This window comes from Ixodes scapularis, unplaced genomic scaffold (genome assembly GCF_016920785.2).
Source record: "Ixodes scapularis isolate PalLabHiFi unplaced genomic scaffold, ASM1692078v2 PGA_scaffold5__190_contigs__length_132052651, whole genome shotgun sequence".
Taxonomy (NCBI): domain Eukaryota; kingdom Metazoa; phylum Arthropoda; class Arachnida; order Ixodida; family Ixodidae; genus Ixodes; species Ixodes scapularis.
Genome location: NW_024609880.1, coordinates 82,274,943 through 82,347,031, shown reverse-complemented (window position 1 = coordinate 82,347,031; position 72,089 = coordinate 82,274,943).

Sequence of the window (72,089 nt, the reverse complement as noted above, 5' to 3'; positions counted from 1 at the left end):
CGTGCACAGACCGCGTAAATGTAGCTTTTACGGCTTTTTTTAAAAAAATCTGTAAAACATAGAAAAAAAACTGTAGAATGTCCCCCAATACGATACGATTGTATGGTTCCTTCCCCGCTTGCATTGTTCAAGAAAGACTTGTGGACATCCAGCGTTTCATTGGAATGCTGGATGTCAGCGAGTCTCTACATCAGTGAGTGGTTTCAAACAAGCATGGTGTTTGCACACCAGTAAGCTCTTATCTGAGGCTCACCAGGACCACTAAGAGCAGAGGCGAAATGTCGTGACCTGGTAAATTTGGTTGCAGGTATTTATTTTTACAAGAACTGCATGCAGCAAAGCTTAACTTTGCTTAAAAGAAGATTATTAAAAATTCAATACTGAACAATGGTGTCCCTTGAGCTGTCAGACCAAACTCCCACTCTTGCCACTCAGGAGTTCCTAGCTTGTGCGTAGAGGATCAGCACAACCCAGATTTGTGCTGCGAGCGCACCTGCAATATAAAAGTTGAATAAACATGAGATGAAATATGAGACGTTTACAATTCTCTGTAACGTGAAATTAGAGCACAGATCTTGAAGAGGAGGATGGGAAGGTATGCCCCTCCTCCCCCTCCCCTCCTCCTCTTCTGCTCCCTCCCATTTAGCAGGAAACTTTCCTGAATTTAGCGGGAAAATTTCCCCACTAAATTTAGCTGGTTAAGTTTCCCACTAAATTTAGCGCAGAAATTGATGTCACATGACCTCAACACAAATGCAGTTTTTCCGCTAAAAGTAGCAGGGAAAATGACGTCGCATGACCGTGTCACGTCAGCCATAAAAAATTCAGTTTCTCAGCTAGACTTAGCGGAAATATTAACGTCACATGACCACAACGTTAATTCAATTTCCTGCCAAGTTTAGTTGGGTGGTTACGCCGACAGCGACGCCGCGAAACGCGGAAACGGGTGCTAAGAGCTGCGCTAAAAACTAAATGCATCAGGTGAAATAAAGTGAACATTAGAGATACTGTAAGAAAAAGAAGAGAATCTAAGATACCGTTCTCAGATCCTTCCTTTTGTCCGTTCTCAAATGTTTTGATTTCAAGAAATGTTTATCTCTTTATTCATACCCAGAGAACCCCTCCCAGTTTCAGCATGAATGCAATAAATCAATGCAGACTAGACCTTGTAAACTATAATCCACATGAAAATTAATGTTTGCCACATAGTCATGTATGAGTCAGTGGCTCAGATCTCTAAATACATTTGTATTGAGGAACATTCTTGAATAAAATTCTGGGCATCGAATTCAACAGTTTGTACTTCCATAAGGAACACTGTATGGCACTGATTTTTTTTGTGACACATCAGAAACAGCACAGCACTGTCATCCTCGCATACCTAACAAGAATTTGTATTTTTTTTTTTAGCATGGCATGTGCTATTCTAATGCCCATACAGCATCCTTTAACAAAATTTCCTTTGTAGAGCTTTTTATTGGTTCTTATTTAGCTCGCACGACAGATTCGGTACCTTGAATTCTCACTCGGCATCAACAGTTTTATATATTAATGTAATAGCGAAAGACAAGATGTATGGACTTGAGTACGGCTCAGCAAGCACAGATGTTGAGAAAAGTACTGAAGAAAACTCAAATGTCAAAATAAAAATAAGCTGGAATCTGGAATTATGGACATGGACATGAATACAGTTAGCAGATTCAATATGAAGAATATGTGTTAGACGCACGCTCAAAGAAACCTGTTGCATCCATATTCATTCAAATTACTTTGCAGAACCCAGCGCTGCAGTCTCAGGTGGGAGTTCGCTGAATGAGTCTACTGAAAATGAGTGTAGACGGAAAAAGCAGTTTGATCTGCGATAATGAACATTACATAAGTGACATGTCATTATTACTGTTACAGTGCCGAACGTTCCAAACTGCCAGTTGCATCATTCTGTGAGTTCCCTCCGTACATTACAGGGTTTGGCTCTCTCGAATGCTTTGCGAGAAAAATGATGAACTGGAAATATCTAGAGTAGTTCTAGAAAAACTATTTCCAGAATCTTATCTCAGCATCGCAAAGAATATAAAAAGTTTCTAAAGACAAGGTTTGTGCAGGAGTTGAATAAACTAAATACTTTGTTTTTCGAAACCATCTTGCCGTAGTAAACGTATGAAGTTCCCCTAGGTAGAGCTAGTCATTACGGATGATTGTGCCCATTGCGTACCATAAAAATTTAATTTGCGACCTACAATATTTACAAACTCAATTAACTCTGAATAAGTGGACCACTTGGCATTAAAGATTGGCCTCACCATGACTGTCTGCCAACATCTACATAATAATTTCCATGAACCTATGTATTTCAAGAAAATATTTGGTGCGAGCTGCTTAAAACACAATAGCACTTTTTAGCAAGTGCTGATTGTTGGGCAAGTTGGTATGGTACGTTAGAAAACATGATTGTGCTTTGAAGACGGGGACATAGGAAGGACAGACACCACAACTTTCAACTGATTTAATTCAAGAACCTCGGCGTAGAAACACACTGCGTCACCGCACCACATCTCAACCAATCCGTGGCCCTGCCACGGATTGGTTGAGATGTGGTGCGGTGACACAGTCCGTTTCTACGCTGAGGTTCTTGAATTAAATCAGTTGAAAGTTAGCGCTCTGTTGTGTCTGTCCTTCCTATGTCCCCGTCTTCCAAGCGCAATCATATTTTCTACCGCACTTTTTAACACTAATAGAAAGCCTGTAGTGGGCCACAACTTAAGCAGTTTTCACTTCATTATAAAGAGCAATTACACATATGTGAACCATGAATATAGGCCTGCACTGAATTTTTTTCTTAAGCTGAACGTGCTATGCTCTGTTTACTATATAAATCTTTGCAGAGCTGACAATGTGCAAGTTCCTGTTTTTTTATATTTCACATGTCCCGACCGGTGAGTGTGGTAGGGACATAAGATTGATGACACCTACGAAACACAATGATTATTTTAAGAATTTGTTTGGGTATAGCATGAGCAAGGCGATCTGCGGGAAGTTATTTCTGTGACACCGTCGAACCTACATCCGCGGGCTTTAAGTTCACATGTTAATCATGTCTGCAGACTCCTTTTTGTAATTGGAATTTCATCCAACCCAAGATTTGAATATGTTTTTTTTCATTTTAGGCTTAGTAGTGCTTTTGCTGTTCTATTAATAGGTAAGAAAAATGCTTATTTCAAGTGGCATACCTAACACCTGGTGGCACGAGGACTCCCCTGTCGTGACGCAGACCGAAAGTCACAGCCAGGCAGATACTGCGATGCTCTTGTTGCTGGGATTACCTCCCCCATGGTCCTGCCCAGACCACAGAAAAAGATTGAGTCCAAGCTTGTGGCCACTAGGATCTCCAGATCTTGAGGCACCCAAGTAGCTGAAAATAAAAACAAATCACAATCAAGTACTTGGCAGAGCTACATTAGAATGGCTAGCATATTCTTTCGTGATCAGCACATAGATCCTCTTATTTTAGTCATAGTCACCCCCCAGGACAAAGCTACGTAGGCGTTAAAATGATGGGTACCGAATTTAGGTGAATGATCAAATGCATTCATTTAACCCCCTTTCGCCCCAACCTGAGACTTCTGTCAAATATTCACATTCAACTGTAAAGACTACAAATAAAACTACTACTGCAATGCAAAGCCGTATAGTGGGAGAGTTTAGCCAGCGGGTGTGGCAACGAAGGCGCCGGAGAGGAGGAAAGGGAGGAGAACGCCGAAGGAGGGAGAGAGAAGGCAGCAGAGAAACAAAGAGACGACCACCATTTTGACGCAAAGCTGTCTGCACGGAGCACTGTTGAGGCTACGTGTCGTCTGCTACGGGCTTATTTATTTTTTTGCCTAAATAAAAGTGCGTTCAAACATGGAGGAACTTCTTTCTTTAGGTTTTTAAGCCACCGAGGAATAACACTATATCATTTTATTGCCAGAGCCTGCCAAATAAAAGGAAAGAACCGAAATTTGAATATCGATCCCATGCCGGGCGAATGAATGAAAAAGGCGGCCCTCCCCGCTCAGCTGGGAGCAGCCTAGAGTTCACGCGCATGCGCTCACGCCTCTTGCTCTGTGCCGCGGGCTGATCAGCTCACTCGGAAGGGAGACGTTACGGCAGCGAAATCATAGACTGCCAGACTCTCCCCATATATGGCTCTGCTGCAATGGAAAGATTTTCCTACCCTCGTGCTCAGCGAGTGTCGACTGTGGATACAACTCCGGTTCATACACTCGCTGAGCATGAGGGTAGAGTGTACCAGCAGAGGGCAGGTGTCTGTATACAAAGAGTTTAGTTGGCACACCAAGAGGCTAACGAATAAGAATGGGTACCACTCTGAGCAAAATGCCAAAAAAGCGTGGATCTCGGCTTGACACTAACAGCGGCACACAGTATCTATTTTAGTGACAAAGGGGTACTAAATCATTATTTTCAGATTCCTAACTAAACTAAATATTCTTCCCGGCTTGCTTTTTAGGAAAATCTCCAAATTTACAAGAACTACTAAGACAACGTCTAAAAAAAAAAAAGCAATGGCAAAACCAGCAATCGAATTCGCCTGCTCTCCAGTAGCACGACATCTATGGCAGGCAGACCTGCAGAATGAGCAAGCAGTTTAAGAAACAGAGTATGTCCTATGTATAATTTTTTTTTATGCTGCAAAGCAAGCGCTGGAAGGAGGTTTCACGACATTAACGAAATTTCTTGCAATCAGTTGAGAAGTAATTAGAGCAGTGAACTTGTCCTTGCTTCTGGCATAACGTTTTAGTGTTGCCCATGGAAACTCACATAAATTTGAAAATAAAAACAAAAAAGACTAACCTTCATAAAAAAATCTAACTTTGGCAAAGAAAAGTTACCTTGGAAAAAATATGTACAATACAGTTGTACAGCGTGCATTTGTGTGCTTAACCAATTTTGAAGCAAATCGGCGACAATGAAAAGAAGACGTTTGAGTACAATTAAGGGAAAGACAGAAAGGATGCATACCTACAACAAAAACATTTAGAACGACCACGGGCAGGAAACTCTGGTGAGGCTCTCGGAGTGACTCCCTCATATGGGCCTGCGCAGACCACAGAACAAGATCGGTCAGAGCTTGCAGCCATAAGGTGCTTCATACCATGAAGTTACAGAAGCGGGTGCAATTGGCAGCAAAGTGCATTTCATTTCTCTGAAAAACGAAGAGTTTAATAGGTAGCTTGCATTCATAAGGTGATACAGTCATGAATGCACAGACTTTTCAATGCAGCGCTATATCACCAACTTGTTAACCATGCCGGGCAACACTAAAAACTGAGAGCATTATTTTAAACTATCTCAGCTTAAAGTTAACCACGACAGAAGCTTCAAGCCATCCTTGCAAATTCAGTGCACAAAGCAAGCCATGTGACCTTCTAGTTGGACGCCATGGTACGTCGAGCTTATAATCATGCGTCATGCTGTTTTTGCTGCAAAGGCTTGTAGTTTCAAAAGTGGTCCAGCTTAAAGAGACTAAAAGTATAGACGTTTATGAGTGGGGCCCTAATTTAGTCTGCAGCTACATTGCGAAATAGGACGTTCCAACCGGGATGTTTGCTGCCTGTAACCACACGACCAGCTTGTGCCCAGCGATTGTTCGAGCTGAATACATGTCCTCGACAGTGCCATTATTTGACAAGCATTTCTATGACTGTTAAACATGACTGACTTACGGAGAGACTCCACCTCAACGACTAATGACTTGGGATACCTAACTGAATACTGATATATCAACTAAATGCAAAACAATTACCTGGCAAGCATTAAATTTTTCAAGAGGCTGGGTCGACTCCGCATTAAGTTGAAGGAGTCGATGCGTAATAGGACAATACAAACAAAAATATGCCTTAGAATTCCTTTTGCACCCCCAAAATGATGTGTTTTTGAAGGTAAGGTACACAATGTTCTTGATTTAGAAAGTGCCTCAGCTGTACAAATGCATATGCAATAAGGGCACTTGCCAAGCCTATTCTACTCAGCTCTGTGCAGGTTAAGCTAAGTAGAGTATAGAAGTACATGCTCACTGACACCATCAGAAAGGCAGGGAGAAGTCTCCGTTGTTCGACCTCCAGCCCGTCTGCTACCTTCGATGACGTTTCAGCGCCTGATGAGCCTGGAGCGAGCACATCTGTCTAAAGCGGGGTGAAAAGCACAAGCATGTGCTGGAGGACGCCCAGCCATTCTCTTTTTGTCATCGGCTATACTACATATTTTTAGTAAGACATATTTTTAAGTGAGGAAAAGTACTGCAAATATGCAGCCCACCTTAAAGATAACAACAGTTGCCATTCACCATTTTCCAAATAAGTGCTCCCACGTACCGGAACATCTACACATGTGGTGCGTGAGTAGGTTCAGGACTGAGAGGCTAGAAAACGAAGCGCTCGCAAGGCTTGTCTGGCCCTTCCAACCATGCGGGTACATTCGTTGCAAGTTCCCAATTTGTAGGCAAAATGATTTAGAATGAGCAAATCTTGTCTACGCCCGAGGTAGAACATTGAATTGCAATTCCCCCATATTGTGCGAACCATCCTTCAAACTGCGGTACCACCTGCAAATAAACTATGTTGTGCTGCGGCACGCGTCCATGCTGCCTGCTTCAGAGGAAAACCACTGCTCGTGTTGAAGACGACATCCCACAGTGGACAGGCAACAATTTTTAACGAACAAAAACAAAATTGATATCATTCAATAGACACAGATAGGCTCACAAAGTGTCAGCACCATGATTGTTGTTGTTGGTTTTACTCTTGCATACAAACAAAGGTGACTTCCTCTCTCCTCCGATGGACAGTAAAACCCCCTTATCTTGGTGGCCCCTATTTCTTCTCGAATCGGTCACAGAGGACATAATCGCAGTCACTGAATTCCGCAAAATTAAAGGCCGCGAAAATTAAAGGTTCGCCAACATTAAGGGGTTTACTGTTCTTCTGAGTGTCACATGATGTTAACATTTCAAGGAGGCTGAAGCTATTGGTTTAAGAAAAAATTGACCTATGAAAAAAATGCTCTTCTCCAGGTTAGGCACGCGAGGTTCTTTTGCACTACCTATAAGGTGGCAAGTTTATTTCGGCAGAGCTTTTGGTAAAACGGAGTCACAAAAGTAGCTATACTTGGCGTCAACTATTTTGTGCTGCATTATAAAGCCAGAGTAGATTCCACAGTGCGTGCTTCAGCAGAGCACTGTTTGTTGCGAGAGCATATGTGGTTTAGTGTTGCATCCCATTTGCATAATCTAGAGAAACTAGCGCTGACAGAGTTGGAGCACTCCAAATATTAACAGCCGACTGTAGAAGCATTGAGAGATGCACACATGCGAACTGTGCATTTCTTAAAGGTGGGTTCGAGCAAAGGTAAAAACAATATCTATACTTACGGCGGCCATACTTCCCTTTCCCAAGCACGACCACTTTTCCCTCGGTAGCACCATCCAGAAAGAAGCACCAGCAACACGCCCATGAGACGCCGCCGCCTCCTGGATTGAATGACGACCCGCCTGAGGTCTTGGAAGGAGATCCGGAACACTGCTTAAGGCCAGATGTTGTATCTGGTGGGGCAGAGACTAAAAGCAAAAATTAACAAATTTATCTGAAGCGCTACATTCCTATAGGACAGCAGTATTTTTTTTAGGCCAGTGATTTGCTTTAATTAAACACAAATGGTTGGTTTATATGATGAACCATCAGCCCCTATTTTTCTTAAGTGTAACGCAGTGTCTAACGTTACGTCCGACGGAACCCGAAATAAAAATTAAAGTTACGCCCAACGTAACTGTCAAGCATTCGAGTTACGTCCGACGTAACCCAAAATAAAAATTAAAGTTACCGTATTTACTCGAAAATAGGTCGAACTCTATTTGTTGGACCCACCAAGAATAAAAAAAAAAAAATTCAAATATAGGTCGACTTTTTTTTTATTTTTAAGAACAGGGGAAATTTTGGGCAAAAGAAAGAAACCTTTATTTACATCACTTCACAGCTTGGTAGACATCCTCGCAAATCCGCCACAATACTTCACTGACACCGTTGTAAAATGACGACAAGAAACGAAAGAAGGTGCGAAGCGACGAAAGACAAACTACAAAGACGCAAACAAAGCCGCCGTGTCGCCATGAGCAACACGCGAGCCGAGCCGCCTCAAGCAACTAACAAAAGTAACATCTTTTTTTTTTTTTTTTTTTTTTTTTTGTGCGCGTTTGCGAGGATGGAGGACAAAGTGCATGGCGCATCGCGTTCCTCTCCTTCCCCATTGCCCAGCAAGGGGAACGCTAGAGGTGCGATGGCGAAATCCAATGCCCCAAGAGGTGCGCGCGATAGCGGCATCGGCCACCGCTGTTGTTTTCGGTTGTTTAACAAAAGCCTTTGGAAACAAGAAGCGGCGCAGCTCTACGGCAACGCCGGCTCGGTGACTCGATAGCTTCATGCCTCCGGTACGGTCGCAAAATTTGGTCGCGAATGTAGGTCGAAATTCTTTAGTCACGATTTCCGAAAAAAAAAAAAAAAATAAATAAATAAAAGAAAAGAAAAAAAAAAGGTCGACATATATTTGAATAAACACGGTAGTCAGCTGCGCGACGAGACACACATTATGAAAGCGATTGGTGCGAGCGATCAAGGTGATGAGCGACGTTTTCTAGAAGCCCAGGAACCAAGCGGCGCAAGCAGCGAGAGTGAGAAATCTTCGTCGCTCGGCGCCGGCACTCGTAGCTTCTCGTCGTCGCTCGTCTCGTTGATCGCTATATTGCTTACATGCTGTTCAGAAAGGTGCTCTAAGTGGTTACCATTGCATTGGGACCAGCCTCGCATCCAACCGTAACCAGTCTTGACTTTTTTTTAAGCCGCCCAGGTAGAAGTTAACATCGTACATACATCGTTTTCAAGCATGGCTCCTCGTTCATTGCTCGATTTACTTTTTTCGTAAATGACAAACCGCAATGAAGCACAATTATTCTAGTTCAAAATTGTCACGAACACTTGGCACGCATGCTTACACTGTAGCGCACCTAACGTAATTTAAAAGTAGAACGAAAACGGGACGAGATTCGCTTACCGCTTCACGGAAACAGAGTCCTTCGGATCCTAGGCCTAACGGCCGAAATCGGAAGTCGCCTGCGGTCCGGCGATCGGACGAGTTGAGCCGGCCGCGCTGTGCTGACCCCGGCTGACCACGCCTGGTTGAACCATGAGAGGCGTCGTCGAGTTGAGAGCCAGAGACGCAGTAGAAACGGACCGTAAAACATCTGTCCCGTAAAACGCAGAAGGAGCCAGCGCCAAAACCGCTACGTCTGGCTGCGTCGCCATCTCCGCGACGACCGGAAGTGTGTAAACCGGGACTGGCCGGGAAGTTAGAAAAGGCGCGGCAGCGGAAGCCACTGGGCGGAAGCTTTACGTTTCGGTTTCGCTTTTCTCCGACATCGGCCACGGTCGCGGGCTGGTATGTTTGCGGCTGGTTGCGACGACGCGAGGGGCCACGAAAAGACGCCGAGTTGGCCGAGTATACGAGTCACGGCCCACGATACGAGCAACGGGCCATTTGCCCCTGTCGACCGGCGATGCGGTATCCGCGGCTTAGTGTCACGATCGGTTTGTTGCCGTGCGCGTTGACTCAAAGCTCGAAGTTATGCAGTTCCGTCAGTTCCGTTCCGGCACCAGCCGCACCACGTTTTCCGGTGCATCGCACGTGGAGGCCTTTCGACGCATTCAGTGAACGTAAAGATCGCGCCCGCTTTTTTCGGTGCTGTGGAAGAAGTTGGGAGACGGAAGAAGCATCAAAACCAAGGCGTTTAGGACTCCAGTCCGGGCCGCCGGTCCACTCTGAGCGAGAGGCGACGTGTGTGTGCACGCTTTGAGGAAGCCTCCACGTTTCGCCGCGCCAGACCTCGCCGATCGCGACCAGACCCCGAGTCCGAGAGGCTCTTGCGCAGCCAGGAACGGCAGCGAGGTAGGAGCTGCTCGTTCTGCGCAACCATGCAGTGCTCTACAGTGATCGGAGCTCTCGGTGTCATGCGTGCTTGCACCGAAGCCGTTGTGACCCCTTCGGACGCGCAAGTCGTACTTCGCAAAGGTTTGGACGGGGCCGCCGTCACCGAGCAGCTCCGCTAAATTCCGCTTACTTATGATCGCAATAAAAGCTTGCGTTTGTTCTCGGGAAAAAAATTGCGGGACCGCTCTCCGCGCCGCCGACGAGGTTGGCCGCCACCATGTTCTCAGCTGTTCACTCGCTCCCGCAGCGAGCGCCTTCCGATAATCCTCCCCGTTCCAAAATGCGATGCGATCTTCGTTTACATGGGCTGAATGAATGCGCACTCGCCATCTCGATCCACCTCTGTCTAACGACTTTAATGCGATGCGCTTTGCGCATTATGCCGTTTACAAGACCGCATATTGAATGCGGCAACTGGATTCAATGCGACTAAGTCGCATTCATGTAAACGCGGCTTATGTTATTTTTCGACATGTATGATGTATGTAACGATACCGGTGGTAAACGATGGACGTTTTTGTTGGAAGATGGCGGTCGTCTTTCTGCATGTATGGTTTAGTTATACCGGTGGTCTTGTGGTATAGGCGTTTCGTTGGAAAGATGGCGGTCGCCTACGTCATCGGACGCAAAATCATACCAGCCATACCGAGTCATATCGGCGAGCAAACCGGCTGCCAGTATAGACAGAACCGGAGCCATAGCGGTGCCGGTATCTCCAGTTATGGAGACCGCAAAACCAAACAGGCTGCATGTATAATAACAATAAATTATGGTGGTGTCATACCAGGACTGTACAAGCAGCAGGTTTGTTTCTTGTACGTTTTTCCAATAGGGTTACCAAAAAATTGGCATGGACGTATTCCGACCGTTTACGACGAAAAAACACAGCCGCGTCTGCAGCGCACGAAAGCAACAGAACACTAAAGAGCAGTTCGAAAACCGGACCTACGTGGCCCGCTTATTTCTATAACTAGGCAAACGGCGAAAACGACAGCCCCAGAGATCCCATCAGCGTGACGGAGAAAGTCACGTGAAAAGTTTCGTCCAAACGTTTTTGTCCTACGCGTCCTATGCAGAGAGGTCACGCTGGGTCACGCGTTTCGCTTCACCCTCTTGATTTGCTCAAAGCGGCTGTCGCGCTCGCTGACAGCCACACGAAGACACAAAAGCAGGTGGGAAGGATTTGCAAAAGGCGAGGTCGAAGGGGAATCAACAGCGCATAAAAGGAAAGGCCGCTTCTGCCGGTGACCTTGTCGCCTTGCCTAGTCTGTCAGCGTTCGGCTTCCATTGAGGGCCTCAGAAAGATAATCTCCTTTCTTGAGAGCGAAATGGACGGGGTGGTTATGTTTTTCGGGCTTGTCGCCATCCGATAAGCCTCAATTATTTCTGTCCCCACTCGCTCGCAGTGGCCTCCCATGGCTGTCGTACCGGTGAAATTAGGAGCGCAAAAATACTCCAGAAGCCGGGCGAAGACATGATAAATGTAATAACAAAAACGGCTTGACATCACAAAAATAACAATTTAATTAAACGTTTCGCCTCCCATGCGGGAGGCATCTTCAGTAGAGCGCAGAGCGAGTGAGAGTCGCACAAAAAAGTTCGGCTATTTAGGCATAAAGTTTGTGTACACGTCCGGCAGGGAGGCGATGAATCACTTCCGCGTTTGTCGTTCTGGATGAACCAAGATTCCAGCAGCTTCCTCAGTCCCCACCTTTTATCCCTCGCCTTGTCAAAGTCAAATTGGTGTCCTGACGTCCATGCATGGTCGACGAGTTCGGACTTGAACCGGGTGGCGTTCGTGGAATTGGCGACATCCCGTGCGTGTTCTTTTAGTCTTGTTTTTCTTTTTCGTTCCGTCTCTCCAATGTAGGAAGCGTCACATTCCTTGCACTGCACCTGGTAGATCACGACCCTTTCTGCCTCTGGCGGGGTCGGGTCTTTTGGCTTGGAGATAACATTGGCAATTGTTCTGTAGGGTTTGTATACAGTTCGTACCCCCAACAGCCTAAGGGCGCGTCCCAATGCCTCCGAAACCCCCTTAACGTATGGGATGCACACGACGTCACGTGTTCGTTCGGCTCGATCCGGGCGCCGACGGGACATTTGTTCCTTAACGCGATTGATAAACCGGTCGGGGTAGTTACGTTTCTTCAAAGCCTCCCGCACATGGCTAAGTTCTTGATCGCTAAGTGTTGAGTTAGATGGGACTGTTTCTGAACGATGAAGGCAACGATCTTACAACTGAGCTTTTGTGTTGAGTAGGGTGATGAGAGTGGTAGTCAAGAAAGTTTTGTCTGTCACATGGTTTACCATATACGGATGTCTCCATCTTAAAGAAAGATTCACTAGTTCTATGGACACGTACATATAAAAACGGCAGGGTACTATCAGTTTCATGTTCGCAGGTGAACTGAATTGAGGGGTGGACACTATTCAAATTGCGGTGAAAATCGGTTACGTTCTCTCTGTTAACTATTACAAAAGTGTCATCGACATAGTGACGGTAGAACTTCACGGGGAAATCAATGCCAGACATTACCTTTTTCTCAACATATTCCATGACGAGATTCGAGACGGTTACGGAAACTGGACTCCCCATAGGGCATCCGCTAACCTGATGATATATGTCCCCATTAAAACTAAAATTACACTGGTTGAGACAAAAACGCAAAAGGAGTATAACGTCATCAACAAGGAGGGTTGTGCGAGTGGACAACGACTGGTCTGCCAACAACCGGTCACTCGCGACATCAACCGCCAGGGCGTTGGGGACATTCGTAAATAATGAAATCACATCAAAGGATACCATAGCCTCGTGCGGTCGCAGGGTCTGAGCGCGTATAAGTTCAACAAAGTCACGGGAATTCCGGACGCTAAACTCATTGTTTCCCGTAAGAGGGCTCAGAATCATAATCAGATATTTGGAAAGGCTGTAAGTGGATGAACCAATAACATATACAATCGGGCGCAGGGGGCAACCCGGTTTGTGAATTTTGGGGAGTCCATACATCTTGGGTCTCGCGGCGTCAAAGGAGAAGAGACGACGGTATAGGTCGTCACTGATGCGTCCTTTCTTTTTCAGCTCTCGAAGGTGGTCAGCTAACTCTCTTTCGGACTTAGCAGCGGGATCTCTTGATAGCCTCACGAAATAGGGACTGTCATTTATAACTTCATACATCTTCTTCATGTAGTCATCCCTATCAAGCACAACGGTTCCTTTTCCTTTGTCGGCCTTTAAAGTCATGATGGAGCTGTCTGACTTCAACTCATTAAGAGCAATGCGTTCTTGTTGATCTAAATTTGACCCGGCCGGTTTCACATTGTTCGAAACACTGACAACGCGGCTTCTCGCGAAACTGACCCCTGTGACATCGTGCACATGTCTGAGTTTCTCTTCAATTTCAATTATGAAGTCACGTTTTGGAACGTACCGTGTAGCAAGGGCATAGTCCAGTCCTTTGGATAGCAGAAATTGCAAGCCAGGGTTGGTAATAGTAACATAGGGTACGTACGGCAGAATTCCCTGCCATAAAAAAAATGATTTGGTTAACGCCAATTTAACGCGAAATAGGTCCAAAGAGTTTTGCGATAAGAAACGTAAACCGAAAAAAAGGGAAAAGAAAAGAAAGACTGAAGGAAAGGAGAAATAAAAAAAAATCTGGTGACGTGGCCGAAAAAAAAAATTCTGTTCATGTGATTTTTCTTGTTACGTGACCAAACAAAAAAAAATAAAAATAAATGAAATAAAAAAAGGAACACGAGAAAAAAAAACCAGCCCGGTTTCGAAGCTAGGCCCGCTTGATCGTGAAACTAGCCCGCTGTCCGTTGCGCCAATATAACTTTTTTTGTCTTTCTTTATTGCAAGTTGCGCCAACATAACTCTGCCTGTACTGCTCACGCATTCTCCCATCATAGGAGAAAGCTTAGTTGCCTTCGTAGTTTTTCATGCATGTGTTATTTTTATTTGTGGCAAGAGTTCACGTCCAGAATGCTTTTAGAGTTTTCGAGCAAAACGAGTTTTCTTCATCCGAGTCACCTTCTAGAACCAGTAGACCGCACTGGGTCGTCCGGCTAATCAAGCAGCTTTTTTCAAATTCTCTAACGTGCCCGTCCTCGGATCCGAGGTCGCCGTTTGACAAGCTTAACTTTCTTCCACCCAGTGTTGGCGGTAACGCGTTACAAGTAACGCCGTTACCGGTAACGGGTTACTTTTTTTGGTAACGTGGTAACGTACTCGTTCCTTTTCCAAAGAAGTAACGGATAACGTACTAACGTTACTTATTTTGAGTAACGTGTAACGAAATTGCGTTACGTTACTTTACTTCGTAAAACTTAAAAAAATTAAATTTTAATTTTTTTTTTTGTGTTCTTAAGTGCCCCGTCATAAATTCCTTAGTCAAAAAATGACGCTGTCCTCCACATTTCTTTGACGTCGGTGCTCGTCAGATTTGACGTCACACGCCACCTGCCACCTGCTTTCTCCCGCGGCTCGTTGACCTCGCTACCGCCGTCGCCTCGGCTGGAAGGTCAAAGAGGTCCGGCTTGGGTGGATTTGGGAGATTCCTGCTTCGAAGCCTGCGTTTCGCTTCCCGCTGGGAAAGAGAATGACACCTTCGTGTCATTCCTTTTCCCGTTTTCCATGTTATAAATCAGCTTCATATATACTACCGCGTTTTTTCTTTTAAGTATTCGGGTGAAACCCTAAAAATCAGAGGGTAATTAAGTTTCCGCATAGACATGTTTTAGGTATGGCGCTTACGCACATATCAAACGTCGAAACAGCAAATGTTTTAGTTCGTGAATAAAAAGTAATGCAACAGTAACGTGCGTTACTTTTTATCAGTAACGGTAATGGTAACGCGTTCCTTTTATTTTGAGGTAACGTAGGTCGGTAACGCGTTACATTTATTTGCAAGTAACGAGTAACGTATTTAGTTACTTTTTTTCGGTAACGCATACAACACTGCTTCCACCTTTTAGCCGGAATCCCCACGGCAGCTTTGTTCCGTCCCCACTCCCTCTCGAGAGGATGGCTCGCCCCGAGGCTAATCCCATTCTCTAGACGCTCTTTCCACCCAACGCTGGCCCTTTCCCTCACCGTCTCCCAGCTTCGGGAGAGAAGGTTCTTCTCTGTAAAACGTCCCGTTTGTACAGCGGCCTTTAAAGTTCAGATTGTCCTGTCTGTATCGTCCCTTTTGTGTCTCCACTTTTAATGTTTAAAAAGTATCAACACGCTAAAATAGTACAATTTCCAGGATTTTATTTTCATTCCCCAAGTGTGATGCGGGAGCCGCGCCACGGAGCCCCGGTCGTTTCCGCTCTTTGTTATCGCTAGGATTTGACAGTGCTCAATCACAATGCAAGACACGCACAGAGCCACGCTCGCTTTTGCAATGCGCCGCCTAATAATGATATCTCTTGTGGAAACGTGCGTACATCCGTCTTGCGCAGTGTTAGCTCAATTGACAGCACTTTCTGTAAAGGCGGATTCACACCGGGGATGTAAGCAGTCGCGCGATCCAACTAAATCGCATCGCAAAAAAAAAAAAAATAAATAAATAAAAGTAATTAGTTGGTCAATTTGGCGTGCGCGATGAGCGAGTCCAACGCCTTCGTTGGCGAGTCGCTTCTCAAAAACTCTCGCTCCGAACGCCGTTGGTTGGCTCGGCCTCTCCGCGACTAGAGTGCATCGTAAAAAGTCGGGTCAGCAAGCGACTGCTCAAAACCCGTCACTTTTTGCCCGCGATGGTCGCTTTTGCGATGAAAGTTATGGCGCGACTAGATCGGATCGCCGGTGTGAACGCGCCATAATGTCGAACCAGTCTCACGGCGCGCCCCGATATTGGCTTGTGTACCTACGCGCGAGTGCAACCTCTGGGCCCTGGCACAATTTATTTGCGTTTGCAAAGCCTGCTCCAGCCGCGTCAAAACATTCAGCCAACCTTTGGACTGCAGAAATCAAGAGACACCCAAAATAAGATAAAGTTGCCAGCCGAATAAAACTTGATTTCTATTTAATTAAGATGAAGACCACCCGCCTACATCAAATATTTCATCAGCTGAACTCCAAAGCAGTAAGCCTAGTTATGGCACTTGTTTGGCAACTTTGGCCCGCAGCTGCCAGATCACAGCCAAACTATCGGGAAGCGAAGCCTAACTTGGACGCTCGTTAGGCGACTTGGGCCCAAAGATGCCGGCTCTCAGCCGAACTACAAGGTATTAAGCCTAACTCTGGCACATTTGTGGCGATTTTTGCCCGAATGTGCCAGGTGACAGCCAAACTGTGAAAAAGGGAAGCCTAACTTTGGCATAAGTTTGGCGATTTTGGCCCGAAAATGCCAAAGCTCTGCCGAACTACAAGGTAGTAAGCCTAACTCTGGCACATCTCTGGCGATTTTGGCCCGAATGTGCCAGGTGACAGCCGAACTGTCAAAAAGTGAAGCCTAACTTTGGCATTAGTTCGGCGATTTTGGCCCAAAAATGCCAAAACTCTGCCGAACTACAAGGTAGTAAGCCTAACTCTGGCACATCTGTGGTGATTTTGGCCCGAATGTGCCAGGTGATAGCCGAACTATCAAAAAGTGAAGCCTAACTTTGGCATTAGTTTGGCGATTTTGGCCCAAAAATGCCAAAGATCTGCCGAACTACCGGGCAGTAAGCCTAAATCTGGCATTTTTTAGGCGATTAAGGCCCGAAGATGCCAGACGACAGCCGAACTACCCGGCAGCGAAGCCTAAGTTTGGCACTTGTTTGGCGAATTAGGGCAAAGATACCCAGACTGTTGCCAAGGGAGGTCAGGTTTGGCACTACTTTGGCTTCTTCGGGCTTTTTAATGCCCTAAACTGCCAGACGCAAGCCAAGTTTTGGCCCAGAACCAGTCATGGGTAAGTTACTTCTAAAAAGTAATTCGTTACAGTTACAGTTACTTTCAGAAAAAAGTGGCGAAGTTACCGTTACAGTTACCGCAACAAAAGAGTAACTCGTTACAGTTACAGTTACTTTCAAAAAGTAACGACGTTACTTTTCAGTTACTTTTTTATAATACAAAAATTAAGGAAAAACTAGTGTTTGAAAGAAAAAAATATAGACACGAACCAGCCGGGCTTCCACCATAGTGGTAAGTTCAAACTTAATTTAGCTGGAAAATTAGCCAATATTATGAAAACAATAACGACCAAAATTCAACTGGATGTGTTTTCTCAAATTTCACCAGAAAGACGCAGTCGGAGTACTTTTTGTTGCAAAGTTTGCATAGTGCGGTCGAATAGTTAATCACCTTCACCACAGAAAAATACTCTCCGTACGCCGGCCATGATAGTTCTCCGTTCTCATCAACATCCCTATCCTTGGTAGCACTAGCACATTGCTGGCTCGTTCACGGTTGCGCTGGGTTTATGGACTCCTTTGACATATTTTAGTTCGTACCCTGCAAACCAGAAACAAGCCCTGCGCAAACAGCAATAAATTTTGCCTCCACCGTTGAAACCACGCCGGAGTAGCGCCGCAAATCAAAATACGAAACATGCGCAGTGCGGAGTAGTGGCGCTAATCAAAATACGAAACATACGAAGTTCCCTCCGCGTGTATTGTTGTTTCACGGTTGATTCACCCGATTCAAAAGCGGGCGCAGAAAAAAGAAAAACCGCAACGGAGATAGCGTTTCAATATACTAAGATGTAAGTGCTCAGTCACAAAGTACAAGCAAGTGCATAAAGATAACTACATTCTTCTTTTTTTTTTTCATCAAATCTACACGTGGCTACATTCGGATAGAAACTTGCGAGAAAGCACGTATTCACAATTTTGTCCAAGGCCAACTGACTCTCGAAATGTCAAAACAGACAATTTGGAAAGTGCAAGCAATAGCTAGATTATACTCGTTCAATTATATATTATTCACAAAGAACTGAAAAGTAACGACAAAAGTAACGTCGTTACTTTCATCGTTACCTCAGAAAAAGTAGTAGAACTACAGTTACAAGTTACATTCTTAAAAAGTAACTCGTTACAGTTACAAGTTACCGAAAAAGTAACGAAGTTACAGTAATGCGTTACTAGTAACGCGTTACTACCCAAGACTGCCCAGAACTCGGTGCTGCCTGGGACGGTTCTCGAATTCACCAGAAAATTTGCTTTACATAGTCAACAAAAATGTGCCCCCGCGGCCAGGAATCGAACCCTGGCTTTCAGCGTGGAAAGCAAGCGCGACAACCACTAGGCTACGGCCGCGCTGCCTATACTTGGCGCGCGGCAATATAGGAAATTCATTTTTGGGGAAGCCCGTACTGTTGTGTTCCTCCGTAAACTTGTATGTGCTGGTTGGTTTGTGCAGCGTCTTGAGATTTATCTTATTAATGAAAAAAATTAAAAATAGGAAAAAAAAAACACATTTCGCATGTTCATGGTTTATATTTCGCTTCATGTTTCGCTAAGAGAATTATTCGTAAAGTAGCTATGTCATTTACGAAACTTTGGTGGCCAACCTGAAGCATTCAGAAGATAATTTGTTGTGTTCTTTCTGTTAGCTTACAACAGTAGTTCTCAACCATTGATGTCTCGCGGACCCCTTTTCGATCGGGGGAGATGATGGAGGGCCCCGATCGTGGTGAGGGCAAGGGTAATGTATGGACTAATTGTGATAATGATTTATTAAATGTCTATAACTAAGGGCTAGTGTGAAGTAGCCTTTTCTCATTCACGTGCGCACGAAAATGCTCACCCGAAAATTAGAACACCCCTTCTCAATCTGAAAAAAAAAAAGACAACTTTTATTATCTGGCTTTATGGTGAGGCAGGGCTTCCCGGACCCCTAGAATGTCTTCGCGGACCCCAAAGGATCTGCAGACCCTCATTTTTAAACCACTGGCTTAAAATGTTGTCGTGTTCCATTGGACAGACAGGAGATTTAAGTTAAAACCTTGAGATCGCCAGTTTTTTTGTTGGTGCTTTTGTTTTAAGGGTGCACTGAGGAAGTCTCTGAGATCGCCTAAATATGGCGATAACTGATTTTACGGGTTCTAAGCAACCTAGAAATCCATAAATCGCAACCATGCGCGGCCGATTTTTTTAATAACAAAGAAATCAAAGATCGAAATGTTTGCCGGCGATGGTTGGAGCATTGTGCCGGGAGCCAGGACCGCCTGTGATCAATGAAAACGTGACATTTTATTGAGATTGTAAACGCTGTATATGATAAAAGCAAGTAAGAGCAATAAAAAAATGTTAAAAAATCGCACAGATGGAACACTATATTGCAATAATCGTCTCAATAACGACAAATTATTATTATTATTTTATTTTTTGGCGGGAGTGATGTGTTTGGTTGTCGGCTTCCGAGTGCTCAAGCGCGCGCTCGCTGGGTTACATTGTGGTCCGGCTCTATTGGCAACACTCGTGGTACGCGCGTATTCGAGATATCACTCCGCGGTTCCACCGCTCGAACGCACGAAGATGCTGCTCTTGCTCTTAAGTGACAGTGTGTTCTGCTTTTAGAGCGCAGCTCTTAGGGGCCCGTTTCCGGCTTGAGCGGCGTCGCCGTCGGCGTCGCCGTCGCCGTCGCCGTCGGCGTCGGCGTCGGCGTCGGCGTCGGCGTAACCGCGCGGTGCATCATGGGAAATGTCCCATAATGCACCGCGCGAGCCCCCCACCGGGGTCACGTGACCTCGTGGGGGGCACGTGAGCCCCCCGAGGTCACGTGACCCCGGTGCATCATGGGAAATGTCCCATAATGCACCGCGCGAGCCCCCCACCGGGGTCACGTGACCTCGTGGGGGGCACGTGACCCCCCGAAGTCACGTGACTCCCCTGAGGTCACGTGACCCCCGCCGATGTCGCGTGACCCCCCAATGACCGGCATCCACATCGTCATCGTCATCATCACTGATGACGTCACCGGCATCCACATCGTCATCGTCATCATCACTGATGACGTCACCGGCATCCACATCGTCATCGTCATCATCACTGATGACGTCACCGGCATCCGCATCGTCATCGTCATCATCACTGATGACGTTACCGACATCCGCATCGCCATCGTCATCATCACTGATGACGTCATCAGTGACGTCACTGATGTCGTCACCGGCATCCACATCGTCATCGTCATCGTCACTGATGACGTCACCGGCATCCACATCGTCATCGTCATCATCACTGATGACGTCACCGGCATCCGCATTGTCATCGTCATCATCACTGATGACGTTACCGACATCCGCATCGTCATCGTAATCATCACTGATGACGTCATCAGCGACGTCACTGATGACGTCACCGACATTCGCATCGTCATCGTCATCATCACTGGTGAAGTCATCAGTGACGTCACTAATGACGTCATCGGTACCCGCATCGTCATCGTCACTGATGACGTCATCAGTGACGTCAGTGATGACATCGTCGGCATTGGGGGTCACGTGACCCCAAGGTCACGTGACCCCCCTGGTTAGTTTAACCCCCCCCCCCAGTGCCCTTCCCTCCTCCTCCTCAAGAGCTGCGCTCTAATTCGGCGTTACAGGGAGTTGTAAGCAGCTTTCACTTTTTTGAACATGCTCGTATCATCGCCGGAGATGAAATCGGTGTTTTTGAGATCTTGGATTGCTTTTTTAAATAGGGAAATAAGCCGGATATCGTCATGATGTAGAGATTTTTAGGATGCTAAGAGCCAGCAGAGTAAGTTATTGCCATATTCAGGCAATCACAGAAACTTCCTCTGGGCACCTATACAAGGTGTGTACTAAGACATAAAATAATAGAATAAAACGTAAAAAAAATGAAAGACGTTTACAATTTTTTGTAATGTCGAATGAGAGCGCAGTCCCTGAGGTGAAAGAAGGGACGGCGGGCCCTTGTTCCTTCCCCGCTAAATTTAGCGGGAAAAGTTTACCCTTGTGACGTCACACGTCACGTCAAGTGCAATGTGACACGTGTCGTCACACGTCACGTCACGAAGGTAAATTTAGCGGGAATATTATCCCCTAAATTTAGCGGAAATATTTCCCCGCTAAATTTAATGGCAATGTTAGATGCGTGTGACGTCACGTAACGTCACACGTGACGTCATACATCTCTTGTCGTCTATAAAACGTCACACGTGACGTTACGAGGGTAACGTCGTGACGTTACCCTTGCAAGGGTAACCCTTCTGACCTTCGTGAGCGTAACCCTAGCAACCCTCGTGAGTGTAACCCTCTGGAAAGTAACACTCTTGACCCTCGTGAGGGTAACCTTAGTAACCCTCACGAGGGTAACCCTCGTGATGTCACACCTAACGTCACGTGTGACGTTATTATAGGAAACGTCCCATAATGCGACGCACGGTTACGCCGACTGGCGCGGTTGCGCCGCTGACGCGGTTACGCCGCTCAAGCCGGAAACGGGTGCCGAAGAGATGCGCTCTAAAATAAAAGTCGTTTACAATTCCGTGTAATGTCCAATTAGAGCGCAGCACTTGCAGCGGAGGGGAGAGCGTACGGAGGGGACGGTATGCCCTCCGTACCCTCTCCTCCTCCTATCTTGATCCCCTTCCATTTAGCGGGACAGTTTCGCTAAATTCTCCGCTCAATTTAGCAGAAAAACTTCCCCGCTAAATTCAGCGGGGAAATTTTTCTATTAAATTTAACGGGAATATTTTTCTGCTAAATTTAGAGGCTAAATATTTCTGCTAAATTTAGTGGGCACATTTTTTTTTGCAAAATTCAGCGCTGGAAAATGCATCAGCTAAATTTAGCGGGGAAGATTTTCCGCTAAATTTAGCGCGGAAGTTTTCATAGATTTCGCGGGGACATTTACTCGTACTGCAACGCGCGGTTACGGCGATGGCGACGGCGACAGCGCCGCCGCTCAAGCCGCAAACGTTCGCCTAAGAGCTGCGCTCGAAAAATGAAAGACGTTTACAATTCTCTGTAATGCCGAATTAGAGCGCAGCTCTTGAGGACGAGGTGGAGAAGAGGATACGGAGGGGAGGGTATGCCCCTCCTCCCCTTTGTACTCTCTCCTCCCTCTCTCTTTCTCCTCTCCCTTTTTGCGCAAAATGTTCGCTAAATTTAGCGCGGAAATTATTCCCCTACATTCAGCGGGAATTGTTTCCGAAAAATTAAGACGGAATATTTTTCCACTAAATTTAGCGGAAAAATATTCCGCCAGATTTAACGCGGAATTTTTCCCGCTAAATTTATAGGGGTAATTTATAGCGGGGAAATATTCTCGCTAAATTTAGCGGGGAAAGGCGACGAGCGACATGGCGCTCGTCGCCTTTGTGCCTTTGCTTTCCCCGGCTCAACCGATCACGCATAATGAATCCGCCGTAATCCCGCGTGTTTTTCTACGCGTGATTGGTTGAGCTTTGGGGAGCAAACGCACAAAGACGACCAGCTTCATGACGATGCACTTTTACGGTCGACGTACCATGAAACTGGATGTACTGTCAACGTAGCCGGGGTGGTGAACGTCAACAGCTGCGGTGAACAAATCAGTGCTGAGGGAACGAATATCAAGTAACAATTTTCGCGTACAGTTCGAGTGAACAACGACCGCAAAAAAATACGTCAGATATTAGCTTCCAATCGGCCATCACCAAAGTCCGTTTTTTTTTTTTCTATTTTATTATTGAAGGAGAGAGAAGTTTTGGGCGACGTCTGCGTTATCTCGAACCCGTGTTTCCGCCGCGATGTAATGGCGAACCTTACTCATAATGGTCGTGGCCGGCCCGAATTCAGCCAATTGCAGGGAGTCATGGACCCCGGAAAAAGGTCCACTGTGTGTCGCGTTTGTTTCTCCTGAATTTCCGGGGGCAGGTGATAACAGAAGGGAGGTCCTGAAACAATACCACTATTACTATGAAAAAAAAAAAGCAGAAAACCCTTTTTTTTTTTTTTCGAGTGTTTTGTGTTTGTTTTACATTATCGTCGATTTGTTCACATCGAGGGTTTGCTTTCGTTCTCGTGATCCTTTATTTACAGATGAAAACTCGCTTCTTCCACTTACCTTTCTTTACAACGTGAGATATGTCTTTAATTATTAGTATTATTTTTGTTGTAAAGCCTGGCAGCTTATAGATAAAGATGCCTTTTCGGGAGAAAAAAATAACCATGGAAATAATGCTTCGCCGTCGCCCAACATTTATACCGAATTTTGGGCGATGGCGAAGTGTTATTTCCATGTTATTTTTTTCTATCTTATTGCTTCTTCCTTCCTTCTACTCTTTTTAGTTTCTTTCCCTTTTCTCATTTTCCCGCCTTCGATCGGTTGCTCGGTTTTCGGATTCTTCTATGTCCGTTGCTAGTTGAAAGACGTGGTTGTGTTGTCTTTTTCCCACATGTTTATTCTTCCTTTCATCTTGACTCGCACAAACACGCCCATCGTTCATTAATAGTCAGTGCAGTGTTGCTCCAACTAAACACACTGCACTATCATTTTTTAAAATCGGGAATTTGTTGACTCTTTGAACTATTAGCATGGCATCCCCAATAGAAAGCGGATGCGTAATGTTTTTTTTTTTTTTTTTAATTTATATTTTTTCATGTTTTATTTTTGCACACAACAAAAATATAAAAAAAAATAATTTTCCTAATGTTTTTAAAGATATATTTGGGAAGAAACATTTATAATCTGAATAGCGTGAATTGCAAAATACCAAAGTTCGAAAAATGAGTTAATAAAGATCAAGGCAAGAATAACTGATATGTAAATTCTGGAGACATAAAAGGCTTAAGACAAACTTACTTTTAAGTACGAAGTAATAAGTAATATATAAATTATAATGGAGATGAAAAAAATAGCCTGAATGAAAAAGTGTATGAGATTTTCAGCTGCTAATTAGACTTCACCCTAATCAAGTGGGCGAGCGCGAGGAACTCTATACTGTGGTTTGTGTTAACGTCAATTTTGCATGGGGATGGTAGAAAGCGTGGCCAGTAATTGGGTTTAATACACGCTGTACGTTGTAAGCTCTAATGCTGTTCTCTCGTTACGATACTGAGAAAGTAACGCAGTTTTACATTTAAAAAAAATATCAATAATCACAAAGAAAAGGAACTAGCATTCTTTAAAACTTTCATTTAGTACACAAACGAAAAAAAAAAGAAAAATTTATGGTTGAATATTTTTCAATCTCTATATGTTTAACGATAGGTTGCTTTCGAATTACCTATTTTTGTTCTGCTTCGTAAAAAGAAATATAAAGTAACAGGGGTTTTTGGAGTTCAATAATTTATGACGTTTCCCGTTGTTGTAAATCTAATCAAGCGTTTTTTTTTTTTACCCATCTTTAACAAAACGTATTTTATTCCAGAAAATGAGACGCCACAAAATTTGAACAGCGTTCATGCCAGATTTATTTTTTACCAAATCACGGGAAATATAACAGGAGCATTTATCTACGTCGTCCAATATAAGAAACAAAAAAAATTTCTCGAAATCTCAAGAAAGCAAGGCCCTGATGACGAATAGCGTTAGAAAGTTCGACCAGCAAACCTCTTCTTGCCTCAAACTTTTTCGAGGTGAATTCTCGCTTTCACCTTCCCTTCTTTTCTCTTCACTTTCGTTCACCCTTCCTCGCCTGACGCATTGAATCTGGTTGCGCCACTTTAGCGTGGTGCGTGCCCAGCGATCAAGCGCCGAACCACTTCGGGGGTCTAAGGAATGCAGCAGAGAACCCTCATCTCGCGCTCCGCCGTCTCGGTATTCACAACAGTAACTTCGACGGAACTTGGTGCCCTATTTTCCTTCGCTTACTGCAATGCTTCTTGCATATGTCTCTTCGCGGGTTATTCCAACCGTCGTATACTCCGAATGTAAGCCTAGTGCAGTCTCCTGGGGTTCGGCTTCCCCGCAGCAAGCCCAGTTTATGCAGCACGCGACCCAGTTTTTCACGCTCGGGGCACCGCCAGATGGAACAGGCGGGGACCTGCCAGTCGTTCCACGGCTTCCGCTTTCGTGGCGGGCTTCTCAGTTCACTGCAATTGACAAAATTTTTTTGTTTATTTTTTTTCGTGGGGGGGGGGGGGGGGGGGGGATTGTTTTACGGCAGCGGAGCACATTTTTTTATGATCCCCTACCTCCTCACCCTCTTTCATAGCTCGGGTCGGCGATTTGCTATAAGCTCTCTAAACTGCGTTGTTTGGATCTCGACCCATGAACCAGAATTTTCTTCATGAAATGTATTGATTACTCCTATTTCAAATCACATTATAAGAAAATGGGAATATTAATCATTGACGTAAGAACAATAAAATGCCAGAGAGAAAATATTAAAACAAAATCGCACTTATTTCACGAGAGAATCGTTTTTCAACCCTCTCAATGATTGCGATTAATCATTTGTCGCGCTTTTAACGCGTTTAAAAAAAAAAAAAGAAAAAAAAGAAGAAAAGCCGGGCTGGCATATGGTTTCAAAGCAAAATTTGAAAGTCAATCGAGAATTAAATGTGCACCCTCCTGAAGTATAAAAGACCTATCAGAGAGTGCACTTTACGGTGGATCTGCCGAATTCGCATTGACAAAAACAATATTTTTTAGTGTACAAAAATTAATTAACTTTTGTTTTTTTCCGTCCCTTCAAAAATAATATGTGTCTGGCATGTCTGGGTTTAGCACCAACGCATATACAAATAGGCGAATGGGTCTTTTGTATTGCAGGGGACTGTACGTGTTTCTGGTTTTCTGCCCTTTTGTTAATTTCTATATATGTGGCTTTTAGCGTTTCGCTTTACTATTCGTAAGTACGCCTCACCCGTATGTATGAAATACTACGTAAAAATATTCACAACAGTTCTGCGACATCAAAACGTGAAAGATTCGTCCCAAGCGCATAAGACAAGGAGCGTACGCTGGATTTCCCAATGTATGATAGAAAATGAGGTTCGTGTTCTCCATGTTCCAAATACAAAGGGAACAAAGAAGCCTCTTCGCACACAGACACTAAAAAGAAAAGAAACAAGCTAAGAAGGTGGGGGGGGGGGGGTGATCATAAAAATTGGAACACGCAAGCAATTATCCCACATAATGGGTATGCAGATGCGATGTCTTTTGCGTACTTCTTTTGTTTGTTTATTCTTCATGATCAGTGTTTGTTAAAGAGACTACAAATTTCGTGCATTTTGGAGGCTTTATTTCTTTCGTCACATATTGTCACGGGTGGTGACCAAAAAATAGGAAATAAAAAGGAAGAAATAAACGTTTAATGTGGCGAACTTGTGCCAAAAATAAAAGAGTACAAAGATGATAACAGAGCGTCGCGGGCGTCGAAGTCGGCGTAGCAGCACAGTCGAACGCTGGGGGGAAAACTGACTCCGCTCGCCTTGCGGAATCCCTTATGTGCCCTCGTGGATTTCTGGATCGTTCGGCGTAGAAGGTTCGGCGCGTAGAACATTCTAACTTCGAATCAGCAAGACCCCAAGTAGCACGCCAGAGGAATGCCCAACTTGGGCAAAGGTCTGGCAAAAATAAGGGCCCAACTTTGGCGCAGTTAGGTTTTTGCACCATGGCATTCATCAGTGCCAAAGTACGGTGCCTAACTATAGCCTTAGTTGGGCAATCCTAGGGCATGCCAAAGTTTGGCTCTTCTCTGGTACGCCAGAGGAGTGCCAAAGTTGGTGCCATACTTGAGCCATAACTGCCATATTAAATCCTAATCTCTGAATACGGGGCATGCCAAGGTTTGGCGTTTCTCTGGTCCGCCAGAGGAGCGCCAAAGTTGGTGCCATACTTCAGCCATAACTGCCAGAGCAACGCCTAATTTCGGTATTTGGGACGTGCCAAGGTTTGGCGTTTCTCTGGCCCGCCAGAGGAGCGCCAAAGTTGGTGCCATACTTCAGCCATAGCTGCCAGAGTAACGCCTAATTTCGGCATTTGGGACGTGCCAAAGTTTGGCTTTTCTCGGGTCCGCCAGAGGAGCGCCAAAGTTGGGGCCAGACTTGAGCCATAACTGCCAGAGAAACGCCTAATTTCGGTGTTTGGGACGTGCCAAGGTTTGGCGTTTCTCTGGTCCGCCAGAGGAGCGCCAAAGTTGGTGCCATACTTCAGCCATAGCTGCCAGAGTAACGCCTAATTTCGGTATTTGGGACGTGCCGAAGTTTGGCTTTTCTCGGGTCCGCCAGAGGAGCGCCAAAGTTGGTGCCAGACTTGAGCCATAGCTGCCAGAGTAACGCCTAATTTCGGTATTTGGGACGTGCCGAAGTTTGGCTTTTCTCGGGTCCGCCAGAGGAGCGCCAAAGTTGGTGCCATACTTCAGCCATAGCTGCCAGAGTAACGCCTAATTTCGGTATTTGGGACGTGCCGAAGTTTGGCTTTTCTCGGGTCCGCCAGAGGAGCGCCAAAGTTGGTGCCATACTTCAGCCATAGCTGCCAGAGTAACGCCTAATTTCGGTATTTGGGACGTGCCGAAGTTTGGCGTTTCTCTGGTCCGCCAGAGGAGCGCCAAAGTTGGTGCCATACTTCAGCCATAGCTGCCAGAGTAACGCCTAATTTCGGTATTTGGGACGTGCCGAAGTTTGGCTTTTCTCGGGTCCGCCAGAGGAGCGCCAAAGTTGGTGCCAGACTTGAGCCATAACTGCCAGAGTAACGCCTAATTTCGGTATTTGAAACGTGCCAAGGTTTGGCGTTTCTCTGGTCCGCCAGAGGAGCGCCAAAGTTGGTGCCATAATTCAGCCATAGCTGCCAGAGTAACGCCTAATTTCGGTATTTGGGACGTGCCAAAGTTTGGCTTTTCTCGGGTCCGCCAGAGCAGCGCCAAAGTTGGTGCCATACTTCGGCCATAGCTGCCAGAGCAACGCCTAATTTCGGTATTTGGGACGTGCCAAGGTTTGGCGTTTCTCTGGTCCGCCAGAGGAGCGCCAAAGTAGGTGCCAGACTTGAGCCATAACTGCCGCAGTAAATCTTAATTTGTCGATTTGGGGCATGCCGAAGTTTGGCTTTTCTCTGGCTACCCACTGAAGTGCCAAATAAGTGCCAAAAGTGGCAAAGAAAGCCGAGAGGCCAGAACAAGTTTCGAATATCTCTGGTGTGTCACAGAAGTGCTCTTTCACGCGTCCCAGTAGAGAACTAAATTAAACAAGCGTTGGAAACACGATGGTAAGATGTCATCACCTCCGTTCCCAAGCAGCACGGCAATACTTTGCAGTATCGTGCCAGTGCCGGCCGAAAGTCGGTTTCAATATCGCTCAACTGTCCAGTTTTGTACCACCGTTTGATACCCGGCAGGTATTGCCGTACAGCTGTTTCGCCCCGGCCTAGCGTTCGCGCAATATTGTGCCAAAACTCTACGATGCGTCTGCTTCGTGTTGGCTGAACGTCGTGCAAGTATGTGTACGTTGTATGTCATTTGTTGCATATCCAATCACTTATACGGACAAACAAATTTTTTTCGATCGCTCCCAAAAGTTTATTAAACAACTATCATTGCACACAGTGTATTCTCAACATATTTACAAAGGTCACACTTCTCTGTAAAACGAAAAGCAAATTATAAAATATAATTAACACTGTCCTCATGCCAAGCAAAACTCATCACACAAAAACCGCGGAGATTGAGAGGAAAGCAGGACGACTATCAGAATCATGCTTGCAGTGCACTTACTAATAAAAGAGCGATATCATGTAATCCTTGATAGATGCATAATCCAACTCAGGCACCCCACAAACACATTCGAGGATTCGAGGACTGACGTCTCGTCGTCGGCGAAGAGCAGTTTTTGTCGAAGCGTGTCCAACAAACACATCACAAGTATTCCACAAACTCCGGTGCAAAAAATGGCTGTTACCAAAAAATTGGCATGGACGTATTCCGACCGTTTACGACGAAAAAACACAGCCGCGTCTGCAGCGCACGAAAGCAACAGAACACTAAAGAGCAGTTCGAAAACCGGACCTACGTGGCCCGCTTATTTCTATAACTAGGCAAACGGCGAAAACGACAGCCCCAGAGATCCCATCAGCGTGACGGAGAAAGTCACGTGAAAAGTTTCGTCCAAACGTTTTTGTCCTACGCGTCCTATGCAGAGAGGTCACGCTGGGTCACGCGTTTCGCTTCACCCTCTTGATTTGCTCAAAGCGGCTGTCGCGCTCGCTGACAGCCACACGAAGACACAAAAGCAGGTGGGAAGGATTTGCAAAAGGCGAGGTCGAAGGGGAATCAACAGCGCATAAAAGGAAAGGCCGCTTCTGCCGGTGACCTTGTCGCCTTGCCTAGTCTGTCAGCGTTCGGCTTCCATTGAGGGCCTCAGAAAGATAATCTCCTTTCTTGAGAGCGAAATGGACGGGGTGGTTATGTTTTTCGGGCTTGTCGCCATCCGATAAGCCTCAATTATTTCTGTCCCCACTCGCTCGCAGTGGCCTCCCATGGCTGTCGTACCGGTGAAATTAGGAGCGCAAAAATACTCCAGAAGCCGGGCGAAGACATGATAAATGTAATAACAAAAACGGCTTGACATCACAAAAATAACAATTTAATTAAACGTTTCGCCTCCCATGCGGGAGGCATCTTCAGTAGAGCGCAGAGCGAGTGAGAGTCGCACAAAAAAGTTCGGCTATTTAGGCATAAAGTTTGTGTACACGTCCGGCAGGGAGGCGATGAATCACTTCCGCGTTTGTCGTTCTGGATGAACCAAGATTCCAGCAGCTTCCTCAGTCCCCACCTTTTATCCCTCGCCTTGTCAAAGTCAAATTGGTGTCCTGACGTCCATGCATGGTCGACGAGTTCGGACTTGAACCGGGTGGCGTTCGTGGAATTGGCGACATCCCGTGCGTGTTCTTTTAGTCTTGTTTTTCTTTTTCGTTCCGTCTCTCCAATGTAGGAAGCGTCACATTCCTTGCACTGCACCTGGTAGATCACGACCCTTTCTGCCTCTGGCGGGGTCGGGTCTTTTGGCTTGGAGATAACATTGGCAATTGTTCTGTAGGGTTTGTATACAGTTCGTACCCCCAACAGCCTAAGGGCGCGTCCCAATGCCTCCGAAACCCCCTTAACGTATGGGATGCACACGACGTCACGTGTTCGTTCGGCTCGATCCGGGCGCCGACGGGACATTTGTTCCTTAACGCGATTGATAAACCGGTCGGGGTAGTTACGTTTCTTCAAAGCCTCCCGCACATGGCTAAGTTCTTGATCGCTAAGTGTTGAGTTAGATGGGACTGTTTCTGAACGATGAAGGCAACGATCTTACAACTGAGCTTTTGTGTTGAGTAGGGTGATGAGAGTGGTAGTCAAGAAAGTTTTGTCTGTCACATGGTTTACCATATACGGATGTCTCCATCTTAAAGAAAGATTCACTAGTTCTATGGACACGTACATATAAAAACGGCAGGGTACTATCAGTTTCATGTTCGCAGGTGAACTGAATTGAGGGGTGGACACTATTCAAATTGCGGTGAAAATCGGTTACGTTCTCTCTGTTAACTATTACAAAAGTGTCATCGACATAGTGACGGTAGAACTTCACGGGGAAATCAATGCCAGACATTACCTTTTTCTCAACATATTCCATGACGAGATTCGAGACGGTTACGGAAACTGGACTCCCCATAGGGCATCCGCTAACCTGATGATATATGTCCCCATTAAAACTAAAATTACACTGGTTGAGACAAAAACGCAAAAGGAGTATAACGTCATCAACAAGGAGGGTTGTGCGAGTGGACAACGACTGGTCTGCCAACAACCGGTCACTCGCGACATCAACCGCCAGGGCGTTGGGGACATTCGTAAATAATGAAATCACATCAAAGGATACCATAGCCTCGTGCGGTCGCAGGGTCTGAGCGCGTATAAGTTCAACAAAGTCACGGGAATTCCGGACGCTAAACTCATTGTTTCCCGTAAGAGGGCTCAGAATCATAATCAGATATTTGGAAAGGCTGTAAGTGGATGAACCAATAACATATACAATCGGGCGCAGGGGGCAACCCGGTTTGTGAATTTTGGGGAGTCCATACATCTTGGGTCTCGCGGCGTCAAAGGAGAAGAGACGACGGTATAGGTCGTCACTGATGCGTCCTTTCTTTTTCAGCTCTCGAAGGTGGTCAGCTAACTCTCTTTCGGACTTAGCAGCGGGATCTCTTGATAGCCTCACGAAATAGCGACTGTCATTTATAACTTCATACATCTTCTTCATGTAGTCATCCCTATCAAGCACAACGGTTCCTTTTCCTTTGTCGGCCTTTAAAGTCATGATGGAGCTGTCTGACTTCAACTCATTAAGAGCAATGCGTTCTTGTTGATCTAAATTTGACCCGGCCGGTTTCACATTGTTCGAAACACTGACAACGCGGCTTCTCGCGAAACTGACCCCTGTGACATCGTGCACATGTCTGAGTTTCTCTTCAATTTCAATTATGAAGTCACGTTTTGGAACGTACCGTGGAGCAAGGGCATAGTCCAGTCCTTTGGATAGCAGAAATTGCAAGCCAGGGTTGGTAATAGTAACATAGGGTACGTACGGCAGAATTCCCTGCCATAAAAAAAATGATTTGGTTAACGCCAATTTAACGCGAAATAGGTCCAAAGAGTTTTGCGATAAGAAACGTAAACCGAAAAAAAGGGAAAAGAAAAGAAAGACTGAAGGAAAGGAGAAATAAAAAAAAATCTGGTGACGTGGCCGAAAAAAAAAATTCTGTTCATGTGATTTTTCTTGTTACGTGACCAAACAAAAAAAAATAAAAATAAATGAAATAAAAAAAGGAACACGAGAAAAAAAAACCAGCCCGGTTTCGAAGCTAGGCCCGCTTGATCGTGAAACTAGCCCGCTGTCCGTTGCGCCAATATAACTTTTTTTGTCTTTCTTTATTGCAAGTTGCGCCAACATAACTCTGCCTGTACTGCTCACGCATTCTCCCATCATAGGAGAAAGCTTAGTTGCCTTCGTAGTTTTTCATGCATGTGTTATTTTTATTTGTGGCAAGAGTTCACGTCCAGAATGCTTTTAGAGTTTTCGAGCAAAACGAGTTTTCTTCATCCGAGTCACCTTCTAGAACCAGTAGACCGCACTGGGTCGTCCGGCTAATCAAGCAGCTTTTTTCAAATTCTCTAACGTGCCCGTCCTCGGATCCGAGGTCGCCGTTTGACAAGCTTAACTTTCTTCCACCCAGTGTTGGCGGTAACGCGTTACAAGTAACGCCGTTACCGGTAACGGGTTACTTTTTTTGGTAACGTGGTAACGTACTCGTTCCTTTTCCAAAGAAGTAACGGATAACGTACTAACGTTACTTATTTTGAGTAACGTGTAACGAAATTGCGTTACGTTACTTTACTTCGTAAAACTTAAAAAAATTAAATTTTAATTTTTTTTTTGTGTTCTTAAGTGCCCCGTCATAAATTCCTTAGTCAAAAAATGACGCTGTCCTCCACATTTCTTTGACGTCGGTGCTCGTCAGATTTGACGTCACACGCCACCTGCCACCTGCTTTCTCCCGCGGCTCGTTGACCTCGCTACCGCCGTCGCCTCGGCTGGAAGGTCAAAGAGGTCCGGCTTGGGTGGATTTGGGAGATTCCTGCTTCGAAGCCTGCGTTTCGCTTCCCGCTGGGAAAGAGAATGACACCTTCGTGTCATTCCTTTTCCCGTTTTCCATGTTATAAATCAGCTTCATATATACTACCGCGTTTTTTCTTTTAAGTATTCGGGTGAAACCCTAAAAATCAGAGGGTAATTAAGTTTCCGCATAGACATGTTTTAGGTATGGCGCTTACGCACATATCAAACGTCGAAACAGCAAATGTTTTAGTTCGTGAATAAAAAGTAATGCAACAGTAACGTGCGTTACTTTTTATCAGTAACGGTAATGGTAACGCGTTCCTTTTATTTTGAGGTAACGTAGGTCGGTAACGCGTTACATTTATTTGCAAGTAACGAGTAACGTATTTAGTTACTTTTTTTCGGTAACGCATACAACACTGCTTCCACCTTTTAGCCGGAATCCCCACGGCAGCTTTGTTCCGTCCCCACTCCCTCTCGAGAGGATGGCTCGCCCCGAGGCTAATCCCATTCTCTAGACGCTCTTTCCACCCAACGCTGGCCCTTTCCCTCACCGTCTCCCAGCTTCGGGAGAGAAGGTTCTTCTCTGTAAAACGTCCCGTTTGTACAGCGGCCTTTAAAGTTCAGATTGTCCTGTCTGTATCGTCCCTTTTGTGTCTCCACTTTTAATGTTTAAAAAGTATCAACACGCTAAAATAGTACAATTTCCAGGATTTTATTTTCATTCCCCAAGTGTGATGCGGGAGCCGCGCCACGGAGCCCCGGTCGTTTCCGCTCTTTGTTATCGCTAGGATTTGACAGTGCTCAATCACAATGCAAGACACGCACAGAGCCACGCTCGCTTTTGCAATGCGCCGCCTAATAATGATATCTCTTGTGGAAACGTGCGTACATCCGTCTTGCGCAGTGTTAGCTCAATTGACAGCACTTTCTGTAAAGGCGGATTCACACCGGGGATGTAAGCAGTCGCGCGATCCAACTAAATCGCATCGCAAAAAAAAAAAAAAATAAATAAATAAAAGTAATTAGTTGGTCAATTTGGCGTGCGCGATGAGCGAGTCCAACGCCTTCGTTGGCGAGTCGCTTCTCAAAAACTCTCGCTCCGAACGCCGTTGGTTGGCTCGGCCTCTCCGCGACTAGAGTGCATCGTAAAAAGTCGGGTCAGCAAGCGACTGCTCAAAACCCGTCACTTTTTGCCCGCGATGGTCGCTTTTGCGATGAAAGTTATGGCGCGACTAGATCGGATCGCCGGTGTGAACGCGCCATAATGTCGAACCAGTCTCACGGCGCGCCCCGATATTGGCTTGTGTACCTACGCGCGAGTGCAACCTCTGGGCCCTGGCACAATTTATTTGCGTTTGCAAAGCCTGCTCCAGCCGCGTCAAAACATTCAGCCAACCTTTGGACTGCAGAAATCAAGAGACACCCAAAATAAGATAAAGTTGCCAGCCGAATAAAACTTGATTTCTATTTAATTAAGATGAAGACCACCCGCCTACATCAAATATTTCATCAGCTGAACTCCAAAGCAGTAAGCCTAGTTATGGCACTTGTTTGGCAACTTTGGCCCGCAGCTGCCAGATCACAGCCAAACTATCGGGAAGCGAAGCCTAACTTGGACGCTCGTTAGGCGACTTGGGCCCAAAGATGCCGGCTCTCAGCCGAACTACAAGGTATTAAGCCTAACTCTGGCACATTTGTGGCGATTTTTGCCCGAATGTGCCAGGTGACAGCCAAACTGTGAAAAAGGGAAGCCTAACTTTGGCATAAGTTTGGCGATTTTGGCCCGAAAATGCCAAAGCTCTGCCGAACTACAAGGTAGTAAGCCTAACTCTGGCACATCTCTGGCGATTTTGGCCCGAATGTGCCAGGTGACAGCCGAACTGTCAAAAAGTGAAGCCTAACTTTGGCATTAGTTCGGCGATTTTGGCCCAAAAATGCCAAAACTCTGCCGAACTACAAGGTAGTAAGCCTAACTCTGGCACATCTGTGGTGATTTTGGCCCGAATGTGCCAGGTGATAGCCGAACTATCAAAAAGTGAAGCCTAACTTTGGCATTAGTTTGGCGATTTTGGCCCAAAAATGCCAAAGATCTGCCGAACTACCGGGCAGTAAGCCTAAATCTGGCATTTTTTAGGCGATTAAGGCCCGAAGATGCCAGACGACAGCCGAACTACCCGGCAGCGAAGCCTAAGTTTGGCACTTGTTTGGCGAATTAGGGCAAAGATACCCAGACTGTTGCCAAGGGAGGTCAGGTTTGGCACTACTTTGGCTTCTTCGGGCTTTTTAATGCCCTAAACTGCCAGACGCAAGCCAAGTTTTGGCCCAGAACCAGTCATGGGTAAGTTACTTCTAAAAAGTAATTCGTTACAGTTACAGTTACTTTCAGAAAAAAGTGGCGAAGTTACCGTTACAGTTACCGCAACAAAAGAGTAACTCGTTACAGTTACAGTTACTTTCAAAAAGTAACGACGTTACTTTTCAGTTACTTTTTTATAATACAAAAATTAAGGAAAAACTAGTGTTTGAAAGAAAAAAATATAGACACGAACCAGCCGGGCTTCCACCATAGTGGTAAGTTCAAACTTAATTTAGCTGGAAAATTAGCCAATATTATGAAAACAATAACGACCAAAATTCAACTGGATGTGTTTTCTCAAATTTCACCAGAAAGACGCAGTCGGAGTACTTTTTGTTGCAAAGTTTGCATAGTGCGGTCGAATAGTTAATCACCTTCACCACAGAAAAATACTCTCCGTACGCCGGCCATGATAGTTCTCCGTTCTCATCAACATCCCTATCCTTGGTAGCACTAGCACATTGCTGGCTCGTTCACGGTTGCGCTGGGTTTATGGACTCCTTTGACATATTTTAGTTCGTACCCTGCAAACAAGAAACAAGCCCTGCGCAAACAGCAATAAATTTTGCCTCCACCGTTGAAACCACGCCGGAGTAGCGCCGCAAATCAAAATACGAAACATGCGCAGTGCGGAGTAGTGGCGCTAATCAAAATACGAAACATACGAAGTTCCCTCCGCGTGTATTGTTGTTTCACGGTTGATTCACCCGATTCAAAAGCGGGCGCAGAAAAAAGAAAAACCGCAACGGAGATAGCGTTTCAATATACTAAGATGTAAGTGCTCAGTCACAAAGTACAAGCAAGTGCATAAAGATAACTACATTCTTCTTTTTTTTTTTCATCAAATCTACACGTGGCTACATTCGGATAGAAACTTGCGAGAAAGCACGTATTCACAATTTTGTCCAAGGCCAACTGACTCTCGAAATGTCAAAACAGACAATTTGGAAAGTGCAAGCAATAGCTAGATTATACTCGTTCAATTATATATTATTCACAAAGAACTGAAAAGTAACGACAAAAGTAACGTCGTTACTTTCATCGTTACCTCAGAAAAAGTAGTAGAACTACAGTTACAAGTTACATTCTTAAAAAGTAACTCGTTACAGTTACAAGTTACCGAAAAGGAACGAAGTTACAGTAATGCGTTACTAGTAACGCGTTACTACCCAAGACTGCCCAGAACTCGGTGCTGCCTGGGACGGTTCTCGAATTCACCAGAAAATTTGCTTTACATAGTCAACAAAAATGTGCCCCCGCGGCCAGGAATCGAACCCTGGCTTTCAGCGTGGAAAGCAAGCGCGACAACCACTAGGCTACGGCCGCGCTGCCTACTTGGCGCGCGGCAATATAGGAAATTCATTTTTGGGGAAGCCCGTACTGTTGTGTTCCTCCGTAAACTTGTATGTGCTGGTTGGTTTGTGCAGCGTCTTGAGATTTATCTTATTAATGAAAAAAATTAAAAATAGGAAAAAAAAAACACATTTCGCATGTTCATGGTTTATATTTCGCTTCATGTTTCGCTAAGAGAATTATTCGTAAAGTAGCAATGTCATTTACGAAACTTTGGTGGCCAACCTGAAGCATTCAGAAGATAATTTGTTGTGTTCTTTCTGTTAGCTTACAACAGTAGTTCTCAACCATTGATGTCTCGCGGACCCCTTTTCGATCGGGGGAGATGATGGAGGGCCCCGATCGTGGTGAGGGCAAGGGTAATGTATGGACTAATTGTGATAATGATTTATTAAATGTCTATAACTAAGGGCTAGTGTGAAGTAGCCTTTTCTCATTCACGTGCGCACGAAAATGCTCACCCGAAAATTAGAACACCCCTTCTCAATCTGAAAAAAAAAAAGACAACTTTTATTATCTGGCTTTATGGTGAGGCAGGGCTTCCCGGACCCCTAGAATGTCTTCGCGGACCCCAAAGGATCTGCAGACCCTCATTTTTAAGGGCACAGGGTAAGTCCTATACTCCCCATGCATTTGAGGCCATGTTGAGGAACATTTTTCTCGGTGACTATTAGGAGTATTTTTGTCATGTAAATATCATTTTGTTCGAAATATTGTGTTTTATCCACTGAACTAGAATTATTTGAACCAATCTAAAATAAGTTTTTCTTTATATTTTTTTTATTCTGGTACTGAAATTTTAGTTGTTTTCATCTATTAAAAACTTCGTAACTCAAAAACTGCTAGGTGCACATTTTTAATTTTAGTTCAGTATTTTTGAACACCCATGTATGTGGTAGGAATAAAAAATCAACCCTCTATAATGTCAGGTTAAGGAAAAAATGGTACCTATGTACTAAAAAACACTGTTTTGAGATAATTGAGTTTAAAGTAAAAAAAACTGGTGAATAACGAATTTCTATTGGCGCCAACAGCCTCAGAGTCATTTTTTCAATAGCCGCCAGCTTGAAAGGCATTGCTAAAGTCATGTCTTCGCCTTCAGGCTTATCGCCTTGCTTGCCGGGCCTCTTTTGTGACCTGCCATGTCGCTTGGTCCGTAAAGTATATTAGAGTGACGTCAACTTCCCTCAGCCACTTGATGGCTTTCCAAACAGGGTTCCATCGACAAAACTTCAAAACATTGGCTGGTGCAATGCTGCCACCATTGAATAAAGGAACAGCATTCAAAAGCGCCATTTCGTCGTTACGAAAACACAAACGCTTGAATGTACACACGGTACACACATGGGAGAAACGTGCACAGCGTCTCGTGATTGTCTTGGTTGAAAAAAAGCTATGCAATAGTTGCGAAATAATTTTTTTGAGATTATCTGTTACTGGACAAGCTTTTAGGTCTTGTGTTGATTTTGTTTTGTTGGAGAATTCATCGATAAACAGGGAGTGTATCCCAAAAGGAGGCGTGGTCACCTGCTACTTGCTTTCGGAAGAAGTGATTTTCAGCCCGAAATATAGCTTTCTAAAAACACTGGGACAATGGAAAATGTGCAGAAAGAACTAAACTTTTCAAATTGCGAAAAAAACTAAAATCGAATTTTTTTTCAATTTTACCTTACCCTGTGCCCTTAAACCACTGGCTTAAAATGTTGTCGTGTTCCATTGGACAGACAGGAGATTTAAGTTAAAACCTTGAGATCGCCAGTTTTTTTGTTGGTGCTTTTGTTTTAAGGGTGCACTGAGGAAGTCTCTGAGATCGCCTAAATATGGCGATAACTGATTTTACGGGTTCTAAGCAACCTAGAAATCCATAAATCGCAACCATGCGCGGCCGATTTTTTTAATAACAAAGAAATCAAAGATCGAAATGTTTGCCGGCGATGGTTGGAGCATTGTGCCGGGAGCCAGGACCGCCTGTGATCAATGAAAACGTGACATTTTATTGAGATTGTAAACGCTGTATATGATAAAAGCAAGTAAGAGCAATAAAAAAATGTTAAAAAATCGCACAGATGGAACACTATATTGCAATAATCGTCTCAATAACGACAAATTATTATTATTATTTTATTTTTTGGCGGGAGTGATGTGTTTGGTTGTCGGCTTCCGAGTGCTCAAGCGCGCGCTCGCTGGGTTACATTGTGGTCCGGCTCTATTGGCAACACTCGTGGTACGCGCGTATTCGAGATATCACTCCGCGGTTCCACCGCTCGAACGCACGAAGATGCTGCTCTTGCTCTTAAGTGACAGTGTGTTCTGCTTTTAGAGCGCAGCTCTTAGGGGCCCGTTTCCGGCTTGAGCGGCGTCGCCGTCGGCGTCGCCGTCGCCGTCGCCGTCGGCGTCGGCGTCGGCGTCGGCGTCGGCGTAACCGCGCGGTGCATCATGGGAAATGTCCCATAATGCACCGCGCGAGCCCCCCACCGGGGTCACGTGACCTCGTGGGGGGCACGTGAGCCCCCCGAGGTCACGTGACCCCGGTGCATCATGGGAAATGTCCCATAATGCACCGCGCGAGCCCCCCACCGGGGTCACGTGACCTCGTGGGGGGCACGTGACCCCCCCGAAGTCACGTGACTCCCCTGAGGTCACGTGACCCCCGCCGATGTCGCGTGACCCCCCAATGACCGGCATCCACATCGTCATCGTCATCATCACTGATGACGTCACCGGCATCCACATCGTCATCGTCATCATCACTGATGACGTCACCGGCATCCACATCGTCATCGTCATCATCACTGATGACGTCACCGGCATCCGCATCGTCATCGTCATCATCACTGATGACGTTACCGACATCCGCATCGCCATCGTCATCATCACTGATGACGTCATCAGTGACGTCACTGATGTCGTCACCGGCATCCACATCGTCATCGTCATCGTCACTGATGACGTCACCGGCATCCACATCGTCATCGTCATCATCACTGATGACGTCACCGGCATCCGCATTGTCATCGTCATCATCACTGATGACGTTACCGACATCCGCATCGTCATCGTAATCATCACTGATGACGTCATCAGCGACGTCACTGATGACGTCACCGACATTCGCATCGTCATCGTCATCATCACTGGTGAAGTCATCAGTGACGTCACTAATGACGTCATCGGTACCCGCATCGTCATCGTCACTGATGACGTCATCAGTGACGTCAGTGATGACATCGTCGGCATTGGGGGTCACGTGACCCCAAGGTCACGTGACCCCCCTGGTTAGTTTAACCCCCCCCCCAGTGCCCTTCCCTCCTCCTCCTCAAGAGCTGCGCTCTAATTCGGCGTTACAGGGAGTTGTAAGCAGCTTTCACTTTTTTGAACATGCTCGTATCATCGCCGGAGATGAAATCGGTGTTTTTGAGATCTTGGATTGCTTTTTTAAATAGGGAAATAAGCCGGATATCGTCATGATGTAGAGATTTTTAGGATGCTAAGAGCCAGCAGAGTAAGTTATTGCCATATTCAGGCAATCACAGAAACTTCCTCTGGGCACCTATACAAGGTGTGTACTAAGACATAAAATAATAGAATAAAACGTAAAAAAAATGAAAGACGTTTACAATTTTTTGTAATGTCGAATGAGAGCGCAGTCCCTGAGGTGAAAGAAGGGACGGCGGGCCCTTGTTCCTTCCCCGCTAAATTTAGCGGGAAAAGTTTACCCTTGTGACGTCACACGTCACGTCAAGTGCAATGTGACACGTGTCGTCACACGTCACGTCACGAAGGTAAATTTAGCGGGAATATTATCCCCTAAATTTAGCGGAAATATTTCCCCGCTAAATTTAATGGCAATGTTAGATGCGTGTGACGTCACGTAACGTCACACGTGACGTCATACATCTCTTGTCGTCTATAAAACGTCACACGTGACGTTACGAGGGTAACGTCGTGACGTTACCCTTGCAAGGGTAACCCTTCTGACCTTCGTGAGCGTAACCCTAGCAACCCTCGTGAGTGTAACCCTCTGGAAAGTAACACTCTTGACCCTCGTGAGGGTAACCTTAGTAACCCTCACGAGGGTAACCCTCGTGATGTCACACCTAACGTCACGTGTGACGTTATTATAGGAAACGTCCCATAATGCGACGCACGGTTACGCCGACTGGCGCGGTTGCGCCGCTGACGCGGTTACGCCGCTCAAGCCGGAAACGGGTGCCGAAGAGATGCGCTCTAAAATAAAAGTCGTTTACAATTCCGTGTAATGTCCAATTAGAGCGCAGCACTTGCAGCGGAGGGGAGAGCGTACGGAGGGGACGGTATGCCCTCCGTACCCTCTCCTCCTCCTATCTTGATCCCCTTCCATTTAGCGGGACAGTTTCGCTAAATTCTCCGCTCAATTTAGCAGAAAAACTTCCCCGCTAAATTCAGCGGGGAAATTTTTCTATTAAATTTAACGGGAATATTTTTCTGCTAAATTTAGAGGCTAAATATTTCTGCTAAATTTAGTGGGCACATTTTTTTTTGCAAAATTCAGCGCTGGAAAATGCATCAGCTAAATTTAGCGGGGAAGATTTTCCGCTAAATTTAGCGCGGAAGTTTTCATAGATTTCGCGGGGACATTTACTCGTACTGCAACGCGCGGTTACGGCGATGGCGACGGCGACAGCGCCGCCGCTCAAGCCGCAAACGTTCGCCTAAGAGCTGCGCTCGAAAAATGAAAGACGTTTACAATTCTCTGTAATGCCGAATTAGAGCGCAGCTCTTGAGGACGAGGTGGAGAAGAGGATACGGAGGGGAGGGTATGCCCCTCCTCCCCTTTGTACTCTCTCCTCCCTCTCTCTTTCTCCTCTCCCTTTTTGCGCAAAATGTTCGCTAAATTTAGCGCGGAAATTATTCCCCTACATTCAGCGGGAATTGTTTCCGAAAAATTAAGACGGAATATTTTTCCACTAAATTTAGCGGAAAAATATTCCGCCAGATTTAACGCGGAATTTTTCCCGCTAAATTTATAGGGGTAATTTATAGCGGGGAAATATTCTCGCTAAATTTAGCGGGGAAAATTTTCGGCTGAACATAGTGGCGCATTTTTTCAGCTAAGCTTAGCGGGGAAGTTTCCGCTAAATTGATGGGTGCAATTTTTCTGCTCAATTTAGGGAGGCAATTTTTCCGCTTAATTTTGCGGTGAAATTTACCCATAATGCAACGCGCGGTTACGCCGACGACGGTGAAGGTACGGTGCCTATAGGGGGTAGGTGTGCCGAGGAGAAGACGAAACGCACGCCACCTGTTCATGACGCCGCGCGATGGCGCCACGCGCGAGGGTCCCGGTCGCTCGCACGGGGAACGGAGCAAATGCGCAGTTTTCGCGCGGTCTGAAAATTCTCCTCCTCCAGATGTAAAAATGTGCTTTTTCGCTCAAGGATACAATTTCCAATTTGTGGAATTCAGTTAGGTGAAATTCAGTTAGCTCAATTACAATTGCAACTCTTGCCGCAAACCTACTTCAGATTTCCTGCAGGAGTGTTTTTCACCGACAGATAACAAAGTTTCTTTTTTTTTTTTTTTTTTTTTACCAGCAAAGTACAATTAATTATGTGATATAGCAACAAGGCCATACTTGTGGCATGAAGCAAAAAAGATTGTCTGTGTTTGTCGTCTCTCCAAGTTAAACACCTCCTGATGCTGGAGCAGTAGATGAGTTTATTTGAGGCTCAGGTAGCCTCCAGTTTTTCTGGAGTAAATGTTCATCAGCAACAGTCAGCATGACACTCAAAGCACGATTCAGTGTCTAACAAATGGGAAATATCTTGAGTCACAACACATGCCGCATTTTCAAGTGCGATTTTGCTTGCCTTGCGCTTTCACGAAGCGAGTTTCTTCCCTTAACAAGAAAGTGAAGGCGCATGATAGCGTAGAACTTCACAACCTGGTTTGTGAGGGAACGTTTGTGAGTGTCACAACCTATGAGGGCAGGAGGCCTCAGCTGCAGGAATGACGAGAAGTCAGCAAGGCTGCTTTTCTTCAATTGTTTTAGGCTGAAGCAATGAGTGAAGGTGTCCTCCAGTGACGACACGAGCCTGTTGAGATCATTTGACGGGTACAGTAAGCCTCCCATCGACATGTGAGTTGTCACTGATGCTTCAGCTGGATGGGGAGCTCCCTTAGGCATCAACAGAAGGCTGAGGCATCCTTCACATTTGCATTTTGTTACAAACTTTCTCGCAACATACCCAGCAACATAAAAAATCAGCCTTGAGTCGCTCTTTTCTGTCACTAGGGAGCCGTGATCAAGTTCACAGTCACTCAACACTTCATGTGCTGCTTCCAGGTTTCCTATATCTAGCAGCTGGTCTACTTCTTTCTGCGTGGTCTTCTCCCGAACACTGGAGTCGTCAATGGAAAGCAGACTGCTCAGCAGCCCAGACGAGACGTTTGCAGAGTCGGGAGACTTTGCAAGGTTCATAAAACTCAGGGTGTTGAGGGATAGCAGGAACTGCACGGGCGTCGGATGATCGTTGCTCCCCGACATTTGTCGCACGACCCCGAAGAGTTGTTCCAAACTATCCTGGCTCATTCTTGATGTCATTAAGAACCTGAAGCCCAGCTTCGATGTGAGGTACTCTAACAGAGAAAGAGTGCTGGATATAGTCACCCTAAGCCCTTCAGCTGTGCTTGCAGATAAAAAGCCATTTTTACCTGCAATTCTTTCCCAGTCATCCAAATACAGGAGAAACGCAGACAGCTTCTCCGCTTTCAGTCTGTTGGGGCGCAGAGCAGCAGCAGAAAACCTTGATGTCATGATGCTGATGAGCTCCTGCATCAGCTTCACGAAGGCAGATGTTGGATCAACAGACCCATGCTGGCACTCAATGTCTTCTTTGTACAGAAAAAGTCCACGTCGAACTTCGTCCGAGAAAAAGCGAAATGCGTAATTAACACGCATCTTTTCGAAGCCATTAGGCTTCACAACCGCTTTGGTGACGTGTGGCATGGCCTTCAACGAGACGTTGCTCACCTGATCGCATTCCCATGCAGCTTCAACATGCCGGGCTGACACTTTTCCCTCAGGTGTTTGGAAGGGGTGTTGCAGAGCGTTGTTTCGGGCATTTTTGATTAAATGAGGAAAGTCCGAAAGAAAGTGCAGATGGCGTGCAGGGTCAGTGGGATGGGCAGTCTTGCAAACAACTCGCTGTGCTGTCCCAGAAATCCCGAAAATTCGCCACATACTTCGGTTCCAGCTTGCAGCGTCGGTTGTTACGAAGTCCACGAACAAACAAGCATTCTCAGCCATTACAACAGCTTCAAGGATGATTCGTGCAAGCAACTCGGCCTTGACATTTCCCCTGGATGCAAAGACACCGAGCACCTGGTGCCATTTCCCTTTGAAGGGCTGAAACAAGATGACAAGGCCATGATCCGCTGGCACAGAGCTCATGTCGTTTGATGTGAAGTCACCCAAGTCAACAAAGCCTGCCACCTTTCCATTGTGGTCAACTGCCAAGTTCTCCGACAGCTTTATTTCATCAATCAGGATGCCACCATGCCTTTGTTGGACCTCCATTCCCTTGCATTTTTCACGTATGGCTGAGAAGACAGTCTTGCTGAATCCAAACCCACTTCGAAATGAGCGAATGTACCTCTGGAGGCAGGTGCGACCTGGGAGAAGCATGATTTTTTCTTTGCGTATGTGCTCATACAGTTTCTTGCTTTTCATTCGCATAATCAGGCACTCAAGAACCCACTCGCTCTGGTATTTGAAACCTTTGGAGCTTTTTCGTTTTGAAGCAGCGAGGCATGCCATTACCTGCAGTTGTTGCTTAGGCGAGAGATTCTTGACTTTGGCCTCTAATGCAGATGCCTCAACTTCCGAGTTCTTCACCCTCATCCTCTTCATTTCAACTTCAAGCTTCATCAGCCTTTGCTGACACCTTTTAAGTCTTGCTGTCTTGAGCTTGATTCTGTAGGAGTGCTTAGTGGTGGTGGGGCGATTGACCCTTCTTCGTTGATAAGAGAGCTGGTTCAGAAGCAGCTTCCTCGCATAGCGACAATGTAAGCAAGACTTCAGCGTTGATCGACTGACGCCAGCACATTTTGCACTAAAATGGCTACTGCCGTGGGTCTTGTGCTTCATCTTGAAAAGGAGCAACTGGTACCTCTGTTCAACTTCAATTCCTTTGCAGGGGGTCAACATATCTGCTTCCCTGAGGGTGGAGCTGGCCTCAGCAACAGTGTGCAGTGTGGACCGCTGCACAACAGTTCCTTGGACGGAAACACCGGCATGGATAACAGGGCCGCACACGTCAAACACAACGACTTTGTTCAGCGAGATGCTCGGGCCGTCTCTTGCACAGACAGAGAAGGCAACAGTCGCTCGCGAGTCTCCCACGGCGTGCAATGCCCACAGGGTGCTTGGCAAGGTGCACTGCTTCAAGCTTGCGACCAATGAATTATCCGGCTCTCCACTGGAAGACGCCAAAGTTTCCTCAAGAGCAGAGCCGCACTCGAACGACGAACTAGGCGGTGACGTACCTGCACGCTGCGATCTGTCAGCAGCCTTGGCGCGCTTCGACAAGCGAGCACCTGCGGAATTTCGGCTTTTTCTTTTGGTAGGGAGGCTCGTCGAGAGGTACTTGGGGGCGTTCGGCAGGATTGACGGAACAGCGTCTTTGGTCAAGCACGGGCAGTCTCTTGCAAGCTTGACTATCTCTCCATTGATCACATGGGTGAAGTGCCGCACGACGAACTGTTCCTCGAAGTGGCGCTCGCAAACCACGGAGTGAGGCTGAAGTTTTTTGTCGTCGCGCCGAAGCGCAAGCTCCCATTTCCGAAAGAGATCCGGGTCCTTGGGGACAGAAAACAACGACACCTTAGGTCCTTGCCTCGTTGATTTATAGCCTGACTTGCAGAGAGGCGCGAAGCAGCTAGTGTCCTTCCGAACCTTCATTTCAAAGCGGGAGAGCACCGTAAATAACGCCAACAAGCACAAATGAAACGCCTCACGCCATGGAGGACGCCATACCGCTATGAACGCGAAGGAGCGCAGGCGCAGGTGCAGGGGAGACGGAGGATCGCCGGGCCGCCGGGCCCGGGCGCCGGGACCTCGACCGCAGCGCCACTTTCGTTGTCATGAAGCGGCGGCGCGCCGAACCTCCCGAGACCGCCGAGCGCTCGGCACACCTACCCCCTATAGGCACCGTAGTGAAGGCGACGGCGTAACTGCGCCGTCGCCTTCACAAGGCTGCCCAATAGCATCCGTTTCCGGCTTGAGCGCCGTCGCCTTCACCGTCGTCGGCGCTCAAGCCGGAAACAGACGCTATTCGGCAGCCTCGAGATCGACCTAGAGGTGGCACTACGGTCTTGCTATCATCATCATCAAAGCGGGCAGGTTCGCGCGCGAGACGGCGTATATTCTTGCGTTTATTTTGTCGCATACTATCGGTGGGAAAAGAATTCTAGCGGAAAAGGATGCGGTACTGTTCGTTGGTTCAGTGAAGATGGAATCCTGTTGCCAGCGTGCGGCCTAAATTTATATAATCGCTTCTCTGGGTCCGTCGTCTGCTCTAGGCAGACGTTGGAAAGCATGGATCACCACGACTGATGCCTGTCTCCGGCTGAACTGGAATATTTATGTTAAATATTTGTTTCTTTTAAAATGGATGTATTGGTTCATCAACGTGGCAACTAAAAAGAAAAAAAACAATAAATTCTAACCCATATAACGTGATACTGGTACTGTGAGCTGTGAAATCGCAGCTTCTATGCTTTTTTTCTAACTTCTAGCTTTTGCAGTAATATAAATATTTAGAATGAAGATAAGTTAGCGCTGTATTAGAGATTACCATGCTATTGAGTTCCTCTGCCCTTTTAACGTGCCATAGTATAGGTAAGTTTTTTGGAGTCTGAACAAATCTACTGCTTTGCGATGAGGACCGGGTGTCTTTACTAGTTAAGATCTGCAAACTGCACGGTTGGCAGGACAACTGAAACAAATGAAACAAACTGTTCTAATATATCTGCCGTAACTGTAATAAACGAGTGTAACCGAGCAATTCAACAATGTTTCTGTTATTAAATGCTTTTCTCGGTAGTGTGGGTTCACCCGCTTCAATTTTCTTGGTGAGGGCCGCGGATGTCAAGAGGCTAATACTCAACATTTCTGGCTTAATAATCTTGTATTCAAACACAGTAGACTCTGCAACCCCAATAAACGACGCGCGCCACGACACAGACAGCATCGGCCGCAGTGATACTCTTTTACTGATGAGGGCTACCGACCTTCACGAGACTTTCCAATCACCCTCCGCCCTCAGTATATCAGGAATGGGCAGCTCATAAATTAACTTTCAGATTATTCAAGTAATGCTTTAATTGCAATTTTTATTTTGCCGGTTAATTGGAGTCTTGTGGTGAAGAAAGTCAACAAGGAGTAAAAAATGTCTGCTTTAATATTTTTCATGTCCATTTTTTTGCGACACTGTCTTGCACGGCAAACCTCTTCAGCGTGCTTGTCATTTCACCGAGGGTAATTATACTGTTTAAATAATAACTTAAAATGCTTTATTTTAAAAGCCTTTCCGTGTTCATATTTATGTAGGACTCACAAAGTGAATTTTAGAATGGGAGTGCAATATGCCATTTGTGGCATAGTAAAACTAGTAAAAAAAATGTGGAGTTTTAACGTCTTTCACGCAATATGGCCGGCGAAAAATCAACATACTGATTTATTGATTGATTAGTCCAGTGGTTCTCAACCATTGATGTTTCGCGGACCCCTTGTGAATCGGCGGAGATGATGGAGGACCCCGTCCGTGGTGAGGGGAGGGGAAAGGTATAGGTTAAATAAAATAAGGATTTTATAAATGGATATGACAAAGGGCTAGTGTAAACCAGACCTCTCATGTTGAGATACACACAGAAAACTCGCCCGAAAACTGAAACATTTCTTCTCGACCTGAAAAAAGACAACTTTTATTGCCGGGCTTTACTGAAGACGCAGGGCTTCGCGGACCCCTAGAATGCCTTAGCGGACCCCAGAAATTCCGCGGACCCCCATTTGAGAACCACTGGATTAGTCTATTAAAGGATAGCGTTCAGTCGGGTTAATTTCCTAATCATACCACAGACCCACTCAACATTAAATGCATTATAAAAGCCATGGTTTGTGCGAGATAACAAAAATACGTGGGACCAGCGATTGTATACAAACCAACACACTAAGATTATGGAAGATTCCGACTTGATCATAATCACTTTGCTGAATTTCTACGCATGAGAAACGATACAACACAACCTTTAGTAAGAAGAAACGGCAACAAAAACATAAAACATTTAATAAGGAATGTCAAGCTCAGCCTGAAACAGGCTTGCGTCGTCGAGATCCATGCTTCTGAACGTGCGCCCGTAGCAGACGACGCACCGCGGTATGCCCGCTTTCGCGCGTTTCCAATTTCGGCCGCACGCTGGCGACACGGTTCGATCTCGAGGCGAATAGGGGGCGCTCTGACCGGTTTGATTCCCCACACCTCGGTGTTTATTTAACACAAGGCCTGTGCAAATGCCCACAGGCCTTATGGACATGTCCATGCCATCTTCTACAATAGAGCACGGGCACAGTTTAATGTAAAAAATACTAACAATCGACAAAGCGACGTTAAGTGCCGGATCTATCCTCAGAAAATGCGAGCTTGACCCACTCCGGCTTTTGTGGTGAGCTAGGACCGTGCATGCTGCACTGTTCATGCAGGCCGTAGTGGAAACAAAAGAGCCCCTCCTCCCCCTCACCGGAGAACACAAACTCCAACCGAACGCTGACGCCGCGTTCGGTCATGTCGGCCGAGCGCTGAGTCATTGTATTTGTTGTCCCCATCTGTGTAGTTCTAAAGTTAACCACTTAGGGCGTCACGGTCGCTTTTCCTCCCCAATCAGAGCTGCGATATGAAATAGTTTTCTTTTTTTTTTAATTTGAAACCGATCCTACATTTGCACGCTTTTTTGGAGCCCAGCTCTTGGGCGCCCGTTTTCGGCTTGAGCGGCGTCGCCATCGGCGTCGCCGTCACCGTCAGCATAACGGCGCATTACATTATGGGACTGCGATATGAAATAGTTTTCTTTTTTTTAAATTTGAAACCGATCCTACATTTGCACGCTTTTTTGGAGCCCAGCTCTTGGGCGCCCGTTTTCGGCTTGAGCGGCGTCGCCATCGGCGTCGCCGTCACCGTCGGCATAACGGCGCATCACATTATGGGACGTTATCCATAATGACGTCACACGTGACGTCCGTGCGATGTCATGAGGGCGAAAGTTTCCAGCTAAATTTGGCGGGAAATTTTTCTGTTAAAATTAGCTGGAAAATTTGTTCGCTAAATTTAGCGGGAAAATGATTCCTCTAAATGCAGCGGAAATATTTCCCTCGCTAAATTTAGCGAAGAAATTTTCCTGCTAAATATCGATAAAGTTTCCAGCCAAATGTAGCAAGAAAATTTTACCCTCGTGACGTCCCACGTGGCCCTCTCCTCCGTACCCTCCCCTCCTTCTCCTGAAGAGCTGCGCTCTAATTCGGCGTTACAGAGAATTGGAAACGCTTTTCATTTTTTTTATTTCTTCTTGAAATATGTGCACTATACCTAAATAAGCAATAAGAAACAATCATTGATAACATGATCGCGACCGTTTCAACGGTCTAAATGGAAGGCTTCTGAAATATTTGAGGGCGGAGATCTTGGTCCTTCTTGTCATGGGTAAACTTCTGCTAATGAATTGTCCCTGAACGTTTCTTTTTTTTTTTTGTTTTTGGACACGTGAAAACCTTTAGATGCGCCGAACATTTTGCATAATGAAAAGTGAAACTAATTGTTTTGCTGTAAGTTTGTTCGCCCAAAACTTAAGACATATCTGTTCCTGCACTTATTTACATTACAGAGATCGCTACTTCAGTTATAACTTTCAAATTGAAGTCTTCTCTCAAAATATGTCTTTTATAGAAAAGAGTCAGTATGTATAAGTTTTGAATGGTTTCACTCGAGAGCAACACTGTCACGTATCTCTCGTTAAACAACGAACTCTAAAAACTGTCTCCAATTTTATTTTTCGGCAGAACACTTTTAGGCAGCCGATCACCAAGACAGCCAATGATGCATATTAAATAGCAAGAATACGACTAGATCTGGCCGAGGCGATTTGCGAAGGGACAAAGAGCAAGGAAAATATCCTGCTCCTTTTCCTACGAACATTGTATTTCCTCAACCAGTTTGATTCCTAGCTCTGTCATTCTCTAAGAGTTTTCTCTTCATATATTGATTTTTTTAATAATTGACTGTCTTGGGGTTTTGCTGGAAACCGAGATTTTTCAGATTGTAGTAAAAAAAAAAAAAAAAAAAAACGTAAACGGATTTTTTTTTTTTTTTTTTTAAATAAAGGGTCATGCGAAGGAAAAAAAACGCATCAACACGCACATAGCCTTTAACGCCTCGTCGTCAATTGTTTGCTGTAAGATAGAAATTAGACAAATCTTGTGCGGTGATTGCAAGAATATCAAATACGGTCGTTCTGCGCACTCGAGTTTTCTTTTAATTTTTTTAGAACGATTAAACCCAACATTAAAAGCGAGCAATATTCGAGGGATAAAATACGTGGAAGGCCTACCATTTATTCCCAACTTTCAATTCGAGACCCTACATCACCGACAACCGCCCACGAACTTTCCCAAAACACATTTACACGTCGCGGCGTTTCACGCACGCGCTCGGTGAGATGGTCCGTTCTAATATTACCTAGCGTCCGTGCCTAATGCAACAGCAGGAGCTCTCTGCGGCCGACAGCGGACCCCAACACAGACAAAAGCGAGACGACCAACGACGAGTGGGTGCACCGATCTTGCTCTGAGCGATTCGGACAGCGGAGATGCGACGGCAACGCAGCTCGTATATCTCATGACAGCGGGGGAGGGTGTTCCTATACGAAGCTGCTTTCCTCACTTTGTTTTTCTTCGTTTTATAGCCGTTAGAGGGGTGCCATCTGAATGTGTCCGCCTGCACTCTTCTTCGGCGAGCATTGCGTTCGTCGGTGAATTATATATCATCCGAGGGGAGATCCGATAATCGGCCGAATGCCTCACGTCTTCTATTCCCATAACGATCTTTTTTCGCGCTCATTGGATGTGAAAGTGCACAGCTTTTACTGCTCTTATGTGTGCGCGACGCAAGGATGGATAGGTGATGCTCGAGGAAAGAGAGCACACCTGCGCGAGCTCCCGTACCAATAATGTTTGGTGTGGGCCTAATGAGACCGCCCTCATCGCTAATCGTCGCGGGAATACTTCACTGGGGTGATCACGCACTTGCATTGCAGTCTGTATCTTCGGCCGGAGCAGTCAGTTCCGACTCCGAAGGGTGCTGCATTTATGAATACGGGTACCGAAAGAGGAAAACCTAAGCAGACCTTCCAGACTTGCCATCTTGATGATTGGAGAGAAGGGAGCACCGACTGTGTTGATGATAATCGCCGTTTGTGTTGCTCGCTCCAGCTAGGTAATCATCAACGGCCAGTCGGAATCGCGGTACCTTCGTGGGTCAAACCGGAAGTTATTATCAGGAAGAATTATGTAAGCGTGGCTTGTTGGTATTATCCGTCGCTATATTATTAAAGCAATAAATAGGAACTTTAAAAATTCTCTAAGCCGTTAAAATAAGAGCGTAAGTGTAACCTATGTGGTGTGGAATTCGACCGCTTCTTGCACACCTGGTGCGTTTGTTCACCCACTAAATGCGCCCACATGATCCCCTCCCCTCCCCCCTCTTTCCCCGACCTCAACTAATGACGGACATCGCGCGTTCTTTCCGCGTTATTTATGTCACCCATTGATTGGCTCGCCCCTTCTTGCGCTTCGATGCGTCAAATACGCATTTTGGAACACTTACTCGCCGAATAGTAAGTTCACATTTGAACGAGTACTATACGTAAACTAATGCACTAAGTATATGCTAGGATTGTGCTTCTTCTTTCTCCACATATTCCTTTTTTTCAGTAGTAATGCGACTGATTGAAATGTCGTTGCTGATGAGCGGGGGACGGGTTGAAACAAAATATACTATATTGTATTTTATGAACTGGACCGGGGGAGAAAGAAACCTGCTCTTGCGAGCAATAATATTCAAAATACTATTGCCATTGATTGTTGAGGTCTTATGTGGCGATCTTAGGTTTAAACACGAAAAGTTTCGGGTCCTCACAGGCCCTTTTCAGTCCGGTCAAAAAATTTAACCTTAATCAGGTTTTGGACCCGACTGAACTCTCAGGTCCCAAAACGTTTCGTATTTAAACCTACAACCGGCACAAAAGACCTTAACAATCAAAAGCAGAAGTTTTGAATTCTATTGTATTCCTATATGTTTACAATCTACCTGAACTAAATGTAAAACCCTAGTAAAAAAAATCATTTGTATGAGAAATTTCTTGTGTCCAATAAACACATATGAATCATACAATATATATAAGAACATACAAGAACATATAAGAACCATATAAGAATTATATGAGAACTACATAAGAATTATATAAGATATATAAGAACCCTATAAGAAACTTATAAGAAAGTTCCCACTAGTTTCTTATATGGTGCTTTTATGTCCTCATATATCTTATATAGTTCTTATATAGTTCTTATATGGTTCTTATACGGTTCTTACTTGTTCTTATATGTTCTTATATATCTTGTATGATTCATATGTGTTTATTGGACACAAGAAATTTCTCATACAAATGAGAATTTTCAGTAGGGAATCAATCAAAAGTAATTGGCTAATAATGGTGAAAATGACAACACCTTTGAAACCGCATTAAAGGGAAGCTGGAGTGGCTTTGTGTTTGAGGAAGCACACTTTAATCGTCTTCATTTGACCTCCAGGATAATGAATATGAAAATGATATTTTTATTTGGTGCATGAGGCTGCAGACAATATTTTTCAAAGGACCGCTGAAGGCCCTCCATCCCGGAGCGTGACGTCAAAAGAGCAGCTTCAGAATCTCCGCTCTCGCGCATTTTCAGCGCCCATCAAAGCAATGCGGAGGGCAAGTTCGTCTGCTTCTTGCGCAGGGGGTAGCGGTGACGTCAGAACGCCGAGCCCTGATTGGCTGATCGCGACCCCCCTATCTGAGCGTCGTCTGCTCCCTTGCATCGTCGTCTGCTCGCAACGTCGTCTGCGTCTGTCTCACCTTTCCTGCGACTTTCGGAAGTGCAGAGGCCAGATTCACGAAACGATCTTACGCCTTAAATGTGCGTAAGACAAAGCTTGAGAACCAATTCGTATTCACGGAACGAAAATTTCGTAAGTTTTGCGCAGGTTTCGACGAAATCCTACGACAGCTCCGAAGCTGTCTTACGCACTTCTTACAATCAAATCAGCATGGCCGACAGCATCGCGGTCGCGACGACCCACGGACGTTTATTTTTCTACGTGCGCTTCACACGCGTCCCGACTTCAAGCAGTAAGAAAAAAGTAAAAAGTACTTGAAACAGACCACGACGAACAAGAACGCTGGATCCACAAACACCCGGGAAAAGCTCCAACGGCCACGGTTCTACCGAACGCGACCAAGTGAGCACGGCAGTTAGGCCTAGCACTCCGCGACTCGGCGACCGTCTGCCCACGACTGGCTGGTGTGCTGAATGGAATATGCCCGCGCGACCCTTGTGAACCCTTCCCGTATTATACTTAAATCGCTGACCTCAGTTTTAGATTAAGAGGTCAATTTCTTCCACTTGTTATCTCCTTGTTTCCCGAGGCAACGGTGACTCTCGCCGGTGAAAAAGCGGTGAATCTCCGACAGACGCAGGAAAAGTAAAGCAGCCATCGCTTTGACTAGCAGACGTAAAGCAGACGACGTTAACTGCGCCAACCCGCCGACGCCGTTAAAGAATGAGGGGTCTCGCCGCACACGAAAGGAGGGAAAAAGTGTTTGGGAGGGAACTTGGGGACTAATTACCCTCACTCTCGCTTCTTAGCAAACAAACCTCGGCGCCTCGGGACACCTCGCCAGTGAGTCCTTTGATTTCCCTCCTTGATGCGCGTCGGCTAGTTGTTAGACAAAAACAACGTACCGCTCGAGTTATTTCGTCTGCCCTCTCTGAAAGGCCAAGTCGAGCTCGCTCGTAAAGACCTGCAGTTCGCAGGAAAGGTAAGATAGACGCAGGGGATGTTGCGAGCAGACGACGTTGCAAAGGAGCAGACGACGCTGAGATAGGGGGTCGCGATCAGCCAATGAGGGCTCGGCGTTCTGACGCCACCGCTACTTCCTTTCTCATGCGCAGAAGACGAAAATGAGCCCACTTGCGAGGCGTATATATACCCATTCTTGATATTAAAAAAAAAAAAAAAAGACAGGAGAAGATTTTAGGATTGGTGCCAGTGCGGGGGAATATACTGGAAAGCTCGCGATTGCACGCGTGACCTTTAAGCGACACGCGCTTGGCGGTCGAAATATCCTCTTATGTCGTCAAGGCTGGTTAGAGTTTTTTTTTGTTTTTTTTTGTTTTCTTGCGTTTAGTTATATCTTCGGGAAAAACAAACCTGATATTCAGATAAGGGGATAAAAGCACGCTAGAATCAACATCTGTCTAATTTTTTTTTTAATGTGTTTTAGCTTTATTTTAAAGTTGCCTTGAAGAGGTTTTCGAGATCGCCTAAAAATGGACGATAACTCAATATGCTGGCTCTAAGCATCTCAGAGATCCCTAAAACATAATGATGCACGTAAGGTTTCTCTATTAAAAAAAAAAAAAAAAACAATCAAAGATCACAAGACACCGAAGTCATCTCCGGAGACAGGACGAGCATCTTCCGGAACCAGGACCACTGTTAGCGACCAGCAAGCGAAGGGTCCTCGCGCTTCCGACCGGTGCAACCGCGGAGTGAAATCTCGAATACGCGCGGCTCGTTGCCCTTACAGCCCGGACTACGATTCAACCCACTGAGCGCGCGCTGGAGAGCTGGCGACCAAACGTATCACTCCCGCGGGGAGAAAAAAAGGAAAAGAAAAACATAAAAACATAGTTTTTTTTTTTGTTTTTGAGACAATTATTGCAAAATTTTGATCCCTCTCCGCGAAAAATTATAATTTTTCGCCTACCTTTATTTGCCTTTGTCGTCTACAAAAGCATACACATTTTGTAATAACCGCGTTTGTTCTCGACGAAGTGTCGCGACTTCATTGGTCACATATTGTCGTGGCTGCCGGAGTAATGCTCCTCCCGTCGCCGGCGATAACCTCGGTGTGTACGACTTTTGGTTGCTTTTTAATTAGTGAAATTGGCCGCGCATCATTATGGTTTATAGATTTCTAGAATGCTTAGAGTCCGCAAAGTGAGATATCGCAACATTTATGCGATCTAGAAATACCTCCTCCTTTAAGCCATTCTAATGTTCAGAGAGTGTCTGAATTGAAAACTGCAGCTGGTATATTAGTGAACACAACTGCAACTTTTACAATCGCAAGTTTAGAGTTTATTTTATCAACCTCTCCAGCCCGCTCACTTCCCCACGTCTTCAATCTTTGCCCACGGATACATGAACGATGCGAAAAGATCTCTGTCCTCCCCACCCGTGTCACCGCCATGCTGAATACTTCGAACGGTGGTCGTCCCTTGTGGACCTGTCATCTCCGCTTTACTTCGTCATCGCGAAACATCTACAGTCATTCTCCTTCTCTTGATCTGAGTCTCATGATTTTTTTTTATATATGCTTTCCCCAAAGAAGCAACTTCCATCGATCAAGAAGAATTCCTCGACTCCACATTATAATCGCGCACGTCTTGTTTTTGGTTTTGTTCGAGCTTTTCTTTTGTTCATGTTTTTTTTCTCTCCCCTGAGGCGTTCTGCTATTTGGACAATCCTTATTTCCTCGCTGCTCACAATGCGAATCGAAAATAGACTGAAACAGGGAAGAAAGTGCTACGGCGGCCATCTCTAGTGACTAGAGAAAGAAAACATAGACGCGTAATCGGTTGCTCGAAAACAACAACAACAACAACAACACAAAGCTCATACATAATGATTCAATTTCGTTATTGGGGCAGATACAGCAACTAGAAATGCGGTGATATAGGGGCACGCTATCGTGTTCCAGCTGATTCGGCCCCCCATGATTTATGTCGGTAGGTCAAAGGCACACGCTGTTTTAAATGACACTGTTATTCTTTTATTTTCTTTTATAGAGATACACTACGTAAAGTCCATAGGGCATTGAGAAGGTTGGTGTTCAAAGAAAACTTTGAATCGTTTTCGGGCTCACGTCGATGTGCGTTGGTTCTATTTTGTATTTCGCCAGCCTTCTGATGTTATAGTGAACTGGGCTTTTTGCTCTCTCCGGTTGAAACATCTGTGTGCATAATGGTAATTGGTTTATCTCGTGCTACTTTCTGTTCCAAGATTTCTTTTTTTTTTTTTTTGCTAAATGGGAAATGATTTTTTTCATGAATTTGACTCCGACCTTTGTTATCTCCCTTCTAATAACTTGCGAGAAGATTATGCAATAGTGATATTATGCATAGTGATTAAGCATAGTGGCAATAGTGACCTGAAGCGGAACTGGAAATTGTTGAAAGCACCACTCACGTGGTGCTTTCAAAAATTTCCAGTTGCGCTTTAAATTTTATTCGCGATACTCGCCACAACAGAAAAGGTCCACGTCCAACGTGAATAGTTGGTAGGCGGCTCGCCTATATTGGCGCTGAACAACTGACGTTGGTAACGGCATCCGGATCCTTAGTTTTTAATTAGGTGTGCCCTCAATCAAGGCCACTGTAACTAAAAATGCGGCTCGCTATGGACATCCAAAACATCGTTTTAGACTCCATTGAATTGGCGTTAACGAGAACGATTCTACATATCGCAGCTTGCATACTAAGGAAACCCTTCGTTCTTTTTCCTCGCTTTATTCCCGCTAACCTTTCCGAGGCTAACAGACATATTTCTTTTCTGCTCGCTCGACTTGTGTTTTGTCCTGCGGCAAAAACACACGCCCATGCATGCCTTAGCATGTGAACAGTTCACGGCGCAACCGTGTATTGGGAGAGTTTGGTCAATGGTATAGGAACGAAGCCCCCCTCCAGCGCCGAATATTCCCCCCAAGGTTAGAGCGTAAACTAGAAGTGCGACACAGCGTCGACCAATGAGCAGACGTCGACGTAACAATGTTGAAAATGACATTTAAATCGTGAAATAGGAACGTTCAATCTCACAGCAGCGCCAATGATCACAACTACGCAATTTGCTCTGGTTTGGAGCGAACATTCATTTATTCTACCGATGAATATGGACATCACAAGAACCTCACATGCTCCAAACTTTCAATCACTAAAATTTACACCTTTTTACTCTAGTGACGCAAAAATGCTTCAAATTAGTAGAATCACATTTCGAGAGCTCACGATCACCGCTAAGGGATGTTTCGCGGCATGCGGTTGGCCACGAGATGCCCGCCGACTCAAGCCAATGAATGACCAAACTCTCCCAACAAACTGCTCTGGTTCACGGGACAGCACTAACTTATTTCGCTTTTCGAGGAACTGACTCAAAGGATACTTTTCAGCAACTTTCACGAAATAGTGATGCCTGCTGTTTTCGCGGCCTCGTTTAAGCGTGAATGTGCCTCCTTTACACCGTTCCTTCGTATGTCAAGAAAGTGCTCGAAGCTACCTGCTCGTTAGACCCGTCATACGTCGATCTTTCGTCACGTGATAACTTCCCCTCCCATAAGCACACGCAAAAGCTGGTCAAAAGATAAACGGGAGTCGGTAGATTGGTCCGGCGTGCACGTAGCACTCACCGTATTGTCAGCTTAGTTATATGGTTCCTGGAGCGCGTCTTGGACTGGTGTGTTTAACGCGTTTAAAAAAGTGGTCTCTCGATTTCCGCCTGATGACGTCATAGAAGTGTCATGATGTCGCTGGCCGCGATCCTGGCGGAGTCACAGAGGCGGTGCATGGGATGTGACGGACGCCTGTTCTGCTTGCAGGTCGCTCTCCAGCGTGACAGTCCACGGAAGCTTCGGTATCCAGGAGTAGGGACGCCGCGACGACAGCGATACTTGCGTCTCCTCGTGTGTTTTGCCGTAACTTGTACGGCCAACCGCCAGGATCGCGACATCCGACAGGATGAAAAACACCCCGGGTTTTGCAACGTAATTTGTTGTCACTTCGTGACCACTTTAGAACCGCTTGGGGGTGACGTTTCTGCGCATGCGTCATCTCGACTGGAGCGCCACCCCAGCCGCGTGACGCCCGATTCGCGCACTTGCCCTGGAATGTATAGGTCGGCTGCGCCTGGAACTTGATTTCGCCGATCATAGTTTCGTACGGGTGCGGCAAAGCAGTGCACTCTCAAAGGGGCCGCTGCCGTCCACGAAACTCGGGGGGTCGTAGTTTCGCCCGGCACTTGCGTCAAAATAAAGTACCAGAAAGCGGTGAACGATAAAAGCTCGTGGCCGCCGCCCCCTCCCCCTTCCCCCAGAAGCGTGAAAAAAAAAATTTAGTAAAATGTTTTAAATGTTTTTTCAAGAATGTTTGAAGCTTCGGCGAACCACTCAGAGGGTCTTCCACACTAAGAGGTAACTTTTTGACACGGCTGGCTAACCTAAAGAAGCCCATTTGCAATTAAAAAAAAAAATTGGTTTGTGTGTATGTTTATACAACCTAGAACGTGCTCTGCCTAAACGGGCGAGGAGTCTCCCGGCTGGAGATGAGAAATTTGGTCAGTGCATTACGACCGCTAGCCTGGGGTCTTTAACGTGCATCACACAATAGTGATACAGGACCGCACGCCGGTACGATGCTCATCCAGATCGAAACGGGCAGGGCTGTATATTGAACGATTTTTACGTGGCGTGTATCTAGTGTTTTTTTTTTTTTTTCTGTTTTTTTTTTTTTAGGAATATACATATGCGCGTGGGATCATACAGGTTGGCGTGGGGTTAAAGGGGCAATGCAACAATTTTTGTACTTTGCGCAAATACCGCTTAGAACGGATCCCTGACGGCAATTACCTATGAATTACGTGTTCGTTTTTCACCCCACGCAGTAGGAGTCCCAGTAAAAAAATTAAAGAAAAGCGAGCAGCGTTTACTCCCTCAACTTGCCGCCAGAACAAGCGGCCACATTATCTGGAGCCGATTATATGCCGCCAATGTTGATCATAGCCACGCGCTGGGGTTGGCAAAGCACAGGTCACGCGCTGAGTTCCAGACATTGTTATGGCCCGGCTATTGTCGTCGTTGCAGCGATTGGACACGGGCCACTACCCGAAGGCTTCTCGAGCTAGTAATTATCACGAGCCCAAATCGAGTGCCCACGCAACGCTCGGGACCATTCTATGAACCGCGTTCAAATAATGTCATTGGTGTGTATGCTGCGATCCCCGCGTTACGTCATCGAATTTCGCAAAGGAGAGATTGAATGAAAATGATTCCTTTTGTCCTTGAAATGACACCGCAACAAAGGAGTTTCTTGGCCAGTGGCTTTGCGTGCGAGTATCCTTGAGTCCCAGGTGTGCCAGTAAGCTCGTGTAAAGTGAAAAACATTCCAAATGAATATCGTTGCACTGCCCCTTTAATGGTAATCAGCGCCGATGTTTTTCTGTGTTACGCGAGCGCGTGTGTCTTCCTCCATTTTGATGTGCACAGGCGGGAGCGCGAAACTATCTTCATTTTTTTTGTCACTGTTTCTATGCTTACCTATTTTAAGTTGTGTCCTCAATTTATCGATTTGAAGAAAGAAAGCAAGAAAAAAAGAAAAAGAGGAACACCCCTAGAGTGACGGGACGTGAATCGTATAACAGGGGGCGCTCGATACGGCCGGGGCTTTGGCAGGATTAGGAAGAATTAAGTACGTCGTCAGACACCGACGGAAAATAAATAGGCACTAGCAACTCAGCACAGCCTATACAGAGGACCTCCCATTGTTCTTCGGAGGGCAGAGGAAGATTGGAGGAAAATTGGAAGGCTGCGGATCGGTAAAGAGTACGAGGAGTGTCGCTGAAAACTTAAGAAGCAGAGTGCCTCGCAATCCCCGAGCATCTCATTAACGTTCCGCAGCCAGTCAGAGGTCGGCATTCGCCGATAAGAACGGCGAAGAGCCAATGACGAAGCGGGGTGCTTCAATTAACCTAATAAACCAAGCCGTGCGCTTCTAAAGGTGCCCGTGACTGTTGTATGTCGGAATACTACAGTGTTCGTTAAGGAAGAGAGATCCACTGACATCGTCCTGGCAAAAAAAAAAAAAAGGGAATAAAAAAGTTTCTCAATTTAGTTTTATGTTTTTTGTTGTTGCCGCCAACTCTTAAATTGTCTGATTTATAAAGCTATCTTTTTTTTAACGCGATAGTTGTTAGTGGGACAGTTCGAGGTTTCGCACCGTCGACGGCGCTTCGTATCGACGCGTGCCGATTTCGGCACTCCTCCAAAACGTTCCACGGGCCATTGTCCTATAAAAAATTAGACTATCGGGCCTATGGGACTTCTGAAATGTCTTGACATACACATCAGAAATTTTTTATATGTTTGAAATGTCTGTCAAAGTTTTTTGAGGTGCCTGACCTACCCTTCGAAATTCCTAAATAATATAAGTGACCCGTCATTGCTTCTTTAGAGGCCTGTAGAGTCTGTCCCAATTCTTTCCATGAAACCACACCACACATCAAAACCGTCTTAACGGGTCTGTAGTAGGAACCACGTAACCCTCGGGATATATGAGTCGGGAATTGCGGTTCGCCATTTCGGGATCGGGCGGCCACGACGAGTTTCGGATATTAGGAAGACGTTTCCCCGTCTCTATCCTCTGCTGGCCTACGCGGCACCACTGCTGTGTCAGTGTGTTCCGTGTATCTGTTTCGCGGGGCAGGACCATACTCGGCTTCGCCTATCCTGGGCTAGATTTCCCACGCTAGCATAGCTTTCGCAGTGCTCCAACTCTGTCAAGAGAGATGAGCAACTTTCGAAAAGCGCCTTCCGACGTCATGTGCTTAGACAGAGTTGGAGCTCTGATGACGCTAGTCTAGCCATAGGAAGGACTTGTTGCCACGCACCCTCTTTCCCTCGCTCAGGAGGGAAAGTGGGTGCGTGGGGACAACCGGAGGGGGTCTCTCTGCTGTTTCTTTTTAAGAAAACTCGTTTTCAGTCAGTCGAAATACAAGCTTCGTCATGAGCAGATTTATCAGGTTTTTTGTCTGTCAATGAGCGCAAACTAAATGCACAACAACGCGCGGACGCTCTGCGTCGGTTTCCCGTTCCATACTCGGGACCTATCTTCTAAGGCACCTGGGTGTGCGGATCAAGAAAACGACATTTTAGTGCCCTGTTTCTTGTGCCTCTTCAGAAGGTATCCAGCGAGAAAAAAAGTCGCCCGAGACGCCGCCATGACGGCATCAAGGACGACACTGTGACTGTGCGGATGTTGGCTGCGCGTTCGTGGCTTTCGCTAAACGTGCTCCTGGCAGTGTGTATGTGTCTGTGTGGTTCACTTGCTCGGTTTTATTAGTTAAACTATTGGGCATCTCAGGAATTTTCTAAGCGGCATTTTAAGTACCTTAAGATATATTTTTGCGACAAAGAACTCAGTTGTCTATTTTTTGTCTGATCGCTTTCGTCAACAGCTGCTTGCGCCCGGGTTTGAGCAAACGTGGGTTCTTCTCGTCTTTTTCAGTTATAGTATGCATGTAAAACTCAATGTCTGAAATAAGTTTACAATGACGTTTTAAAACTGCACCTTTTTGATAATGATTCACAGCCATTTGGGCGTGTAAAAGGTTGATGGGTGAAGGGCTTTTGGGCTGAAGGGTCTGACGGGCTGGAGGGGTTTGTAGGGCTGAGGGGTTTGATGGGGTGAAGAGGGTGGAAGCGCTGAAATAGTCCCATTACACATCAGGGCTAAAGCGTTATTTTCAATACGGTGATAACAAGATAAAAATCAAGCTAGATAACATCCATGATCAGTAAAATACTCCCCGCCGGGCAATCTGGCAGTGCACTGGGGCAGATGCGCATGTGACTAAGGTATAGCCCAAACAACATTTTTCTGAACATAAACAGATAAAATTGTCTTTGAATTTTACAATGCATTCTGTATTAGAGAGCTAGAGGAAAGCAAGTTAGTTAGTTCTCTGTCAATGCGCCCGACAAATAGAGTTTTATTTTCTAAACTAATAACCAGAAAGATGGTATTAATAGTTTGTTTCAATAAACCTTTGTTTGAGGGTGCAGTTCGTCTTGTCTACTTCGTGTGACTACTTTAGCACGTGTGACTATTTGTGCCGAAGTGACGGTAGCAAGAAATGCTCCCCTTTTACACACACGCCTGAAATACTATCTACTTAATACACCCTAATTGGTTTCAAACGCTATAAAATTTTCGTCCGGTGTGTCATTCGGTTTAATACGAAACGCTGATGCGGACTCTGGTGCGCGCTAGCACCTTTATCGTCCATTCAGTTCATCGGCTCTGAAATTATATCTTAGCGTCTCCGACGTCACACCTCAGCTGTCGCTGTGTTTCACCTTACGGGTTGTGTTGTGTAAGTGTTTACAATATTTTTTGTATTTTTTTACGCAGTTTTAGTTCTAGTTTTTTTTCCAGTTTCGCAAGTAATTTTAATTCGCACCCGTGAACCTTCGTGCTTCTCAAGCTTCCCATTTCAAAAACGATGCAGAGGGAGTTGGTTTTATGTTCGGATTTGTTCAACGGTTTTGCTCTATTTATAGAAATCACGTTTTCCAGATTATTACGCCATTGGTTTGTGGAATTCTAAATTCAAATCACAGCACACACTTTTCTTATCCTGCCGTTCTATTTGAAACCTGTTCGCCCTGGTTGCCAAATTAGACGATTGGGATTTCTGCGAGCCCCGATATCTCACAAATGCTTAGAGAGTTGATTCGTGCCTCGTGTAATCCCCATAAAAGCACCGCTTTGATGCAACTGTGCGTGGAACAAAGTTTACGTGTTGGCAATAGTACTAATATTGGTTTTCTTCGTTTTCGCTGGTGAGTTCCCGCACCAAGCACTTTCTCTGTGAAGCGACGCTATTTTCCACGTCTCGAATTTCCACTCTTCGTCTATAATAATGAAAATCTGTGTGACTGCTATTTGGGGTGCACCAGTGTCAAAAAATTCCGCATTCGTGTTTTTTTTCTTTGTTCTCAATTGGACGCTCCCTGCAAAATGAATGAGTAAAGAAATTTATTTATTAATTGGACTGCTCTCTGGTCTAATGATGAAGGAGAGGGGGGGGTTCTCTACAAAATGAAACGTTTGTTAGGGTATTTACAAGGGGCTACTTAGTTCATTCTTTTTGGCAACAGGAGTTTGGAGAAAAAGTACGAGTGACTGCGTGGACATTCCGGAAGCTGTGCAGCTTTCTGCGGTTCTACGCCTCCTAATCGCCCCTTACCTTTACGATGATATTTGTTTTATATAACAAATATAGTGTGGCTAAGCTCGATCCCGTTTATACAATGCTGGGGTTCACAATTCATAGCATAAAAAGATTGTCTGCTAGTCAAACAGAGAGTTTGACGAGAGAGTCCTGGAAAATCATCATGACGTATTCTTGCAGCATGAGTGCAACGCCTTCATAGTTTTCTTATAACTGCATAGAAAAGCGCGTCATTCATTTGATAACTTTATCTTTTTACCTGAAATAAAATCACAGTAATTAGAAACTACCGAGGCACACAGCTAATCTAAAAACGAAATAAAAACGTGCACATTCTTTGTGCGAACAATATAAAAATTAGGTGGTATCTTTATGTTCTCAACTTCTGAGAGTTTTCTTCTCGAGCGTGTCGATTTCAGTTGGTTCATGCGTCATATATATTTTTGGTTGTTCACGAATCTTCTCGAAATAAAACGTATTGATATTGAACTTAAATGGTGCCTATTTTATTTAGCGAAATTATTAATCCTGCGTGCTTCTACACACAGACTTAATTTGGTGTGTAGGGAACCTTGTCCTGCCTCGAAACTTTCTGGCAAATCTCAACCCTCCTGAGTCAAGATCAAGATTATTGTTATTATTACCACAACTATAGCTTGCTATAGGTTCTTGTTGGCAAACAACACACGATTGTCACCGAAAACGGGTATCCCCTAACCACTGGAGGCTGCCTTACAACCTCGTCTTTTAACCTCTGCTAAAAAAAAAGAACGTCTTACTTGCATTACTAATGCAAGTAAAACAACCAAAACGACCAAGTCGCGCTTTGCTCGAATTATTACCAGTTGAAGAGGTCACTTAACAGCCCTTACTCTATTTACAAAAGCCTTGAGCTAAATGCCCGCGATTAGCAGAAGCGCAACGTCGCCGTTAACAGTGGACAGTCGACGGATATTGCCAAAACGAGCAAGTGAGGTAGTCACCTTTTATAAAAACGGAAATTTTACTTCATTTTCAGGCCTTTAGAGGCTGCGACAGCAGTATGAAACAGGCCTGGCGGTGCGCGTGAGCGCATAGAAGCGTAGGCTCGTTGCCCTAACATTCGGCGAGCTTGGTCAGTTTAGGAGGGAGCACTTTTAAGAGACTCCCCTAAGAAACCCTCAATGAAACAAAGAGCGCGCTGCGTTTATGGCTGCTCTTAAATTCAAAAAAGGCTTAACGTTAGTGCTCGTTAAGAAGAGCCCGCATAATCTGATGGGTTGCTCGTTGTAGGCTTTTTAGCCGGGCTGCGTAGGAACACGAGCAAGCGGGTAGGGGGGTGTTGGGGGAGGAGAAGTATTAGAAAGTCCTTTTACAATGAAAAGTTTAGCCATGGTTTAATTTCTCCCTCCTACAGAGGAGTTTTTATTTGACGGCACTGAGCGTCGAGCAGTAGAAGGTAGTTAAGACTGATGTGGGAGAAAAAGCGTTACTATGTTTTCGAAATTCGATTGGAGAACATTTTTTTTTTTTGCTCATAGCAACCAAGGTAGCACAGTTCTTTGGATCAAAATTTGGCATTTCTCTGAGAATATCGGGCCTTGAAAAGCCCAAATAAATCAAGGTATTGCAAAATTGACCTGCCTTGGCACTTGTTAGGCGAATGAAGGCCAAGATGCCCAGACTCTGGGCATCTTGACCTTCATTCGCCTAACAAGTGCCAAAGTTAGATTTCACTGCTAATAGTTTGGCGGTCACCGGAACCTTTGGGCACCAACAAGTGCTAGAGTTAGGCTATCGTCTGGTTGTTTTGTATACACGTGAAAACTTTGGGCCTAAACTTCTAAACATAGTTCCAAATTTTGATCTCACTGCTGGTTCTTCGGTTCATACGTGACAACATTGGCTTAAGTCTGGCACTTTGGCAATTATGTGGCGAGCAAGGGAGAATCCATGTAGAAATGCCAAAGTGTTGTACTCTGGCAATAACAAACGCGTATTAGACCCAAGTTTGGCCTCAAAAATCGCAAAATTTGTGCCAAGTTTGGGCTTTCTCTGACTTCTGCCAGGAAAGATAAAATAGAAAGAAAAAGAACCAAGAGGAGTGTATAACAATGATGCCCTGTATTTTTAAAGTGCTTTCAAGAGGACGACTCTTACTTCAGCAAACAATCCCAGTGTGTCGACATCATTTCCCGACTATATCTGACAACGGTGAATGATCTTGCGGACCTTAATCATGGGCCTATGTTGCTGGTGGAAAGATTATATTGGCTGTTTTTTTTTCTTGTCACAAACTAATCTTAAGTTGTTCTTTTGTTGTTTTTTAAGCAGCTGTCTAGGTGGGCGATTGCGAAATGTACAGTGTTGTAAAAGTGAACTCTGAAAGCTGGAGCGTGTTTTATGGACCCGGTTAAATAAGAATTATCCATAAAGGGCAGAGAGTAACATGATCATGTTTATTTTTATGTTCAGGTTGATTAAAAAAAGTAAGATCGACGGAAAGCCCGATTGTTCTGCAGAGCTGACTTCTCTTTGATGCGATAGCATGAACTTTTATCCGGGATTCTTTTCGAAAGGAGAATACAATAGAAGCCACACACTTGCTAAAAGTTATCTGGTATCCATAATTTATCGCAAGGAAAAGGACTGCACTGAAGAGGACATCTCTGAGCAAAAGCGGCAGTTCACAGAGGCTCAGTGAACTGAGATTCAGTGAACCCTATCCAAACGCCTCAGACAGACGTTTGGTTAGGGAGAGGGAAGCAAGCTGAGCTCCTTCTTCTACGACCAAGGGCAGAGTGAAGAAACAAGGTTTGTTTCCATTGGATTAGCGGAATAGGGCCTTTATGAAACGAACGTCTAAGTGACATCTCATTTCAGTGTAGTCCACTTCAAATCCGAGAAGAAACGCTGCCCCCCATTATACGACAGTAGCTGAGATAATATAGTAAGGGTGCAGGCGGAGCTGGTGAATGTTAACCATGTTGAATGAACCTGAGATTGAGACTTATATGTTCAGTTCTGCCCCAGTCTCAGGTTTATTCAACATGAGTTGCTGAGAGACTCATCTTTTTGGAGACCGGTGGAAACTGTACTAAAATCCTTTCACAGTTCTTAAATATAAAATAAATTCACTGTTTACTTTACTGAAAAAAAAAGACATTCGGCGGATTTTTTTTAATCGTCTAGAAGGTTAGTCACTGTGTTCGACGAAAGAAAAAAAAACTAGGCGAATAAAGACGTCGAAAAATATCTGTCAACCTGGCAATAAAATATTTGAAGTGGCACCAAGTACGACGTTGCATGTGAAACGTGACACTACACCGTGTCCCAGCAGAAATCGTAGTGGGGCAGACAAAAAAAGTCATCAGAAGCTATGATGTTATATCATCTCTAATGGTGTTTTTTTTAGCACTGCTTGTGGAGCGTAGAGAAGATTCCGTCGTGTTTTGCGCGACGGGGTCTCAGTGCCACCCATCGTGTTTTTTTTGTTTTATTAATGCATGTCGTATTAGTTTGTTATCTTCAGTACGTTTTCTACATGGTACATTGAAAACCAGGTGCGAATTTTGTGAAAAAGTTTTTAAAAATAAGTTGACTCCTGTTTTAAGCACTGCAAGCGGAAGTAACGTTATGACTTGCCCTGCCCTCGCTGCGTTGCCTTACCCATATGCTTCAACCAACATTCTAATAGTTTTCAATAGTGCACCTCTTATCAGCGCTGTGTCCGGTGTTGATTACTTTTCCCGGACCTGTCATCAGTACTGTTTGCCAATGATTTAGACAAAAAAAGCCAAGAAATGTCGTAATATTCTTTATATTGTTGTATTTTTCAATTGTACGTTGCTTTTGTGTGCTGGTGAGCGCCGAGGACTTGGGCAATCGAAGGTTCGTGTTCCTGGATAATACACACCACACGTCGAGTGTCGCCGCCTGAAGGAAAGCATTTGAAAAGAAATTCATCGTGGAAATCAGGCTTCTTGGAAGCTTGGCCTCAGGTTACGAAGCCATGAAACGGGAGGGCTCGATCCACGGTTTCTTTCGGCCAAAGACCACGTCGTGGGACACGACAGCGCCGTTAATGGACTTTGCTTGCTGAAAAGACGGTAAATGTAAGAGAAATGACAGACGTGGTTCTAACTTTTAAGTGTGGATGACAGAAGAGAACCCGCGGTGGCTTGATGTGTCGAGAGTAGCCGGGTGGAGAGGGCGTTGCAAAGAAAAGATAAGACAATGTCCTTAATACTTAAATGGACGATAATTTGAAGTGTTTCGTACCTTGCGGCGGAAACTCCACTGAAACTTCTGTAACGCGTCAACGCAAGGAACGGGCAAAATAAAATTTTCAGTATGGATTTCTCTATGGTGGTAAGTTATTCTGCCTTAAATTGAGGCCAACTGTGTACTCTCTCTAGATGGACATTTCGGCTAGTGTAGTGCGACGGCTAATCTGGTCTTTTAAAGCGCACCATGCAGTATAGTGACTATGGGAATGTGCACTTGTAAGATGTTCATCCTTATAGAAAAAGGCTAGGGCGGGGATTGAGTCCATTTTATTTTCAATTATTCGGCACAAGAGCTCTGCTCAACAGACCCGGCGATGTGGTGCGCTAACACATGAAATCGCCGATTTCTTTGATGCGGTGACATACGGTTAGACTCATGCGCCCGCTTACACATGCTCAATAATAAAACAAAAAAAATACCCTGCGTGCAAACGTTGTTGAATGTACACGTCAGAAATATGCGTCTACGAATTTACGCTTTTTCGCAAAAGGCGTTTGCGGTGTGTTCAAAACCAACACCACCTAGAATGATCACTCCCTCTGGGGAATGTCACCACAGACTGATGTAGCCAATTGTACCCAGGATCAAAGCCGAGCGTCCTTTGACGTGTTGATTGGACCCGAATCCCGGCCGAATGCTGACGTATCACTTGTGATCAATCTTTGTCTCGCTCGATCTCATTCTGATATCGTCAAGATTTTAGTGCGCAGGCTTTGGACATTCGCAGCACCTCTGAGGCGACCAACACGGTTCTGTAAGCACTCGTTTTCGAGTATACCGCGTGAGCTTCATCCGAACACGTGTTTGTGAAAGCAAAAATCCTAGTCATTTTTCCGTAAAACTTGCGAAGAAAGCAAAAATAAATAAAATGTGCAAAATACTCACCATAACGTGGCGTTTTGAGTCAAATAAAGGGAAACAAAACCCCAGTTGCACATTATTCTGGGTCCATTTAGAACTTGTTCGGACAGTTTAATTTCGCGGGTTAACTCGGCCGCTTTTTTTTTTCGTTGCCATTGTTTACTGTCAAAGGTTGGTGTGTTTTAAATTTTTTACATAAATTTCAACGTGCTCTTTTTTCTTTTCTCTAACCAAATGGCTGGAATAGCGTTAAATTGTGAAATAAACTTGAGAAAACATGTAACGGGAGCATACAGGATATGTTTTAGAGCGCAGCTCTTAGGGGCCCGTTTCCGGCTTGAGCGCCGTTGGCGTCGGCGTCGCCGTCGCCGACGCCGACGGCGACGCCGCTGGGGGTCGCGTGATCCCCCGCCCCCAAGGTGTGAGACCCCCCCCCCCCCCCACCCCCGAGGTCACGTGACCCCCTCCCGCCGAGGTCAGGTGACCCCCCCCCCCCCGGAGGAGATTGAAGAATGAGGGGAGGAGGAGTGGGAGGAGGGGTTTACCCTCCCCTCAGTATCCTTCCCTCCTCCTCCTCAAAAGCTGCGCTCTAATTCGGCGTTACAAGGAGTTGTAAACGGCTTTGACTTTTAGAGCGCAGGTCTTAGGCGCCCGTTTCCGGCTTGAGCAGCGTCGGCGTCGTCGCCGGCGTCGGCGTAACCGCTCGGTGCATTATGGGTAAATTTCCCCGTTAACTTTACCGGAAAAATTTCCCAGCTAAATTTATCGGAAAAATTTCCCCCGCTAAATCTAGCGAAAGAAGTTTCCCCGCTAAACCTAGCGGAAACTTTTTCCCGCTAAATTTAGCGGGCAAACTTCGCCGCTAAATCTAGCGGAAAAAATTTTCCCGCCAAATCTAGCGGAAAAGTTTCTGCTGGATTCCGCTGCTCTAGCGGAAAGATTTCCGCTGGAGCAGGAGGGGAGGAGGGGCATAGCGTCCTCTCCGTACCTTCTTCTCCTCCTCCTCCTCAAGAGCTACGCTCTAATTCGGCGTCACAGGGAGTTGCAAACGAATTTCATTTTTTTTCTAAGAGTGATACTATTTTTCTTAAAGCCGTGAAAGTTACATTTATGCGGTTTGTGCAGGTGAGTTATACGGCCAGGGGGACATAATATAGAAGGCTAATCATAACGATCAGTCGGATAATTAAGAAAATTCCTTAACTTTTAATGGGTGAAAATAGACATGGGTCGAATCGGAAACATGCACAGCATCATTCAAAAGCAATAATTAAGTAGTTTTCAGAAAGATTTTGAGTGCGCGAGAAGCGCTGTACTGATCTAAAGTTACCACTCGCGGAGCAGGTACAAGGCTACCGTGCGATAGGTCACCCCCGCGATTTTTCTGTCTCTCACTTAGCTTTTGCCTTGTACCTGTAGCACGAATGGTACATTTAGCGCACTATTATGCCTCCCACGCTCCCAATGTGACATGCTCTCAGCATGTTCCGAATTAGAACAATATGTCGATATTCACTGATTAAAAAATGTATTTTTTATATTTATTTAGCCGACTTATCGTTATGATTAGACCCATATACTATGTCCTCCTGGCCGTATACCTTACTTCCAAAAGCCGCGTAAGTACAGCTTTCACGGCTCTTTTTTTAATTAGTGTAAATCTTAAAACAAAACACAAGAAAAAAAACACCCTGTATATGCCGCTGAATTTTTAACATTTTTCTCGGGATAACGAACAGTTTCGTTTACTATAAAAATTTACAAAAAATTCTTTTCGACTCAGTCACAAAATGCTCACTGGCGGCCGGTTAGGAATTTGCGTGTGCACATGTTTTTAACTATCGTACATTGATCTCGAGCGTGAAAGAACTAGGCGTCATCCAACCTGTGTTAGCAAACAAAGGATGGAGAGCAAAACCATAAACTGCATGTTTATTTGCTAAGTTATGAAATGGTTAGATATCTTGCGAATTTTTTTGTTCTACACGCAGAAGAGGCAACGCGAGCGCACACGTTTTTTTTTTTCCTCCATCTTCTTAGCGCCTGCGATATGACTTTTTTTTTTCACGAATATTCAAGGATATTCACATAATCAAAAAAGACCGATATAGATGGGACAAAGTCAGAGAAACAAAACATCACAGGAGCTTCACTGCAACTAATGTTTATCTAAATATTCGAACGTCGCTTACCGAATTGGCACGCACATGCTCACGCACTGGTGAAAAAATCCAATGAGGGGCGTACGTGACGGCGACAGTGGGCGCAATTCGCCCTCAGCTTCGTCTCGTTCACGCCGACCAGGAGCCGGGAATGTCAGCGTTTGCAGACCAATTTAGCTCTTTTAACTGATTCGTCGATGAGTAAGTCAGTATGAATATTGGAAAGTAAGAATGGTGGATGAGTAAGCAAGAATATTAGGTGGGTGCGATCGAACCCACGGCCATCGACACGCTACCCACTGGCCACGCAGGCAGCGCTGAACGACTTGGGAACGAGCGAAGGTTTATATTTAGTGATCGCCTTTCACATTTAAGGGCGAAGCACGAGGGTCCTCCTGTAATTTTCATCATTGACACCAGCTGAAGCAAATTTAATGGTATCTGCACATGACATCAACGCGTTTAACGACAAGATAGGATTGCAAACGAACGGATCCAGCACCAAACCGGGATTGTTTATGCCGCTCGAGCATTCCTCCGTCCCTCCGATGCGGAGCTGATGTCACAGCTCCGCGTCGTAATAGTGTGACGTTTTCGTCGCGTGACGCATGGCCTGCTGGCGAGAAACACCCGGGATTTCTTTCTCGCGTAAATACCGCTTTATCATGAAAACAAAACAAAAAAAACAACGACATGGCAGCGACTTTTATCTTTAAAGTCCATCTTTAAAGGCATGGAATGCATTATAGGAAATTGGAAAGGGAATGGCGGGTGTGTCACGTGACGTGTTTTTTTTCACTAAATTTAGCACAAAAACTGAATTGATGTATAGGTCACGTAACGTCAGGACGCGTGACGCTGATTTCCCCCCACTAAATTTAGCGGGGAAACTTGATCGATGTTATTGGCCACAAGACGTGAATTTTCCTGATGAGTTTATCTGGGAAACTGAGTTGACGTATAGTTCATAGCACTCCGTCGTAGCCCTCACGCGCATTGCATGACAAGGGTTGTTTTTTCTTTAGCTTCGATCTTCTGGGTTTGGAATGCGCAATTAGCTGGATTGAGTGTAAAATTTGGAGATATCTTGGAACACAATCTGGTTACGATAATTAACAAAAAAACAGCCACAGACTTTAGGATTTTAATATAAACATAAATCATAATTATAATACTTAAAAGTTAAATTATAAAGGTTACCTAAATTGCAAATGGACAGCTACTTTAATCCATGCACTTCCGACTGGGACCATAACTTAAGTAGAAAAATAAATTTCGGGTGACTTCCTAAGTTTTTTTATGTGGAATTTTTTTATTGTTAATAATGTGTATAGTTCTTTATATGTAAAAAAAATACGGGGCATTTCGAGTAGAGTGTATCGTATTCATACTGCGTAGTTAATAAGATTACAGCGTTAGCCAATAAGAAAGCCGAAGAACACGTCATGAAGCAAGAAAGTGAATGTAATATGCCATTCCCTTGCGAGAACGTAACAAGCCGCATCTACATTACAGCACTAAAAGAACTTAATGCTTATCGATCCGAAACTTTCGACTCGCAAAACCAAGGCTCGCAAAACCGCCAGCAGCTTCGATCAATTTTCGCGTCACTATCACTATCACTGACCGTCGTCAAAGCAGCCGGTCGACGATAACGACAAATATTACCCCCCCTCCCCCCCCCCTTCTTGAATTGGGCGAAGGTCACCGCTAAGTATGCGATCTGGCGAACGGTTATCTCCGGCTGCCCCCTCAAATTAAATCGATTTATCACATTACTGTTCTACACCCTTCTTTTTACCCATTCCGCACGGCAGATTCCCCCGCTTCAATTCGCTCGCCTTGAATCCTGAAGCTTTCTTCGGTGCATTTACCATTCTATCCCTTATTTTCTCCTTCTCTCTCTGTTATTTATTCCTTCACTTTCTCCCGCCCTGGGTTTTACTTTCCTCCGCAAGAGAGCGTGGGAGTTTCCGAGTGTAATTAGGAATGAAATGTTCTGCGCCGGTGCAAATTTATCGAGAAATCTGTAGCGTAAGGGCGAGTTTTGTCTGTCGTCCCCGGGAGGAAGCTCTTACGAGATAAATAGTGAGAAGGGTTGTGTGCGTGCTAGAGGTGTATAAGAAAACAAAAATACACTGGGTGTACAAAAGAAGATACATAGAGAAAGAGA